The sequence below is a fragment of the Lutjanus erythropterus genome, chromosome 4 (genome assembly GCF_056507025.1).
Source record: "Lutjanus erythropterus isolate fLutEry1 chromosome 4, fLutEry1.hap2, whole genome shotgun sequence".
In the NCBI taxonomy this organism is placed as follows: Eukaryota; Metazoa; Chordata; class Actinopteri; order Lutjaniformes; family Lutjanidae; genus Lutjanus; species Lutjanus erythropterus.
The window spans coordinates 47232606-47302454 of NC_139320.1; the positions used below are offsets into that span (position 1 = coordinate 47232606).

Below are 69849 nucleotides of genomic sequence, written 5' to 3' on the forward strand. Positions count from 1 at the left end.
CTAATCTCCATTTTTACTAATTTTAACGGTAATCTAAATCCCATTTTTTTGTACTTATGATGGAATACAGTTACCATTTTTGTATCCCAATTATGTAATCCTGTTTATGTAATAAACTGAATATAACAGACCAAACAGACATTTAGACAGACAGACTAAAGTTTACACTTTACACCTAAAAATCTGCCACACCTGCAGTTCACTAACAGTCAACTCTGACTATGCCCCCCCCACCCCCCACCCCCTTAATCGTGGCTACAGTTACATGAATGAGCGCAGTTGACATCACAGCTCCAACAAGCTTATGAAAGAGCTGGATGTGGATCACATGAATCAATGAGGAAACAGCTGATTCCCTTTTTCTCTTGAGCTGTGAAGAAAGTAGGTGATTTCTTAAAGGGTTCAGGGTTCAAGTGGAAACATTAACTGGAACAAACAAACTCAACGTGGAGCTGTGACGAAGACCGAGGGCAGCGGTTACAGTTCACTGACTGCAGAAGAGTACAACGAGCACAGAAAAGAGAGCACGAGGAGGACAGCACTTTGGACCAATGTCTAATCTACTGGGAGCAGAATTATTCCTTTATCTGCAATAGTCGTGATTGTTATGCAAACGGCCAGTACATTCACCTTGTAGCATGAATAGAAAACAAAATGTGGTGTGTAAATATTAATTTTAACATTCATGAGCCCTCTGGCATTCCTTTGGTTGCCTAACAAACCGGCACACCTGTACAACTCAACTGGCATCGTTTGCAGCAGAATTCCATTTTAAGCTCACCTTTGCCCTAACTGGCAAAACCTCACAGACTTGTTTGTGAATTTGCATAGCTGTCAATTATGAACAGGATGTACTGAACCTGTGAAAATGTGTTCTGCAACATACAAAATTATGGTTAGCCTTGGCTGAGCAACACTTTGATTTCAGTGTCTTTTTCAGTTTGCATTGTCAGCATGAATAAGAAAATTAAGATTCCAGAAGCTGCACACGGTCTGTAAACGCTGGCATTTACATGATATCAGTTTGTTTAGAGAAGGACCGTTATCAGGACACAAGAATTGTGTCACGGGCAGCCGTCTGGTTAACAAAAACTTGGGGAATGTGGCGAGATTAAACAAAACTGCAGCTTGATAAAAATGTCTAGTTGCTATGAGCTAACTACAAAAGGCTTTCAGATCAGGATTTTTTACATTTTGAATTTTTGACACAAAGATGTCATGCCACTAATGTTTTGCCATGCATGGAAATTTTAAAGGTGCTATATATAAGAATTTTTGTTTAAAACATTCAAAAATTACTTAAAATTATAAACATTATGTGAAGAAATAACAGTTCTCACATAATTTCAAAGATGTCTATGCAAAGTGTTCATTCAGAGATATTTAATGAAGTTAGCATGCCAACCAGCTAGCCTTGGCCCGTCCTGTCTTGTAATACCACTTTTAGCAATAGTGAGTCTCTGCACATGTGAAGTCCACCCTCAGTCCCATATAATAGGAAGAAGTAACGCTGAAGAAGTTTGATACTGAACTCACCACATTTTTTAGACTGCTGAGTACACCACTGTCAATGCTAACATTAGCAATTTAGCGATAGCTTATGAAAGTAGCTAATTATATAAAGGTACTGACATTATATAATTACATTACTGACATTATAGGGGTGGACACCCCAACCTTTTGCTATCATGTTGCCCCCAGTTTATATAGTGTCAATTCAACAAGTGACCAAATCTTAGGTTACATGTAGCTCCTTTAAAGACATAGTTTGACATTTTGGGAAACATGCTTATTTCATGCATAGAGTTAGATGAGATGATAAATACAGCTATCAGCCTGTAGCTGTAGGTTCAGTATGAGGCTACAGCCACAAGCTTGTTAGCTTAGCTTAGCGTAAAGACAGAAAACATACAGCTAGTGTGGCTCTGTCCAAAGGTGGTAATTAGTGAGTTTTGGAGTGCTGATGGGACAGAGCCATGCTAGCTATTGTTGCCTTCAAATGGAACTTGTGAGCTCGTTGTGAGGACATGGGAAGTATTGTATATGATATGCGTGGTGTTCAAGTGGTTAGATTGTGAGAACATCGCTGCTAGACAGCGCCATCATGGACGCCGAAACTGTCCCTGTCTAGAAGCCATCAAGGCTGACAATTTAGCAAGCTAGTGAACGGGTAATGTAATACAGGAAATACAAAGGCATAATGAAAAGATGAAGCCGTTGGTAAATATCAAAATGTTCCTCAAGAATATTCTAAAATTACGAAGACAACCGTTACATGACTAGAACTACAATATATTAACTTCCCTGCCCTAGAAGAATCAACTTCCATTGCCTTCACCATACATGAGCAAACATGTCACAAATCTACAGCTTTCAGAAAATTTCCGCTTCAGAGTTCAGGAATACCACAAAAGGCGGGCAGTCAACATTAACATCTGGAAAGTCTAGAAGAGACGCACGATTAAATTATTTTATTCCCATTCAGGTTAGCGGAGAGGTAAACTACAATTTAGCTGCTTGGTCGGAGGAAGTCTCTGGAGTGTTTGCTTTATGGGCCACACAGTGCGGAAGCAAATCAACCAGAGGTTTGCTTCCTACACTGTATTCAGTTCTCCTTAATATATCCGTGTCTTCCAGATAAGCTAAGCTAAGCTAAGCTAACTTAACCTTCCTCTGGCTTCAGCTACATATTGAACAGGCAGATACAAATATCGATATTTTCATTTAACCCTCGGCAAGAAAGCGAAAGCATTTTTTTCCACAATGTCTTCTCCTTTTTAATGAAGTCATGAACTATACCTTTAAGAGGCCCCTTCTCCCCTTCCAATGCTAGCTGGGATGCTGAAGATGGCTGCAGTTGCTGTATTACTGCTAGCTACAGTATATATATAGCCGCTGTCTTGTCACAGAGGTGTGCTGCTATGCTGACTGTTGCAGGCCTGACCAGAACAATACTCAGGAGTATACTTCTCCTGTGGCTGAATGGAAGTTTCCACTGCTGCTCACGGACCTGACTTCTTCACAATACTGCTCAGTGTTACAGTATAGAGAGGAAGAAGGAACAGTGCCCGAGCAGATTATAATGTGGGTCATTCGATCTATAACAGAGCTGAAAAGGCCAGCTCATTATCAACTGCAAATCTGTGTACCAGTGTGAGGATGACTCGGCCGGTCATTTGAGGAAACAGATTATAGGAAGAGCGGGGTGGAATAGATTCTTATTGTGAGAAATGAAAACCATCTTCAGAGTGATATTCTCCAAGGAGTGACTTAAAATACAAATCAGGTCAAAACTAAACTTTCATGACATGGAGTCCATTCATAGTAATGATTAGTAAAAAGTGTATCAAAGTGAAGTTTGCTGAAGACTGAGTCCCAGCCTCGTTCAATATTCTCAACATACAGTAGGATAAACCCTATACTGAGTAAACTGATATTTCATATGGAAGAATGGCCATGTTAACATTTTTTAAAATGCTGTTAGCTTGTTTTCTTCTGATAACAAGTTAATTTGTCTCATTATCAGGGTCGGGGTGGGACTCATTTTCAGCCCGGGGATTTCACCAGACCAGCCCTCATGCATGCGCGTGCGCGTAAAAAAGCGTTTTTCCGTTTCTCCGATACAGCATTTTTACTAGAATAATGGCTTGGTTTTTATGGCGCCGCGGCCGCCGCGGCCTGAGAGCACAGCGGCCGTTCAGTGATTTCCCCGGTACTCCCTATGGCCACCCCGAGCCTGCTCATTATAATGAGAAAACAAAACACAGTTTTGTCGAAATAACAAGATACTTGCATGGCAGTCCTGATGTCTGATAAATATTATACTATAAGTAATAAAAGAAAACAACCTTGGGGTCGATTATCTAAACATCTCGAGATAACAAAGCTTGTTTTCTCATGATAAAGAAATAGCTAACTCGTGATTTTGAGATAGCAGCATGAAAAAAAATAATTGAAATCATGGCTCTTTATGGCTTCTGTAGTTTCTGACACTTATGGATGATCTTGCACTCTTGAACCTTTACTGATGTAGACTCACATAATGGTAGTTTACACATTACATCCAGCAATGATGCAAAGGCCCCAAAATACCCTGGGGCCCCTGGTTACATCAATGACCCCTTTTTCCATACATGTGTTTGACTTGGTTTGACTCAACGTGTCAGTCCACCACTGCAAAGATTTGCATCTCCATTATAACAGGGCTACTTGCTTGAAGGTGTGTTTTTAAACTAAAGATGAATCAAGCGGCTGTAAAATGGAGCATAAACACTTTATTTCCAATAAATTCTTGACAATAAAAGTCCCCCATTATTTAGTTATTTGACCACTTTATTTTGAAGCAGCAAAATCAGGCAATGTTGGTTTCATCGGACGTAACTTAACACGACTCTTATCTGCTGAAAGTGAGCATGAAACAGTAAAATAAAGCTGATACCTGAGAGTATAAACAGCGATGCAGGAGAGAAACTGAACCATAGAGATTCAGTTATAGGCTACAGAAGTCCCAAGAGCTGAACACACACAGACTTTTAAAAACCTCTTTCTCTCTGCTGTAAAGCACACATCTTTGGCCCATCTTTGGCATGACTGGGCACAGCTGGAAAATGGTAATGAAGATGCAAATCAGCACAGCACGATTTGACTCAGCGGGGCCAAAAGTGTCAGTGGAAAAGCCCCATAACAGTAACCTCTGACTGGCAGTGCAGTTCAGTGTTGGCGGTTGGTGGAGATACAGTTGATGACATCAGACAGAAAGATATTCTGATATCGATCAGTCTTCATTCTTTGAGACAAAATGACAGCAGTTATGTGGTAGTTGTAGATGATATTTTGCTTGAGATTACTTGTATAATATTATCTGTACTGACCAAAAACTGCATAATTCACAGACTTTGTTGTGAGCATTTTCATGTAGGGACTACTTTCTTTCTAGTAGAAAAGAAAGTAGTTCTGGTAAATTCTACTGCAGAAATAAAGTAGTTCCCACATGAGGCCAACAATTCTCTGCTCTCCCAGTATGAAATAAAGATAATAAATATATAATAAAAATTATGATAAATCACTTTTATCTCCACTTTTCAAGCAAGATGTTGGGGGGGGGGCAAGGGGTCACCACAGTGCCCTGCTCAGATCGTTGCTCAAAAATAACTGGTTCTAGCAAAATTGGAAAATTGGATAACAGCTATTAAACTGTTTAATGCACTTAGATGTTACCTAAGCTTGTGCTGGATAATCATACAACAAACGTCTGTATATATCCCGCTGGCCAGCACTTAGTCAGACAGTGTCCCCTGAGTGAGAAGAGATGGGTGTAGCCCTCTTATCGACTCTGCAGGGCCTTTACCGGCAACCCTGCAGAACAACCTGGGCCACATACTTTTGTGATCTGCACAAGAGGGAGGGAGTGAACACTTGGCCTGATTTTTAAAGTGCATTTTTCAGCTTCCTTCAGAGGGCTGCAACGCTGGCCCTTTAAATCGCTGCAAAGTGTCATCTCACACGCACCCAACTTTGCTGAGTCATTGGGTTCAGACTGCTTTTGTAACCTCCACCCAGCAGGGCTTCTCATTGGCTTCGGTCTCCACACAGCACTCCACGTGGTTGGCTGCCAGCACTACTAATCAGTTTCTTTTCGCCAGAGGCATTTCTTAAAGTGACAGAGGTGCTCCCCTTACTCCCCTGTGACTGATGTCTAACTGACAGTCTGAGAGGAGCAGACCCAAGAAGCCCACAGGAGTTTAGTGGTGGGGATTTTTTTTTTTTTTGAAAGAGAGAAGCTGTGTGGGAGAGCTGTGAAGGGAAAGACGGGACGGGTGGTGGTGGTGGAGCGGTGGGGCAGATGGACACTTGTGGTGGTAAAATCAGAGACTGAGGAACAGTCAGCGTTCTGGAGAGTCAAAGACAGTGACGGAAGAATAGGTGTAAGCGAGACCTCTGGCATCTAACGGGGCCAAGAAGGAGGTCATCCGATGTCAGCAATTCAGGTCATGTCAGCAAGTTGTTTTACTGAGTCAGAATATAAACCTGAAAAAGCAAAATAACACCCTGTTCAAAGATGCACCTAAAGGTCCAACTCAGATGACAAATCTTTAGCACCATGTTATTTTAAAGTTAACTGTTAGTGTTACTTTTCAACAGTTACTAAATACCTACCTTACAACTGTAGTCAGTAACCTAGTCCAAGTATCACAATATTTTAACTAATTTAAATACTTTCTGTTACTTTTGGATTGCCTCAATACCAGATATAGTGAAATCATTTAGCCTTATATAGGCTAATGTTTTATGTTCTTGAAGGTTTATTAAGTGTTTATCCAGATATTTCTTCTTTTATGTGCACATGCAGAGGTTAATAGCAGTAATCATGCACATTTAAATGTACTTTGTGAAGTAACGTTATGCTATTCACACTTTACACTCAAACTTCAAGTAAGTTGATATAAACTTATTCTCTCACACACACATACACACACACACAGACCATCCCGGTCACCAGCATCACCAGTCCCAAAAAATTTTGCAATAGTAGTGGTAGTAGTAGTGCTGAAAAGATTAGCTAGCTAAGTGGGTTTCTGCATAACTAACATTAGCAGTTGGTCTGTGTATGTGGCATCTTTTACCATTTGTTTTCTATAGGTAGTGAGCTTGTGCACTGTTAACGTGCCCTGGGCACCCTGTGATTCAGATGTTCAGAGTGCCTCACATTTTTGCAGGAGTGCTTGGAACGCCTTGAGCTGAAAAAACTTCAGGAAAGAAAACTCGGAGCAGAAACACACCCAATGTTATTTGTATGCCCCCCCCCCAATTGTCCAGTCAGATTATTAATTGAGAAAACTGAATTTGTGCAGCAATTGAAATGAAGTGTTTTCATTCATTTAAACAGTACTGTTGAGCTGTTAACATACAGTTCATAGTTTGTGTTAAGCTAACGCTCACCATTAACATCTCTCCGGGTGAGCTGTCTGTAATGTGTCTACTTTCAAAGGTCAAGTGCAGCATTTGCTTCTCACCCTCAATTAGAGCCAGAGCCAGGATCCTCTGCCTGTCCATTTTTTATGCTGATGTTCCAGTAGCTAACTATCCACTAACTAGAAAGCTAACTACACAGAGCTAACCAAAATAAAAATGTACGGATCTGAGGTTACTTGACAGTAAGGCTGCACAATATGAGTCATATTGCGATTATTTTAACTGAAGCTGCAATTGCAATTTCTGATATAATTATTAGGAATGATCATTTTTGCATCACAATAGTCATCTTTACTGAAAAAGAAACAACTCAAAATGATTGAAATCGTGATGATTTGACATTTGTTGGTGTCTTTACCAAACAAACATTTTCTTTCATCTGAAGAACATGAGTTTTTCGGCCCGTGCATCTCTGCAGTACTTCATTATTGTGCTGTTTTCTCACAAATTTTTCCTTTTTCAGAAAAATGTAATTTGGTTGCGCTTCTGTGATTCGGACATTGCATTTGGCCACACTGCGATTTCGACAATAGTGCGATTAACTGTGCAGCCTTACATCAGAGCAAAATCGCAATTAGGCTAAGAAAAAGCTGATTCGGCGGTTGCCTAGCAACAACAACGGCAACAAAAACACACTGACTGTACTTTTTAAAAGAAGAAAATGCTTCACTAAAGCTAACCACTCTTTCATAAAGAATTTTAACGTCATGCACTCTATTTAGACTAGCAACAAGAACTAAAATAAATGAATAAATCAGCCAATAGAAACAGATATCACCATGTTTTGGTTTCCTGCTGCATTTGAATTTACTTCACTCTGCAAATCGTGATAGAAAGTCATGCTAGCAAAGTTCTTCAGTGAAACCTCATTATGACTGAGCTGCTCTTTCGTGCGCCCTAATACCTTGATCCTGACTGTCCATGATGGTTTTGGTAATATCCTCTGCAGTCTGTCAGTGTTGAACCCTCTGACTTATGGCTCCGGGCTCTCAATTTCATCTGTGAAAGTCGGTCTCGCTCACTTGAAGCAGAAAGTCTCCCACCTGTTGTACTGTGTGACTATGCAATGTGTTCTCTCTGTTCAGCATTGGAGAGCCATACCTGGCTTGAATAGTTTCCAGATTGCTCCTTGTCTGGCAGAGGTGTCGATTGCTTCTCGGAATCTATTTAAGAGGGGGATTTATGTACTGAACGAGCAAGATCGCAACCGAGGGTGGAGGAGTAGAAACAAAAGAGACAAGAGACAGTGAGGAGACAGGAAAGAGGAGCATGTACTGAAGTGAGACATTAAAGATGGAAAATGTGTGGCTCTACAGTAACTAGCAGGTTGTACTGCTGCACTTAAATCACAGTATTGTTCTTGGGTCTGAGCTGTGTGGTTACGAGACAGGAAGGAGCAGCATTATGTTTCCACTTAAACACGTCATAGAGGCAAAGCTTAAAGGCTCTCTTACTCTCTGATACATTTGTTCTCTAGAGGAAGGACAACAATTCTTTGTTGCTAATAATGCCGATTCATTCAGGTTATAGTTGTAGAAAAAAACAGTTAAGTGTGCTACAACAACCACTCGAGAAATAATAGTCATTCGCTTCAGCAAACATGCATCAGAAGGTTTAAGGAAGTACCCAGTGTATTATTATTATTTATTTATTTATTTTTACATCTACATGCACTCTGGAACTTAATCAGAGTGAAAATATGATTATACAAACACCACAATGTTTTACAAGGAACCAATGATTCTTGGAATAATTGTAAAAAAAAAAAGGGAGGTTTATGTTACAATTCATGTTAGAAAATAGTTGCTGAAAATGAGTGAAAACACTGAGAACCATGCAGTTCTTAGATCGTTAAACTGTTCTTCACCATTTCCGTCTTCAGGATTTTTTGGGTGGGCCTGAAACACAGCTCAGCGATGTGCCGGAGCCATGGTCCCTCAACATTGTATAAGCCCCACATACCGACACACGAATGACACCTCGTCTCACCCTCCCCAATGGTCAGTTATGAACGTACCTTCAGTGACTCTCTCAATTGAAATCATCCAGGCAGTTCACTTCAGCTCACTTCAGTTCCAACAATCTGACACAGAAGAAAAAAATACCATCCTGTCACCGTCCTCTGGTGCGGGTGGCTCAATTATGTCTGGACATATCTGGTAAAGCTGCTACACGGAGCGTCCATGTTTCAGTTGGTTTCCAGGTCTTAGAGGTGTTTGACACTGGACGCCCCCAGAAAACTACACATATTTATTGTTGCTTTACACGATCTTTAATGTTCTGCTAACTATTTAAAATGTGAGTAATACGTTTGGCAATTGGACCTGGGTGTTTTGAGCTGGTTTGCAAAGCCAGAAGTTGTCATGTGACTAAGCAATATTACAAGAGAGGGTGAGTTTTAATGTCATTATTAGCATGACAGTAATGTCGTACTGCTGTGATCCAGGCTGCAAGTTGTGTAAATATAGAGAATCTAACAAAACATTATCAATTCACCGCTTCTTGATTGATCAGCAACTTAAAAGACAATGGATAGTTAAAATCTGAATGGACATGGGGCAAGCAAAAATATATTTCATATAACCCATTAGCTGGCTAACATTATTAATATCAATACTGTCACACAAAAAGCTCATTGCTAAAGTGCTTATAACACACTTTTTAGTTGGATGTAATAAACATACATACAGAAATGTGTATTCCAGTGAGCATAATTTCACATAATGTTGCTGACTGGACCAGAACATTTCTGGCGAAGAGACAGCAAGACAGCTAACGTTAATGTTAGCATACATTACAAGCTTGTACAACCAGTGTGTTTTACTTCCAGGCTTAAATAAATGTTTCAAAGATTTGCGTTGATATTTCAGAATTCATTTACACCATTCCTACTGTATCATACAAAACTTTCAGATAGTAAAGTTAGCTATGAAGTGGCCGAATGCTAACATAGCTACGGTAGCTAATGTAACTGTTTTAGCTTGAAGTATGGACAGATGTCCCTTCAGAATTTCATTTTCAGCTGTTGACCAATCAGGAAGCAGTGACATGATATTGACTTGTCAGATTCTCTACGTTTATATGACTTGCAACCTGGAACACAGCAGCACAACATTTGAGTGTGGCAAAATAGCTGCTGTATGAGTAGGGTGATAACTTTTTGCTAGTGTTATCTTTGTTTTCCTAGAAACACACAGAGTATGACTAACAACTGGGAAACAGTCAGTCATGTCAGGAGACCTCCCATGTACTGACACCTAGTTTACGATTCCAGCAAGTCGGCCGACCCTAACAATCTAGCAAGAGAAGCGATTTCCGTGTTGAATCAGTCAACCAACTTGAGCTAACGTTAATGTTTTTTAGAGATTGTGGGATTTCCCAAACTGAATAAATACCACAGATATAAACACAAATCTGCTTTGCTTGCTCAGGTTTGTTGTAACTAAGATATCTGCTGATACCTGTTTTCCATGGACAGACTGAACTACTGTGTCGGCGTCTAGTAACATCAAGGCTGAACAGAGTTTCTGTGAGATCCAAATATTTCCAATAACTCCAGAGCGTTTCAAAGTCTGAAAGTCAAAATGTATACAAAAAAAGATTCAATCCATATTTGTTAGCATTTTCTTTTTGTTTGCAGTTTCACTGTGATCATGAAACTATCATTTTTCTGGGTTTTGGCACACAAGAGAGGAACTTAACCTAAAAGGGAGATATGGTAATACCATACATTATATTCTTTAAAGATAGTTGACTTAATTACATTAGATATATAGCTTGACCAGCTGACAGAAATAATAACAGGAGGTCATAATAGGCTCAGTGTGGTTCGTGATTTATTTTCATGAATAAAAGTATTTCAAAAAACAGCCCCTGTCTCTGTGCAGAGTAATATTTTTAATGCTGAGCGTGATGTGCTGTTCTATTAATTTGAACATGTTCATTATTTGATCGTGAACAATAGACTGCTTGCTTGGAACTACCTGTTGTATAATCATAAGAGATGGAGGGAGGCACACTGATACTGTAATTTTATAATGATTATTAATATTCTTTTTTAAACTGTAATTCTACTTTTAAATTCAAAATCCATCATGTTACAGCTGTAACTGTTAAATGAAATTCAGGCCACACTAAGCAAGAGCAGCCACAAAACGTGTTGCAGATGTGACGAGACTCAAAGGCTGCTGATTAGCAATTCAGATTACTCAGCAAAGCGATCTAGTCTTCAATTAAGTTTTGACTCATGTTGCAAAAGTACATTTTGTGCACTTTGATTCCTCAATCAACATATTCTCACTGGCATTCTGTTAAATGTGAGGCACCAAAGTTGAAGAGGAGAAAAGTGAAACTTTATCTAAAACTAATTAGTTTCAAAATGTTGAAAAGGTTTTAAGCATTTTATGGACAATTGTCATCAAGTTTAATAATTCCAATGTGCATCTAAAATAACATCATGTAATCAAAGCAACACAGAGCTTCTGTATAGACACAGATTTCAGTTATTCAGGTTATTCGGGTGGCAGGAACACCTTCAAATATAATGCTGCACAATACAACAAAATGTAAGCTAAGGTCTCAAATATGACCATGGAGTTGAGATAAATCCTCTGTGACTTGATGTCAGAACAGAGGTTTCAGTTTTTCAGGTCACTGGGTGTGAATTATCCTTCTTGCTCCGTCTTGTACCCAGGTGATGAAGAGCAGTATTCTCAAGTAGGGGGTCAGAGGACCCCCAGAGGTCCTTGGTACTCATCAGTTTACAAAAGACTTCCTAGTTTAACAAATTGTGTTTTCATTTTTAAATCTAAAACAGCTAATAGATTACTTTGTCATCTACAACTGTAACAATCTATAGGCTAACTCTTTCTCTTCCTCCTGCCAGTAACCCATTGATGGTGAACCACCCCGCAATAGCTTTTCCCAGCATTTTCCCCCACTCCCCACCATTGTAAAAGAAACGTCTATCGAACTGTTGACAGGACACCTCGAACTATTGAACGCTTGGCCGCCACAAGCCAGTTATCCCTGTGGTAACTTTTCTGACACCTCCTGCTTAAAACCCAAAGCTTGCAATTCCATTGACGTGTGTTTACACAAGACTACAGGAATAGTTTTATTACTTCTGCAGCGAAGACGTGTGTGACAATGCACCATCCCCGAGATATGAACTGTATCATTCACCCTGCCCTGATGGGTTTCAGTCAACAGAGACAACGAGGAACGGGGGGAGGGGAATAAGACAGTCCCAGCCACCTCACGGCGAGGGAACCGTGCGAGAAGGCGAGAACTCTGAGGGGAAGGCGGATTGGTTTCTTGAAGGATGTGTTCCTGTGGCGCATTCCTGCCCAGCTTTGTGAATGCATCAACATAAATTGAGGCAAGGAATAAAAGCTGTGTCACTGTGCTGAGGCGGCATTGTGTTACTGCCTGTTTAAAATATGTTACAACAAAAGGCTTGACAGGTTGTTGCCTTTGATCTTTGTAACTTCTCTGTTCTGTGCCTTAGCCAAACCGAGCTGATGTGTTGCAAAAAAAAAAAAAAAAAAAAGACGCATTCCTTTGATTAGCTTTTGATGGGAACACTTGCATGTATGGTTTGCAGATGGATATGCACATTCTCATACAACTGGACATGCAATATCTGTGTGATCCTACTGTATGTGCACAGGCAAGTAGAACCACCTAATGATCCTAACTCTCAAAATCCATGCTAACATGCGACACTGTGCGTGTGCAACATGCACTCACAAATCCGCCGCATTAAAAAGTCATGAGAAAATTCAGCCAAGATTTGGTTCTTCTCATGCGTGCACTGCAGTGGCTTGAGAAGACTTCAGGTATCTTCAATTATGCAGCACTGGGCACTGCTTGACAGTATCAAAGACTCTTCACTTTCTACTGTATCTAAGGACTAAACCTGCTCTTCATGTCTTCAGTCAAACTCTGGTGCTTCTGTATCTTGACATTAGCACGGCTAATCTTCTCAACAAAGACCTTATCAGGTAAATGACATCATGCACATTTTCATTTCACCTTGAGAGAGTTACCTCCACAGCTGGCACACAAATGTTTCAGTTTTTTTTCCCCCTCCGTGTCGAAGGGAAAACGTAGCTCCCTCCATTCTCTTTTCCAAATGTGGAATTGTAGTGACTTCAACGAGCAAGCCTCCAATTGAGGTTTCCGTCCACGAGACGAGCAATCACTTATTTGGTAGTAGAGCCCGATTCCTACTCCACTCCAAACCACAGGAATGCTGTGTTTGCTTTAAAAAGATGCAAAACTCTACGCTGAAAAGCAGTTTAAAATGCAAAGGAGTTGTGGTTGTTTAGGGTTCAATATGGAGGCTTCTCAGGAGACCGTGGTTAAGGAATGTGTGTAATGAAGAAGAGCTTGACTCGACATCCAGCCTGCTGCGTCTCTTTGATGTAGGCAATCATTAAAGATCATAAAAAGCATCTGTACCTCAGCTTTAAATTGAGTTTTTTTCGGGGGAAAAGTACCATTTCAGTGCCTCATTTACTCAAGCGGCTTGAGACACTGTATCACCACCGCAATAACTGTCAGGTAAGAGTAAAGACCAATAAGTTCAAGTGGGTTTTGGGAATGAATAAAGAACCATACTCTATAATAACACCCTAAATCTAACTACAATTTTTATCACATAATGGTACGTAACATTTTTCAGTAATAATATAGTATAATGGTGTAGTATAATGGTTTATTCATAGTGTTTTCCAGAGTTATAAAAGACAATAACAGGACATAAGCAGCAGTAAAACAGATGCATGAGGTAGAATTGGGTTTCAAGATGAGATTTAATTATTAGCCAACTTAATGCTAAACGGAGGGCGGTTTCAGAGGTGGGGAGCAAGTACAGCAAGAACTGAATCATCTTTAGTCTTTTTAACCTGGACTCAGGAACCGTCAACAGACCCAAAATGGTGGACTAAAGGCTGATGTTTTGTGAGAATTGACCCCTTCTAAGTCCCGCCCCCTGTTGTTGCCTGTACTTAGATATGCTATGTGCTATTCTCTATGCTGAAATAAAACCAAATGTTGAAGATGGTTAAAAGATATTCCTGGAGGACCTGTAAAAGTGACATAGCATACTCAGCTAACTACCTAGCTAATCTACCACTCGTTAGCTAACTAATCTGTATCAGTCGTTAGCTAACTAGTTAGGGCTGTAGCTAGTGTTGCCAAAACTTGAGCTAATTAGCTAACTAATCTATATAAATTGTTAGCTAGCTTGCTAGTTAGCCCATGTTTTGATTAGATTATTATATTAGATTACTTAAAGTCTGTGTAAAGCTATAATAAACTACAGAATAATGTGTTTGTGAGTCAGTTAGCATGTGGTGGGTGAACAAAATAACCCAGATTACTTAAAAATAACTGGTCTTCTCTTTTAAGATACGTATGGTTCCAGTATATTGTCGAGCCATGATTTCAGGTCCACCCACAAAATTATGATCACAGTAGCAGTCGAACTCCACAATTTAGTACTACATAATTCACAGTCATTTTACATATTTTCAGCTATTATACTCTAACATGTATAATTTGTTTAGAAAATAAAATATCTGAATTTCCATTACACAGACTTTGAGATGTGACTACATACAGGTCCTCCAGCAACATCCTTTAACCATCTTCAAAATTTAGTTTTCTTTTTAACATAGACAATCCTAGATCAGAGCATATTTAAGTACAGGAAACAGGGAAGAAGGAAGTTGGCCAATGTTTCGCCAGGTACCAAGGTTGCTCAACTGTTATTGGAGCACAGAGCAAAAAAGGGTGGGGCTTAGAAAGGAAAGGTCAATTTCACTATTCATCACGTGACTGGAATAGGACAGGAAATAAGGTCAACAGGAGTGGAATCATCACAGTCTAAAGGGTTTATAGGTGTCATAAATATGTAGTTCAAATATGGTCTCTTTATTTTTAGCATAATGTTGGCTATTTTGCTCTTATTATTATTATTATTATTATTATTATTATTATTATTATATTATCATCATCATTTATTCTCTCCTGTCTGTATTGGTGGCAAGTTGTCAGATGGTTGCAGCCACCTGACCAGAGCATAACGTGTGAGGACAATATAAAACCAGGAACGAGATGGATGGGAGTCAATGGGATTATTAATGGGAGTATTTTTGTTGGAGTGGAATGGGACAGTAGTGAAAATCCACTCTGGTGTCACCCTCTACAGACAGGCAGACCTGAGGGGTCTCTAAGGCTAATATAGGGCTGGAAGTCAGTACCAGACCATGCAAGGCTGTTTTTCGTTATCTAAAGCCTTCTGACACAAATTTTATGTAATTTTTGAGTTGTATTTGTGGTAGTCAAATATGGGTACTGTGTAAGTTTGCAAGATCTAGCTTAAACAATCAGAGTTACTGATGCTCAAACAAAAAGTGTTACTACCATCCCCGGTCTCCCCTAATAATTTGACTTGAATAGAGTAGACAACATTTGACTTTGACATTTGCTGTGACACACTTATGAAGTGTTGACTGGTGACCTGTCATAATCTAATGTCACAGTGACATTACAGTACTTAAACTGTCTATAAATATGAAATTTCATTATATTAAATTTCACATCAGCAGCCCGCTGCTGTAGAAAAGTTCTCAACACTTCACACAGAATACTTCCCCGCACCTCATAGGTCAGAGGATGAAACGCCTCCCATGGGCGGATGTAACCTCATTGGTCAGCAATTCCAACGCCCGCCTTCGTTCTCACAGACATCTGCGCCGCCGTTGGCCGACGCGCCTGGTCGTCATCGTGCGTGTACAGTGGGCGTCAGCGGAGATTTTTCCGGTCCGCGTGTGATTGGCCGGTCGTGGCTGCTGACGTCACGGCCCTGCCAGCTGATCGGAGTGAGAAGCCGGTTTGAAGAGAGGAGTTGGACCGGAGAGAGAGACCGGGGAGGGAGCCCCGAGGAGCAGCGAGAGACGCGGGGTGTGACCGGCGGACAAGCGGATACTCACACTGGAAACGTCTTTGCATTTTTGTTGCTTTTTTTTGTTGTTTTTAGACGCTTAGACGTTAATACCGGAGACACGCAGAGAGACGGTCCGGTCAGGGTGAACTTGCGGGGCTTCGCGTCTCGTCGAAACCTCTGGAGCTGTCAGAAAAAAAAAATTGATTGAGAGTTAAGGTGTGGCTGAGGGTTTCTGAGAGGCTTCTGCACTGAAAAATGTTACAAAACCGACTGTTTGTGCTCGATAGAGGGCTCACACGCTCATATCCACCAACGGCTGTAAAGATCCAGTCATTTTCATCAAGGAACATATTACATAACAAATGTATTGCCATCTTGGTGTGCGCACCTTTTGGCTAGCTTAGATTAATTGGACTATTACGCAGTTAAGAAGTGAGTCGGGTAGTTATTTTAACAGCCTGGCTGCTCGTTTTTGGTTTCATAAGTGTGTGTGAAACGTAACGGACGTGGCAACTTTACAGTAGCCAGCTCTGCTGAAAGCCACAGGCAAACTGGGCGTGGGGGAAACGGTCCGAACAGAGCCTAATAAGCCTCAAATCTCATCCAAACTGCGCATATTTGAACCAGTGTAACCACGCTGACGAGCGCCTCGCCGGAGCCGGTGGATTTACCTGAACCAAAGTAAGTGCGACTGTCAAATACATTTTGCAAACTTTTTAGCGGAGGTGACATTTAAAGGCCACGGGAGAGGGCGTGCTACGGCGCTGTCTTGAGAGCATTTTATCATTTTATTGAGGTGTAATGCCAGTCTAAACAGGAGAAACGGGACTATTTGGCAAAGGAGGTGGTGTCCTTGTCTGAGGCCTGTGTCAAAGCTTTATTTTCTGTATTACAGTGCGAGGATATGGGATGGGGTGTGTCTTCTCTAATGCAAACGTTTGGGGCATTGAATAAATTTAAATCCAGCAGGGGAAGCAGCGGAACACACAGTGAGAGTTGGCTCTATTTTCTGTCAAAGTCTTGTCAAAGAATACGGCGCAATCATAATTGAGTGCACGGGCAGACTGACCCTGTGTAGTCTAATTAAGATAAGCTTTAAGTCGAGAGGAAAGCAGATAGAGTGAATTCCTCAAGGCCCCACCCTGCTGTATGTAGCGCAACATGGATGTGGAGAGTTGCCCCCACCTCCTCCTCCTCCTCCTCCTCCACCACCACCTCCCCCTCTACCTTCTCCTCTCTGTCTCTCCCTCCGCGTCATTCATTTCCTTTCAAGCTTGTCTTATGCTGTTTTTCCCCTCTCAGTATCTCCAGGTGCCTCCACTAGATCTTCTTGTCTTTTAAGCAACTTTTGGCACCAGGATCTATTTCCAGGAGTCCGCGGAGGTGTTAATAGGTGGAGGTAAGTTGCGTTTGAGTCAACCTGTGGAATGTTTGCAGCTCTGTTTTAAAGGTTATTTGTCTAATTAATAATCAAGCAGTGTATCCATGTGACATTTCGGTGCTTATTGTAGTTCAGTACCTCAATTTGCCTGTTTTTGTTTTCCGTTGCTCGCCATGATTATTGCACTGTTCTCATCAACCTGTTGCAAGTTTAGTCAATGTACTCTGCCCCCCTCCAATTTTCTATGAATCCTAGTGGCAGTGGTTATGTAATTTTACAGGCAGTGTTTGAGGCCCTTTTCTTATGCAATCCTAGTTTAAAGATTTCAACATTAAGGAAGGCGATGGCCTGAAATGTGATAACTTATAATCAAAGTTCAGGTTCCAAAGCTCAAATTATTTGCTATAAAACTGCGTCGATTCCGGCCCGCTGAATTACAACTTCCTCGTCTTTGCGTTCTGTGTAGGCTTTTTCCACCTGCATCCCATCTGAGCTATGTCACCCATGTGACAGCTCGGGCCTTGTCATCTCTGATCTTCGCGAGGCATAAAAGCGCCTGATGGATGACTTGACCTTGTGGAAATCACGGCCATCTCTGTTGCCCAGTGATTTGCCTTTTTCCCCCGTCAGATTATAGTTCTCTGAGATTCACAAGGGTTTGCGGATTTTCCTGCCCAGTCCTGACAAGCTGACACCGTCAAATTGCAAGTCTCTTTTTCCAACGTTGCAAAGGCTGGAGATGCTCCGAAAATGCTTGTTAGCTCCACAGGCCTCACTCCAGCTTCCCCCCGCTGCCTACCCCTTTTCCTCAAGAGTCCCCGGCCTGCTGTAATTATCTCTTTGGGCCTGAATAGTGAATTATACATGATGCTGCAGGCCGGTCAGAGTCCAGGCCACTGGACACATCTGGATTATCAGGATGCCACCATTTGAATGCTCGGGCCTTGGGCCGTTTTTAAGAGAATTAATAACGTTCCAGCAACACATTACGCCCACCCTTCACGCAGGAAGTGCTGTGTCGACACCGGTTTCACATATAGGAGCATGATAATGTATTTACAAGGCCTCATTGACTTCGGTTACAATGGCGCACTGTGAGTGTTTAAAGACTGGTATGCAGAAAGGATGTGAAGTTGCTGTGATTGTTAGAAGAGTCATAGAAAGATTTTTACTGCATGAAAGCTGCTCCAGGTTAGAAGTGCACATCAGTGTCACATTCTTTAAGCAAAAAAGGAGCTGAATCTGCAGCCTCGGTGGCTGCATTCTTCCCACTAAAAATAATTACTGTTGATTTGTGAAGAATCGAATGACTATAAATTCCTGTGACATCCTTATTCGCCACTTCAGATATTCTGCTGTTATGTACTGTACAATATAGTGTAGCGAAGTTGCTCCCTCATGGGCTCTTTTCTGCCCTCTTTCTCTCCTTTCTCTCCTTTGTCATCTTGTTTAAGTGTTTGCTTTGTCTGGGCTCTGATTGTTTAGCCACATTGGATTGACCTATGTACGTGTGTGTGTGTGTGTGTGTGTTGGTGGTTAGCCGGCACAGTCTTTATCTCTGCGTAGCTTGATGTGATTAATACAGCCGTCCAGCAGTGACGTCCATTGCGCCACTCCCTAGACACAGACACACGCACAGAAAGGGCATGTTAAGGGGAAGAAAGACTGGAATTTGATGTTTGTGTCCCATCAGCTGGCGTCAAATGTCAGCCCATCTTGAAAGTCATTGCATGTGAGTGCATTTATCTTCATGCAAATGGTTGTATATTTAAAGGTTCAGCCCGACTAATAGGCCTTTTACTTTAACTTTCCAGAAGAACCACAGAAAGATCTGGAAGCGTTTTGCCCTGTCAGACAAGCTGACATTGATCAGAACCATAGAATATATATTAAAAAAAAAAGTGTCATTTGATGACTCACTCACTCCTCTGCTAACTCAAGCTGATGAATGACCAACGCCATCAAGTGACTCGGTGTGACTGAGCGGGACTGAACATTGACTGTTATTGATGGCCAATCAAAGAGGGGAGGATCTGCGGTGGAAATGCGGTAGCTGCAGTGAGGTTGCACATTTTTATGGCCACACCCAGACAGCCTCAGAGGGCAAACCTTGACTGGCTTAGGCTAATTTTTTTTTTGCATGCTTTCAGATGAATACTGCATTCCAAGTTGGATATTAAAACATTGCTTATAGTCAGATGAGGTTAATGAGTATGGAAATTGCAAGTGGGTTAGAAGGGTGTGTGTCCACGTCCACAGCTCCTTGGCAGGTGTTGTCATGCTGTACGTAGGTGTGTGTGTGTATGATCTTCTGATGGAGATAGAACTGTCTGTCTGTGCTTGCATGTGCACACATGCACAGGACGGGGATGTGTGGATGTGTGCGGCGAAGTCTGAGATATAGTAGTTGGTGATGCAGTGTTAACAGTATTCCAACTGCGTCCCAGTCAGAATACACTGGATCTGCTGCGTATGGAGACAGAGATTGCTGCCACTCCTCAGAAGGGCTGTGTGTGGTTTGTCAGACCAGCCCTGTGCTCATATGTACAACACATGTTGCACTATGTGTGGAAAAGTTCTCCCTGTCAATCAAAATGGAAAACCAATGACAAATGAATAGTTTTGCCTGCTAAATACAGGCGTAATGAGTTGACTTGCACAGTTTTGTCTGCAGATCGGCCTTTGTACCCGGACTTGGGGTACCTGGAGTAACCGTGGAGTTCGCCAGACTGTGCAGAAAGTATTCGAGCCATGAGATGATTCCCTGATGTGTGTCTGTAGTTGATCTAGTTGGAGAACAGGGTCTAATGTGCCTTGTAGAATCTGCACACACATGCATAGATAGAGCCCGAGCTGGAGCCTGAGGGAATGAAACTACAGCAGCCTGCATGCAGGGAAAGAGAACTAAATGAAACATTATCGCAGGCCCAGGTTTGAGCTTTTAGTCCTAGGTTTTGATTTGTGAGGCTGCAGCCAGGCACAGGCTGAGCTAAACTGAAGCTGCGTTCAAATTATTTTAGGCTGAAGCCACGCTGTAGCACGCTCAGCTCTGGGCTGGTCTCCGCAGGGCCAGCGGTGAGGAGCGGTGGGCCTCTCGGCAGACCGGCTGGAATGTGGACCATATGTAGCAGGCATCCCAGGAATGTAACTCGGCCTTGCTGAACTGACCAACCTAAAGACACACGGAGAGAGCAGAGCGGGATGAGGAGGAGACGGAGAGCGAGGGATAATGTGAAGGTAGAGCAAGGAAGATGATATTAAAGGGCAAAATAGATCAGAGGAGAGAAGGGATGGAGGAAAATGAAAGCTCGGAAGGCAGAAGAAGGGAGCCTAACGAAGCGCATGAGAGATGAATGTAGGGAAGATGGGAGGGAGGAGAAGGAGAAAAATGATAGAGAGCGGCTAAAAGGTAGATGCAAACTCCGGTACCAATATTTTATAACCAAGTCGTGACTAAAGAGAGAGATGGAAGAGGATTAAAAAAATCATATAAAGTAGCTGTGAAACAGCTTAGTAGGGCCCGACCAATACAGGGCAGATACCATAGAGAGTAAAACAATTTCAATATCAATATATCAGTCAAAATATATACTGCAAAATATAATATACAGAATGTAGAATATATGCATGAACACATTTTTTGCAAGGATCCCTCAAACATGGTTATGCAGGAAGGGTATTTTACAGTTTCATAGTGACCTTCATTTATTAAACCTGAATTTAAAAAAGTGATCAGATATTTATATAAAATGCTGCCTAGAAAGCCAGTAAATAAAAACAGTCTGCTTTATGTTCTATTTAAATAAAAGTTTTCATAGAGGTGCTTATCTGACTAACATATATATGCCAGTATTGATATAAGCCAATATAGCAGTGACGATATGAGTCAGACTCCTTTCATTTTAACCTCTTTGTGTGCATTTTCACTCTCTATGACTTGACATGTGGAGAACCTGGGACATTAGAAAATGTAAGACAGATTTGTTTATTAAAGCCCTTAAAGTGTCAGAACATGAGCAACTTAAAAATCATGCTTTTTCTCAGCTGCAAATAACGATGATTTTCATGATCAATTTATCTGTTGGTCATTTTCTGGATTAATCGATTAGTTGTTTAGTCCAAAGCCCAAAAAAATTCTCATCAGATGTCTCGTTTTGTCCACAACCCACAGAATCCAGTTTACTTTCACAGAGCAACAGTTAATCGATCAATCGATTAGTTGTCAACCATCAAATTTATGGCCAACTATTTTGATAATCACCTTTGAGAATTTTTAATGAGAAAAAGTCAAAATTCTGAAACTCTGAATCCTTTTAGATTGTTGACCAAAAAAAGGCATTGGAGGACGTCGTCTTGGGGAAGACTGATTGACATTTTTCACTGTTAAATAATTGAACAATTAATCAGCAATGAAAATAAATAATAGTTGCAGCCCTTCACTAAAGAAAACAGAAAATATTCATATATGAGAAGCTGAAATCAGAGAATCTGGATATTTTTGCTTAAAAAATGTCTCAAAACGATTAATTGATTATCAAAACCATTGTAGTTCTGCTGGTTTAACTTGCATAAGTGTGTCAGTAATTACCTCAGTCTAGTCATTAGGTAACCTACTCCACTGACACAGGCTTTATTCAATAATTAAAGCTGTTGGACACAAACGTCAAGTCGTATCTAATGTATTCAGTAAACACCTGTGCAGTGTAATAGAGGATATTTAATAGGGCGTGACTTGTGCGGATGAAATGTGGATCTGTATTATTATGTGTGTCAGACCACAGTGTTCTTCCAGCTCACTAACTCAGGGTGAATGTCTCTGTCTCGTCTCTGTTAGCTTAGCACTCTGTGCTCTCAGGCCATCTGGGTACAGCTGGGGCCAGAACGGCAGGAAACACACTCACTCACAGATACACACACTTATACAAACATTTTTTTTTTTAGCCTAACATACCCCAGCCATGCCCCCAACACACACACACACACACACACACACACACACACACACACACACACACACACACACACACAGTTCAGTGGAGTGTGATGGCAGTTGACCTCCACTTGCCACAGCCTCTCGTTGACCAACCGAAGTGTCATCAGTGTATCATTTTATCTTCCGTCAGAGCAACAGATGAGAAGCTTTTAATCCCGTTCAGACTAATTAGAAATGTAGCTTGTAAAAGCAGGAACAAATAAACCGAATTACGATCTCAGCGTTGTGTGGGGGACCCACCCGCATCGGCACGGTAACGCTTTACGGGTGCTGGTCTGCAGCTTGAGATGACAGGTTGGACAGTTGGGTTTGGACTGCGAGAAGTAAATGTTTGTCCCCACACAATTGTGAAAGACAGGCCAAAGGTCAAACTGACTTAGCACAGTTGGCTGGATAAATTAGGACTGTCTGGTTCAGAGACATTAATCATAAAGACGTAGAAAGGGCTTAAAATAAAGGAACTTCCTTAAAGCCAGGTTAGCATTTGGCTTTGGGCTACTATTCTGGTTTGACCCTCGACCAGGTGTCTGCAACCTTTACTATCAAAAGAGCCATTTTGCCAAAAAAAAAAAAAAAGAACAAATATTAAATTGTCTATTTTCTTCTGAGACTTAGGGAGACTTGAGACTAGCCACCATTAATATTTCGAGAAAAAGGCTCTGAGCTGTAGATGCCATCTATGTTGCACATTTTAACTGAATATTAAAGAGAAAAACATTTGCACACCTGTAGATTGACAGGTGTGTAGGAGAAAACCATAGTCTGTCTTCTGCTTTAAATGAATATAAAATAACCTGATGAAAATTGTTGCACTGAAATTGTTATAATTAAATCTTGCAGAAGACCATGTGCTGGGGTCTTTTGTTCTGAGTTGACAAAATATTTTTGAAATTTTAATTTGGTGTATGCAACTACATATTTTTACATTTGGAGAAGGTCAGAATCACTTCATTCCAACAACACTGATAGATGAAAATTAAAATGTGACAGAACGAGCTGCTTGAAAGGAGAAAAAGAGCTGCATGCAGCTCCGGAGCTACAGGTTGTTGACTCCTGACACTAGACATAGAAGTCAAGTCTCTAAGTGTTTCTCTCAATAGAGACTGAGGACAGTCTCCCAGCTGCAATTGCTAAATGTGGGTGGAAACAATTTAAAAAGTAAAAAAAAACAAAAACGCTCGTTGCTGAGGAGGTGACACCGACATTATGATGTAAGGACCGTAGGTTTGTTAGCGGTTTTACTCACCGCTGTTCAAGCAGCTACCTTGTATTTAAAAATCCTCAGACAATCAGTAGATGGCGAGATCCTTGACTGTCTGGTATCGCGAGACTACTTTGACCGTTTCCCTTGCTGAGTCATCCTAAGTTTGGACTTTTATATTATATTCAGCATTTAACAGCTAAACACATATTTCCCCCAGGGTTTGGTGGAGACCAAAAAAGGAGCTAAAACAAAATATTTTCTCCAGTGGGCATTAAATCAGCTATTGCGCATGTAGCCTAGTGCTATTTGAATGAAGGCAAATGACATATTTTCAATGAGTGTGATTATTGTTGCAGGCATTACCTGCAAGCTTTAGTGAATAATGACTTTTTGGAAATGAAATGCATCAGGATCCAGGTGTCATTCCACCTTGGCTAAAGAATGTTCTTGTGGGGACCATGTGTGAGGACAGACGAGGGACTGGAGGACCTTCCTTTTCTTCATAATGTTTAACAATTCCAGTTCAGTGTTGCGTTTCTTCCTTTGACTGTTGCTCTTTTTTTTCCTACAGATATTTGCAAGACTGTGTACAATAGATATCTTGTAATGCTCGGTGCAGTGGAGAGAATCTCATATCACAGGGCAAACTTGTATTGAGACATCAGTATGTTTTGTGTTGGTCCATAAATTCCAAAGTGGGGGAGAAAAAGGATTTCATCATGTCTCACCAGTCAGCTTGACACTTTGCTACATCGTCAGCCTGTGGTTTGAATTTTAAAACGTAAATCTTTTGTGGAGAAGATGATGTGAGGAGATGGTCTATAGCAGGGGTCTCAAACTCAAACAGAACTGTCTTGGAACCACTGATGGCTTTGTCATCTCACACATAATGTGTTCAAGTACTGCAAGAAGCGCAGTATTTCAAAACATTTTCATCATACTTAAAACATTCAGAGCAGTTTCTTTACATTTTTGCATACTTTAGTTAACTGTGCATCAGACACAAACTCTTCTGTCACTTTAAAATGGTCATTGATACCCCTGATGAAAATGGCCGGCTGAGCATTGTCAGTTTTGTCTTTGTTGCGTAACTCATCAAAAATATCACTTGCTAACTTGCTAATCCGCTCTACCACTGTGTTTGCCAATAAAGAAATATTGTTGAACAAGCTGATCTTTCCAGGACACAGAGTATCGGTGAATTGCACCATGCAGCCCTTCAGAAATTAGTCACTCATTCTTGAGTAGAGTTTTTTGTTTTTTTTGACTCTTTTACTCTTCAATTATGCTGGGAAAATATAATTTAAAAGATCAAACTCTTTGCTGTTAAACCTTGTTATGGGCCAACCTCCTAGTGGCTACCTTTTTTTTTATTAAAGGTAAAGTCAGTAGCCATTTTATTTTTTTAAAGTTGCTCAGAGTTCTCTTAATGCTAATAAAAATACACATTTTTCAACCATAATTCTTATTTAGCTCCGTAGAAGGGCTATAGAGTTGATATGTTATGGTTGAGACACATCTGATAGAAATATTATTTAATAAATTTGTAGAAAAAAAGAAAACTTAACCCCGCCTTTTTACAAACAGGAAGTGAGACGGGGTCCTGAGGGTAGAGCTAACCGTTTTTTTTATACCTGATTAAATCATGTTTTTGTAAAAAGCTAAGAGAAGTGATGGAAATCTTGACATTGTTATAAAAAATATTATTTTAATACAAAGATGATTGTAATAGTACATTTTTATACCTATATTATAAGTAGGTATTGTTAGTTTTAGATTTTGAAGGCTTTTAACACATTTCTAAATTGTTTAGTTTTGAATTCATGTTTTGGACAAGGCTGCTTTCTGGCACAGAGCAAGTTTAGAGATTAAAAAACTTAAAGCAAACCAAATATCAAACCAAATACCATATCTTTCATATATATAAATAAGACTAAATTTTTACAATTTTTTTTTAAATTAATTAATTAATTAATTAATTTAATTTTTTAAGGTTTTTTTTAATAGGACATGATTTGTCCCACTTCTCAAGAATGACTGACATAGAATACTTTTTTTCTTTTAATATAATTTTATTTTAGCTGTATTCAATTGAAGGTGTAGTTTAAATTAGTATGAAACAACCAGGAAAGATAATTAAATTAAAAACAACTGGAAGGGCAGACAATTTATTTTTGACACTGTGTCACAGGACAGAAGGAGGGGGAGACGGGGCCAGAAATGGCCCCTGGGCCACCAGTTTGAGACCCCTGATCTATAGCATGTCTTTTTATCCGTGTCTGGAGGCTGGATGGGTGGGGCAAAGGGATGATACTGAGGAGATTCTCTGGATTCGCACCACGCATGGGCAGCTGCCACTTCTTATTCATTTGCCCTACAGGCATTTCCTGTCTTTTAGCACCCAAACTAAACTGCTACTTAGAGGGGGAGGGCGACAAAGGATACATATACAGAAAAAGAGAGGGAGCGACGAGGATGAATTTGCGGGGCATTCAGCCAGAGCAAGGGACGGACACAAACAGATACATAGAGAGAAACAATGTACTCTTTGACACACTTCTTCCCAGTGGTAGGAAGGGGAGATGACAGCCGGAGGAAGCGCACAAATCTTTTCTTTATGTCGGGCCCCTTCACCCAGCGTTCACACCCCTACTTCCACCCCTCTGCTTCTGTATCTCACAGTCTCAGGAGCTTTCCCTCTCCCTCCTGCTCACTTATATTTTCCAAAGGATGATTTGTTGATTTGATCTGTGTGTGTGTGTGTGTGTGTGTGTGTGTGTGTGTGTGTGTGTGTGTGTGTGTGTGTGTGCATGTGTGTAGAAAATCTGACACTTTCTGTGTCCTTCACAGGGAGCTTGCATCAGACACGCACACACACACACACGTCCGCAGTTTCAGAGTCATGCTGCGTCATTGTCTCATCTGTGCGTGTGTGTGGTGGCAACACCAGAACCAGGTTGTCTGCTTCTCACGTCATGACATCACTGAGACAGATACCACCGCCCCACTCCCTTCCTACATACACACACACACGCACACACACACACACACACACACACAAACATACACACATACATACTGTTCCCATGCATTCCTGGCTCCAGATGCTCAGTATAAAGATCCTGTTGAGACGCTCTGCAGGGCTTTACTGGAAGGGCCATTTCCTCTTCCTTTTTCCCACCTGCTGACTTCCTGCCCATTGACATCACCTCTTCCTTGAGCAAATACCATCATGCACTTGGAGGAAATCGGCGCATTAACAAGCTGTGCTCAGTGGATCAAAGGGGGCTGCAAAAATTCACACGTGTGTGTGTGTGTGCGTGTGTGGATAATGACTGTGGCATAATTGCTGTCAGGTTGTTTGAATGTGTATTTTTGGAGCAAAAAATGCCTTATTGAGATACAATGGTATGTGCATGCGTGTGTGTGTGCAGCTGAGTCACTTGTTTATTCCATGTTTCACGGGCCCCACCCTTTACTGCTGTCTTTCTCCGCATCCCGCTCCCTCACAACCCCCAACCCTCCAGCTTCGGCCCCCAGATTAGAAGAAAACCTCTCATTACCGCACTTTGGGACATGACTGGATGTTTCCTACAAGGAAGAACAGCTGTACTAGACGAAACCTCTTATGAGGAACACGTTTACGGGGCTTCGGTCCACGTTTAATGAACGCAGCCTCATGCGTGTCCTGTTTCTTACCGCTGGAAGTTGTTCTCCCACTTCCAACTGTAACTGGTTTCATTTTGACTCAATTCATATCCAGATAAACAGCAGCCAGGGGGCACAAACACAGATTACACAACATACATTCACGGGGCGTGTGCACACACGCATGCCCCTTGATTTTCTGTCTGCAGTGTCAAGTGGCATTTCATAATTCACATGGCGCGAGTGTGTGTGCGTTATGAGAGAACGAGCTGCTTCTATAAAACAGGGCGTGGGCTTTTCTTTTTTTTTTTTTTCCCCTCCATCTCCCCATGCATGCATACATTTGCACACTCACATACCTCATTCATACATTATTCCTCTTGCACACACACACACACACACACACACACACACACACACACTCACAGTGATCAGCTCCAGTCACTTGCAGCTTGTCCCTCGTATCTTGGTCATTTTGAGAAGCAAGCAGTACGAATGATGAACGTCCTCTGACAGAGTGCTAGTGTTAGCATGCCTCTCCACTGAAATTACTCCTCAGCAATGTTTGCTTATGTGTGTGTGCGTGTGTGTGTGTGTGTGTGTGTGTGTGCATGTATATGTCTCCTGAAATTCATTCCCTTTTTTCTCGCTAATCCCATTCAAGGCTGTAGGAGGAAAGCACTGGCAAATATATTGATCCACTCTTGACTTGAAAGCAATTTGTCATGGCCTTGGGTAAAGGATTATGGGGGTTGGGTGCGCACATATGATCCAGTGCAGAGCGGCTGAAATTGGGACGATGGCATACTAAGCTATTAGGGGTGTTAATGATTAATCAATTAATTGCAGTTTAGCTGATAATAAAAACGTATTAATCGATAATTAATCAGTAGTCTAGAAACGGCGGGGTTCATCATTAATGGGTGTTTTTACAAGTGGGTCAGAAATCTTCTTGCCTGAAGTCAGGTTTTGTCCCTGTACAAATTATCTTGTTTATTAGCGGCTGTCAAATTACATCAAAAACATGAGTTAACTGTAAGGTTTAAGCTAGGAATTCAATTTCTATTAAATGACAGAAAACAGTAAAAAATGTCCATCCCACTTTTTCAAAGTCCAAAATGACGTCTTTAAATGTCTCCTTCTGTCAGTCCAGAACCCAAAGATAGTCAGTTTAATATGATCATGAACTAAGAAAAATGTCTCCATATTGGATAAAACAGCATTTTATGCCATTTTTGCATGAAAAATAATTTTGATTGTCGATTAGTTGCGACATAGTTTAATTCTTTTTTAACACTTGTTCAGTCAGGCAACATTTACTAGCCCATCATGGCAGTTTGCTTGCCTGGGGGAAGTGGGAATTCCTTATTGTTGAGCCCTGCTGGTGGGGTCATTTGTTTAACAAGGAAGGTTTTGCATTTTGTATCTTATTAATTATTAATGATTAACCAAATGAGTGTTTTCAGCTGTTGGTTAAAGACAATGCACAAAATTTGCAACCCTGCACGCTAAACGATATGTTCATGTATTAATGTGTACACCAGGGAATCTAAAAGTATTCAGTTTAATAATAACCTCATTGTATAAACAGTTTTGTCCACTTGCAAGAACCATAATTTAATAATTTAATGTGGCCTTCATTAGAGTTTCTAAAATATCAGACCAGGATTGATACAAACATGGCTGATTATGACTGATTGTGTCTGTAAGTGAGTGAAATGATACAGCTGATCGAACAAATGCTCCATGTTTTCCAGTGTGATCAGAGGTGAAGAATCAGATTGATATTTAGCTGGAAGCTGCTTATCAGAACCAAGACACAAGGGCAGAATCAGCTGATGATATGAGCCAGCCGATATTGCTTTCTGGCTGTACTAGAAGGAAGAATTTTCATTCAAGTTGAAATGGAGGTGGCTCAATGAGAAATTGGCATTTCTGTAGATATATTTAGAGAATTTACTATATTAGTAGAGTTATTATTGATTAATTGATTAAGGTCAATTCCAAAACAAATGTCAGTGAATTTGTTTTGGATTATTTTTTGCAGCAAACACTGAAATTTTGTATATTTTCAAAGCAAGCAGTAAATGGTAACTTGTTCTTTCCCAGGAGAAAGCAAAGTGTTTTGGGATTTCCCATGAACATTATGGGTGGGAGATCATGATGCCAAATGAATTAATTTGATGTATTAATATTTTTATCAGTTATAATAGAGACCAGTTTGATGTGGGACAAACTGGACTAGGATATGTGCTATTGTTATGCAGTTATTAATCTAATTACTCTTGGGTGTGCCGTAAGGTTACCGTAATAAAGCTAACATTAGCAGTCCTGCCAAGCTCGCGGCTTTCAAGGGAAAATATTTCAGATCCCTGCGATACCAAAAAAAGACGAGGGCCGGCCGATGCTTGCTTGTGAAGTGGATATTGTTGATGGCCGATAAGGAGCTTGCCAGAATCTGTTGCAAAGCTGCTCTCATCCTCATAACACAGCGAGCACATATGTAAGATTATCCACACAGTACAGAAAACAAGCATGGTATACTCAACTGTGGCATTAACCCTACATTTACATACAGCGTGCAATCCGGATTAAATCCCTGTGTGGTGGTCTCTGGTATCCACATGTTAGCTTTTTGCTGTCTCATGTTGCAGGAAGAACATGAAGCTCATATTACCACGTATTCCCAGGACACTGAAACTGTACAAATGTCACAATTCAGCCTGGAAGCATTTTTTTGTAATCGATTTTGGATAAGAAATGGCATTCTTGGAATGATTCATAGGGCTTCCCACTCTTTGGTGCTGGCCAAGTCATTCCCTGCACAGCCCTCTGGGATATGTTGTTATTGGCAAGCATTCATAGATTTAATCCATTCTCCGTCCTGTGTGTTTTTTTAATCATACTTCAGCAGTTAGACATCAGTCAGATTTACTGAGAAAGACTGTTACGGTTCAACCCATACTGACAAACAAGTCAGGTTGCACTTGAAACAAAATTAGGGTGTTTCCCGCCCCCCCTCACCCCGAGGGAGCGTGCTCTGTGTGAAGTCAAATCACTTTCTGTATGAAGCTATGCTGATGCTTAGCTGTTCTGCATATTGTCGCACACTCAACGTTTGCCCGCATCCTAACCAACCAAGGGGGTTATTAACCACCGCCTCATCCCCATCACCTCTACACACCTTCTGGCCTAGTTTCTGTTTGTGCACACTACTGATACCAGTAGTCTGTACCGGTACACAATTTGACCTTTTTCAAAAATGTATTTTTGTTGTAAGAAAACTAAGTCCAAACTTTTCAGTTTCACCATTGTTAATTGTTTTGAACGTTTTGTTATTAATGTAGAAGATTTTACACCCCACACAGAATAAAATCCCTCCCCACCTCCCTCCCAAACCAACCTGCAGCCTGTCAGTCTGTACCCAGGGCAACCCTGTACTTCAGGTCATGGAGGAAACATGATATTCTTCCTGTTTTTTTGTTGTTGTTGTTACCACCATTTGTTTCATACTCATCCTTTAGACTTGCTAATCACTCACACTGCCATAAAGGATCAAGAGGGAAAAAAATTGATTCTAATAAGAATTGTGATTATTTTCATTTTACAATTTCCCGAATTGATTTTTGATATCTAAATCGATTTTTTTTAACATTATTTATAAATTAACATTTAGTCCGTTAGCTTGACGCAAACACAGAAGTGGAATTCCCATTGACGCATTACTGGAAATTAGCAGTGTGGTAATATTATCCTAACAAATGGATCCATTTTACTTCACATGCTCAACATGCTCAGACTGTCAGGAATATATTTCCTCTGATCTGTGGAAACAAACTAATAGCTCCTGACTTCACTTAGCTAACTGAATCATGGGTCAGAACTCAAACTTTTTATTGAATTTGGCCTAACATTCTCCTTTATTTATTTATTTTCTTATGGCACCAGCTTGATGAACAGGTACAGTTAAATTTAGCGCCTCAAAAAGTCACATGCCTTGTTTTTGGAAATATCAGACATGATGTACAATCTCTAAAACTGTATGATTCAACTTTTTCACATGGTCAAGTGTCAAAAAAAAAAGCTAACAAATTGCAATAAATTGTGAATGGAATCAGCATCTAAGTATCGTCATAGTATCAAATTGGGAGATCAGTGTATCGTACCAGCCCAACTGTTGTAACCTGTTAAATATCATGTTAATAGGAAGTTATTGACACATCCAGCAGCTGAGTTTTAGCTAAAGCTAGTGAAAATGCTAGCTATTGTAAACCAAGACAGTATAAAAAGCACTTCAAGTCCAATCACTTTCTGTGCGACAGTCTGTCAGTCAGTTGATGCTTGGCTGTTAGAAAGTGTCACTCGCTCGTAATTTATTTTTAAAAGTCTCACTGTGACTTTGCATTTCTGAACACTTTGGTTAAAGTGTTACTTTCAAAAGCGTCATTTCAGTTCAACATTTGCCCTCATCCTAACCAACCAAATTATTAACCACCAGCTCGTCCCAGTCGCCACTGAACACACCTTCTGGCCTAGTTTTTGTTCATGTTACACAGCTTTGTCTCTGCTTTTTTTGAGCTTAACAGATATTTAAGCCCATCTGTCTCCTGTGCTGCCTCAGGAAAAGCTGCAAACACCTGAAGTACAAACATAAATGGGATATTTCTCTGTGCGTGTGCAACCTAAGAATAATAACTCAGTTTGAGGACAGTAGGCCTTGTTCTCCATGACTTAGGTTTATCGCTTGTGCACAGCTTGGATCTGTGCTTGAATCACTGGTACACACATGCTCTGTGTGCTCCTTGTGTGTTTCTGTGTTTGTGCGTACACACTCGGAGAAGCCATTTTCAGCCTGTTGCTTAGGCTGGCTGTAATTGTCCTGGGAATCGTCAGCTCTGTGTAATAAATCACTCCTCTGGTACACTGTGTTCTCCTCTCTGGGATGGCCTCTGTGTGCACGTTGTGTGCATGCTTAACATATCGTGAGCAGAGAAAGAACATAGCTAAGGAATAATGGGGGTTGAAAATTACATTAAGAGGGAAAAAAGCTGCAGCTCTCTGTCACAACAGGCTTTTTTAATTCGCCAGAGGGCACAGCTTCATATTTTATGCTATTTGAAAAACCAACCAATGGATGTAATTGGTGTATAATGAGGATGTAAATTAATTTCATGAAGTCTTTTTTTTTGGTTTTGCACCTTTTGGTGCTCCCTCTTGTGATTCTTTCATTTTCCCCTTCAGCCTTGCATGTCCAGACGGTATAGAAAACAGGTTTTTCTGACTCTCATTTTAATGAATTTGATGTCGATGTTCCAGAGGAAGCTAAAGTAACAGCATGTGAAAACGATTTCAGAGCATCAGTCATAAATAACTGGAATACAATTAACACATTATATACAAAACAGGGATAAGTAGATACCCAGGGTTGGGTACTGTTCACATTTGAACCAATATATTACTGATATCAGTACCTAGAAAGTACAGAAAACAAAGTACCATTGAATACAGGTATCTTCCCCTGTATCCAACCCTTCACTATGACCTGCAGCCTGTCAGTCTGACATCAGGGCAACACTGTTGTTCATGTTGTGGAGGAAGCACGTGTGATTTTCTTCCTGTTATGTTGTTGTTACCATCATACTGTAATTCATGAATATTGGATTCATGCAAAGCTTTTTGACATACTAATAAATCTCACACACTTCTACAGCATGTTAAATATCATCCTAGTATTCTGCTCTGTGCTCCAGTTACAGTTGAGCAAACTGGTACCTCCATCAACGTTCTCTTTTTCCTTGAAAAAGTGGCATATAGGGCTATATCTTAACTTAGCTAATGTCAGCAAAGCACTAGCTAACTAGCTAGCTAAAGATCTGTGCAAATTAGGTAGTTAGTCAGCTAGCATTTTGCTAACAGTAGCTAACTTAAGATGTGAATATATTTTGCTGGTCCACTGGCAACATCTTTTGACTTCTTCAAAATGTGGTTTTCTTTCCAACATAAACTAGCCTAGCATATAGCATATGTAAGTACAACAAACAAGACAAGAGAGAGTTGACCAAGGTACAGAGCTTGCTCAGCTGTCATTGGAGCACAGAGCGAAAAGGGGTGGGACTTAGGAAGGGTCAATTTTTCAGACACAGCCAGCGGCCGAGTGTTGGCTAACGGCAGTAAAAAATGCTCATCTAATGTCAATCAAGACAGTGAAAGAAGCACAGTTATCTCCAACAACAGATTATCCAGCAAGCTAATTTATCACCTGAAGATGTCAATAAAGTTGTCAATGCCATTTAAAGTTTTGTTGTCAGTCGAGGGATAAGTTACTCTGTTTAGATGCTGGCAGCAGGCTAGCAAACACAGCATACTCTTTACCTTTTAGATATACAGTACGCTGAGTTTGATTAGATGTGTTGTCATGTTCGGTTTTGCTTGTCACGTTACAAATATGTCAGCAAGTGTTGTTTGTGTTTAGTTTTTAGCCACACTTGGGACTACTTTCAACTCACTGTGACTTGAACAGTCTGCAGGGTAACATCACCAATTTATTTAATGTGAACCGGTACTCAGTAGTGATGTAATTTGGTTGAAACCCAAAAGTAGAAAGTTCGGTACCCGACACTAGTAATGAGGGCTGGGCAATACATCGATATTGTGACATGAGACTAGATATTATCTTAGAATTTGGATATTGTTCTATTGTGATATTGTGATCACCTTTTCCTTCTTTCAAAGAAAGAATTACCGTAATTTTGTATTTTGTGAAAGCACCCACAGTCATGCCTAGTCATGCCAAGAATCCCTCTTGCCAGGCTTGAAGTTATCCGTTTGTGTCTGCACCAAAAGAGGTGCAGCCAATCAGTGTCCTAGGAGAGACTACTGGCAGCTGTGGGTGTAGTTTTAGGTGTGACGACAGTGAAAAGTGTCCATGGAAGATTAGTTGAAGTTAGACGTGATAGACAGATGGTTTATCCAAACACCTGCCAAGTGCTTTTTGAAAGTGCACGCCCTTTTCCAAATAGTTTCTGAGGACAACTTCCCAGGTGGCTCTGTGTTACAAACCATCTGTTGTGTCAGGTTAATATCGTCCAGCCCTGCTGGTAATGACAAAAGGTTTCAAACTGTGCCTTTTCCTCCTTGATTGTGTGTTTTGTGTGTGTGGGCTTCTCAGCTGAAAATAGACTCTTATCATCTTGCCCTCCAGAGTGTCACATTTCTAGCTAATGCTACAACTTCACTCACATTCTCCAGTGTGCAGCAGATATTTCTGCTAGCCTGTGTTAGCGAGCAATTCAACTCTAAATATTAGGTGTTTCTTTTGTTGCAGATTGTGCTGTTTGGCCAGAGGGAGGGTTGTTGTTTCATCCTGTGTCGTGTCGGGGTTATTACATGGTCACCAGTTTGTTTTATTGTAGCAGAGCTGATCTCTGACCTTGTTCGTGTTTGCTGTTCTCTTTTCATCATCTTTTTCTTCTTCCTTTTATGACCGTTCACCTCTTGCTCCATCTCTCCGGAAAAATGTAATCTTCTCTCCAGTTTAAATACAATCTGTCAAACAGCAAAAGAAACTTATCTCCTCGCCAGTAACAAAGGCCAGCGGAGCTATCAGGTGCCTCTTTACAAATGTGTTCACAAAGGAGGAGAAGCCTTTGACCTGGATCTCCTCTCCAATGATACACACCCACAATGGATCCCTCTGGATTCAGATCAAGGCCCATTCAGAATTCTTGTCTCAGTGGAAGAGGACCGTTCGGTCACATTGCGAGGCTGTGCGTGCGTGTGTTTGTGTGTCCCTGCAGTCCAGAGCTTTCCACTGTTGCTCAGAGCGGCGTGGGGTTCGTTGAGTTTCCAGGGGTTGCTGGGTTCGCGGAGCTGCTGAGAGCTAGTTTGCCCAAAGTCCTGTCCTTGAACTGTGAAAGAATATGCTGCTAGGGAAAGGCTTTTCAGACTGACTGACTGCAATAGTTGAAGTCAGGCCAGCTGAATGGAAGCCAGGCAAGACAAATCCTGGGCTACTCGTAAGTATTACACAGTGGCCAGCTGAGAGCGAATGTTAAAGTGGTACATCACATGAAGGGTTTTCTTGTCACTTGTAATTTCTACCACTTGATTGGACCATGGTTAAACTTTCAAAAAGCATTTCATACTGAAGCAGATGATGGAGCAAATTGGCCTCATGTAGTTCCTCTTCAGGGCTTCATCCCTCCACCGACATTTCTGAAGCTGACATTCACCGAGATGGAAATTTGCGGGGTTTTCTCAAGGTGAAATAACCAAATACTTGACATGTTGGTGAAGCAGTCGCACACCCAAGGGAGTGGAGGTGTCTAAACTGCAAGGAAAATTCCTTCATTCAGCGCTGTATGGCTGCTGTAAACTGAACTGCCCCACAGGACAGGAGCTGTTTTCTATCAGGAGTTCCAGGCTGTAACCAGAGGCTGAGCTATCTCGCTAGCAAAGACTTCTGTATTCAATTATGGCAAAAAAGCAGAGAGAATGCTAAAACAGTAGGCTGGCATGTCTGATGCAGGCTCGCTCCGTGCCGATACGCGCAGCTTGCTTGTTTATGCGTGCGCGCGCATTTAAACGCACTGCAGTATTCACAAATAAGGACAAAAGAATGTTATAAAGTTTTCCTCTCTGGTATCTTTCTCTCTACCTCCTCACCTCTCTCCCACAACAAGTTCCCTTTAAAGCCAGCCCAGAAAGAAGGAGTGTGTGTGTGTGTGTGTGTGTGTGTGTGTGTATGTTTGTGTGCCAACCACCATGGCCAAAAGCTGAAGCCAATGTGGAAGCGCCTTAAGATGGAGCACAAGTAATGGTTGCTAGATGCTGGCTCCAGAAAATCTCCTACTGCATAGAATTCCATAGAAAAGGTCCCAAATTTTCACTCAGAAGAAGTTATGGCCTCAAAAACAACTTATGTAACTTGCTAATTTGTGCCTTGGTGGTGATTTTGTTTCATAAGATATTAAGATTTTAATAGTATGTTTAGAGTTTGCTTCAGGCATCTCATCCTGTTAACCTCAGTTAGCATCACAGATGGCAGCAAACAGCTAATTGAAATAAAAGCTTGAAACTGTGTTTGACTTTACTCATGTGATGTCCATGCTTTTCTTCAGATTGTGTCCAAATGGCAACCTCTGAGGCAGAATAATGAAGCCAAGGTGGAAGTACCAAAAACCGCAATTCCGCAAGTGGCCACTTGAGGCATGCTCCAAATGTGAGTCAGTCCCATACACTCCCATTTTTAAATTCCAGTTATACAACAGAAATAAAAATGTTTACAGCTTAGACCAAAACCAACAGTTTTGGTTACTATAACTAGGTTGTACTCTACAAAGATTCATTTAATCCAAGAAATCTTCTAATGAATGAGGGGGGTTAACAAAATATTATTGTTTGTTAGCTAGCTAAAAAGTGGACAAAACGTCACATTATTTGCTAGCTAGCTGAAGTTTTTTAAAAAAAATCGCACATAGCTAGCTAAAAAGTCAACAGAATCTTAGCTTGTTTGCTAGCTGGCTAAAAAGTTAACAAAATATTACTTTGTCAGCAAGTTAAAACGTTAACAAAACATCACATTATTTCCTAGCTAGCTAACTAAAAAAACAATGATTGTACATTGTTCTCTAGCTAGCCTTAAAGCTAACAAAATGTTTCAATGTTGCTAGCTAGCTAAAAAGGTTAGTTAGCCTACTCATGATGGCTCAGCAGCATTTCTCCTCCTTAGAGAAAAACTTGCTGGCTGATTTAATTGAGCAATATGGCCAAATAATAGAGGATTAAAAAACAGACACCAGCACAGTAAGGAAAAAAAGAGACCATTTTAATGGATCTGGAGTTAATGGAGTCTGTCCCTTAATTTTCTTAAACCAAATCTTGATTAATTTGCTCACTCCACCTCAAAAGGCAGCCATTTGTACAAGTTAGATTTCCTCCAGTGTACATTTAAAGTTAAGATTGGATATGGTTTTAGGTTTTGAATGAAATTAATCTAGAGTCAAAACTAGAGGTTTAATCGAAACCCTCCTCAATTTTATGCTAATTATAAAGTTTAAAGTGGAACATAATTTAAAGTAAAACTAGGATTTAATCCAGTTTTAAAGTTAATCTTTGTTGGTGCAACCCAGTCTATAGCTAATTTTCTGCCTTCATGACAACGATATGGGTCATTTTTATGTAACTTACCCATTTAAATTATATTAAGGTTTAAAGTTAAATTTGTCAAATTGAGGGCGTGTCTTTCTGAGTGACAGCGAGTGCTGTCAGGTGGTTACCCCCATCATTCGGCCACCTCATCTCTACTCACTGTCCACCTCTTTGCCCATTTTTAGATTAGCTGGCAGCTTCACTGTGGTTCTCAGAAACCTATGGGTGATGTCATTTATTATACTGTCTATGGTTATGTCTAAAGGCATGCTGGGTATATGGTGCTCGTTGGCTGACCTACAGCAGTTCTTCACTGGCAAGCTTTATGTCCTCATGTACCAGCTAAAGCTGCCAGCTGAAGAACTGTTGTGGTCGGCCCTTTCCTGCACTGAAGACCCGTCCATCCGTCCGTCCCCGAGAGTGACATGAGGATAATGACCCAGTCGCATCCAGCCAGTGACCATCATGTCAAATAATAAGCTCAGTCCGTCGCTGCATCCATAAACCCTGTTACTTATGCGGCACGTTCATGTGTTGAGATTCATACCATGACACCTGCTGTATCATGTAACAAAAGCATTGCATCATGGGACTGCAGACTCATCTCTGTCGACTGCAGACTCATCTCTGTCATTTTGGGTTAGGTTTCATGATAGCTGTGCAATTTAGTGTGTTGTCTTGAATGACATGTTATTATAATGTACAGTGTCGGCACTATTGTAAGTTTCACCTGGCTTGCATCATCCCCAAAAAACATATTTTAGTCGAGCATCAGCAGTCACATCCTGTTCTTTTTTTTCCTCATTTCAGGCCTGAAATTCGACTCCTCGTTAAAATCTAAAGGAAAAACAAACATCTGAATGGATTTTTAGTTATTCAAAACTTTCCAGTGAAATTTGACCTCTGAGGGAGTTAAGAAGCTTTCTACTAATACTGGAGCTCAACAGATCAGTAAACACAGTCAAAGCTAATTAAAATGATTCATTCTAATATAAAATCATTAAAACTGCTCCCACTTCATGTCTGTATTAATTGTCTTTATTGTTAACAACCACCATTGCCAATAAAAATCGTGACTCTAACACAGAAATCATGTTCATGGACAAATTAATATGTTAAAGGAGCAATATGTTGCAATTGCAGTTCCCAAAAATGAGTGCAGCTGTCCAAAAATAGCAAGTTAGAGCCATAGACTGTGTATAAAATAGGTTGAAATCCCTATTTTATATACGATCTATGGTTGAAGCAAGTTTTTTTCCCCCGACCCCTTTTCTCCAGACTTGAGGAAGCTCAGGCAGGCTGCAGGAACACTGCAGGAGTGCAAGACAAGGGCAACATTTTAATGGAGTTGGAGTTCAGCGACTGCCTGCCAGACTCCATTAACATTTTGCTCAATTTAACTATTATAAAAATCCACTTCCTCCAAAGGATTACGAATGATTTCTTACAATTCATAAACAGACACTTACTCATTCTGCGAACATTTGGCATTAATTTGAAATCTAATTACATGAAAAGAGCAGACTGAAACAGTTATCTTGTCCCATGAGAGAAATTGCAAAGGAGGACACTGCAGCTGTAGCGCTTTCGCCCTAGAAGCTAACATTTCAACTGGGCATGTTTCTTTAATATCTGATGGCATATGATAGTCGTTTTATGATAAATTACAGTAAATACATTACAGATTTCCTCTAGAAAGTTTTATTTAAGTTATGTTTAGTCGTGTTTGCTGACTTCCTTCATCACCTGCTGAGGTTTTCAGTGTTTTCCTGGAAGTAATATCAACTAGCAGCTAGCAGGAAACACACCGTTAGTTTGAATAAATTACAAATTTCTCTGGGTTTGAAGATTGTTGGAAATATTTTGAATAGTCCAAGTACACACTCAGCAACATATATAACATATGTCTAACATTTTTTTAGACATATTAATGCGGAAGTGTTACAAATTATAGCTTTAAATACCAATGAAATAAACGAGCAGACAGCTGAAGTCTGCTGTCATCGACATGCTTCTGCTTTTCCTCCTCTGAGTCATAAAACATAAAACATTCCTCCTCTGTAACAACCCTGAGTGTCATGCAGAAGAGCCCGCATATAAACAGACAGACAGACATCTTGCCCGTGACCCTCAGCGGTCGTAAATCGAACTTCAAGAGCGAGGGCGATGCCCAGAGCAGGATATGAGAGCGAACGTGTCCCTTTAAAAGCTGCCAGCCAGAGTCGAACAGAGGGAAGGAATGTTCTGAGGCCTTAACAAAACCAGATGCCCCGGCTTACTCTCCCTTGCACACATGCTCCCCGTTGCCTTCCCTCGCTCCTCGAGCTCTTACTTAACACCGCAGATGGAGGCGAGAACTGGGCAGCCTCCCTGCATCCGCCGCCTGCCTGAAGTAGTACATCGCCTTCTTTTTTGACTACCTTTAACGTGGTCTGGCTCCCAGCTCGCCGTCTGTGTCCCAATCTCCTTATCGTCTTGTCTGTTCCTCTTTGCTGCTCTGTCCTTTATGCTTGGCAGACCTTTCCCTCATCCCCCTCCACCCCCACAATCCTCCATCACTCCACTGACACACACACACACACACACACACAGGAAACACCAATGCGGGATTATTCCACTCTCTCTTCTGTACATCCTCTTCAGGTAGCACTGCCAGTACCTGCATTAATGCGCCACGCCAGTGCGTATAAGGGTCACGCCTTGACCTTCTTTGTTGTGTAGGTTAGTTTCAGGTCAGTGACTTGTCTTCCTGATCCGCTCCCAGGGAATCGGCCTGCTCTGTGAGTGCATTAAGAGATTGTGGAAGGAGGAAATGCACGAGAAGAAGTACCTGAACGCACCTGACCCAACTGGATGGAGCCGTTTTGCTTTTCCGGTCAGTACATATTTGAATTCGTATGTGTGCGCACGCAACCCCTCTCTTCCTCCCTCTTTCCCATCCAGATGTGCCATACCCGCGCCACTAGACCTGGGTGGCCTGTACCTGTGCCTGTGCCAGCTGCTGTGCCAGCTGTGCAGGATGAGGAAGCAGAACAGCATCACAGAAAGAGATGAACAGACAGCTGCTGCAAACAGAGAGATGGAGGAGCTTCATCAAAGGAGGACAGAGCCAGCCTACACGCCATCAATCATAATATATTCATTATTAGCTGGCAGTTATTTAGCAGCAATATTATTGAGTTGAAAGCATTAAAAATTGGAATTAAGACTGTATAATTGGTACCATGCTGCAGCTCTACACTGTAAAAAGTGTCTAATAATTACAAAATGTTTTGTTTATATCCATTTACTGTGGAAGCCCATTTCCACCAATATGATGAAAAAAACATGCTGCAAGTCATTATAATGAGATGCTGACTTATTATTTTTAGAAAGTTTCTCATTATTTTTAGATACTGTGTAATATTAATGAGATACAAACAAAGATTCTCATAATTATGGATCTTTGTTTTCTTTACATTGACAGAAATGCGCTTCCATAATTTTCCGATCACAAAAGCTTAACTTGTGATCATGAAAACAACTAGTTGTGATCCGCAAAGACAACAGTAGGATCTCTCCTGGATCTCTCCTCTGAGATGTGATTAACGTGAGAGAAAGATAAAAAAACATTAAATCTGAATGCAGTATAAGTAATTCATTTTGCATCTGACTGGCGGGTCAGACTCACATGTCTGCAGCTGAACTTCAGCGCTTTGGTGTTCCAGACTCCAGGCTTATGGACTTAACGAACACACTTCCTGTTTTGGAGACATACATTATACTGCCAGAGAGTTCATAAACAATAATCTTCTTAAGGTGTGAGCTGCTCTGTGAGCCTAATAGCCAGCCCTTACTCAGGCAATTTCCTGTATGTGAAGATGAGATAGTTCCAAGTACTGTGCCTTAATGTGGCGTCATGGTGCAGTAATGTGATCACTCAGTTTTCACTTGAAGGTCCAGTGTGTAATGAAAATGGCAGAAATGCAATATAATACTCATAACTATGTTTTCAATCACCTGAAAACTGGAATCATCTTTTTGTTACCATAGAATGACCTGTTTATATCTACAGAGGGTGTGGGTCCTCTTCCACGTCAGCTGGCATGTTGACCTGCCGTGTTACTTCAATATGATTGGTCAAACCAAACACTTGCTCTTGACACGACCTGTAATGTTTCTTGTGAGTTTCGCAGCAGAAGATTCTCCTACACTTTCAGACAGTGTGCATGAGGCGAAAATTTTGCAATCTGCACGCTCACTGTTAGATTAGAAGTGCACAAAGATGTCATTAGTATCTGTATCTGTTCAACAAGCCACATTATTTGTATTTGGATAGAGTCATGTTAAATTATCGTGTATTTAAAGCATCAAGTTAATTTAATATTTGCATATAATGCATTAGGAAACCAAACTCATTTATGAACTGAACCCTACTGTTACCACCACTGTAACTGTGAGACATTCAACAATCAGATATAAATACAGACATAAAAATATGAAAGATTCTGTTTTACATCCTCCTAAGTGCCTTAAGAAGTGTTCATGCAGTTCACAATACTAGAATATTATATATATTGTAATATTAAAATTAAGTGCTTGTATTAAAATATAAGATGTATTACTACTTAATGTTACTGCATTCATTTTTTTTTATTTTATTTATTTTTTGGAATAATGACACGCACATTCAGATAGAAGAAATATCTGTTTCCATAGCATTATTTGTGCTTTGCTGAATAACATATTTGTATTTGGGTCATCACTGTGCTTGATGCCTCTAAAACCTACTCACTGGTCCTTGCATGCACTAAAATTATCATGTTTTGTTTGATTTTTGAACATTCATTTCTGTTCAAACCTACACGGATATCAAAAACACGTTCTCAATTCACCTCAAACAGAATACAGCCTCTTTACAGTGTACGCTTGGAGTACAGAGTACTACACACATTCTTTACTCAAGTAGAAGTACGTCCGTGTGTAAAAGCGAAAGAAGTACAGGCTTTGAAATGTACTCAGAGTTTAAAAGGAAAAAGAAGGTCTCTGAAGGACGTTTCCACTGGCTGTGTCTGTGCATCTGTTGCGTGTTATATGCACTAAAAGACACACCAAGGATTGTCTTTTCTTTGTGTTACTGTTCAATGAGTTTAAGATGAAATCAATGTTGATGTTGGGAAGGCACAATACAAAATAAAAACAATATAAAACTAAAGTAAGAAGCCAGTTTTGAAAATGTAAGGCGTAGAAAGTACATTTATTTGTGTTAAAATGTAGGGAGTAAAAATAAAAAGTCAGAAAAATAAATACTTAAGTACAGATAGTAAGTTAATGCAGTAACAAAGTATTTCTATTTTGCAGTCATAATTCATGTTACTGATCCCTACTGTGCTTTTCATGCTCAAATATCTGCAGTGCAAAGAGTTTGTGTCCTTAAATTTAAGATTGCTGCTGGTCAGCCAACAACTTCTACAAATAACAAAGTTTTCACTATATTACAGTCTTTTAATCAACATCAGGCAGGCATCTGCAGAGGGTTAGTTAGCGCACGAACAGCTCAGCAGGCTATAATCTGTCTTAGCTGTTGAGGGGCCGCTTGAACTCAGTGAGAGATAAGAAAGCCTGAAAGAGCCCGAGGAAAAAGTAGATACTGTGATTTCTTTTTTCCCACATCTGTAAAGACAAAATAAATCATTTTAAAAGTAAGAGGCCAGCTGAAGGACCATCGATCTCTGGTTTTAGTAGTTCTGTAGTTTTCATCTTTTGAAAATGTCCTCAGTTTTTTCAATATATTGTCATTCATTTTATATTGTTTTGAGAGCATGGTCTCTATGCAATTTTTTTTTTTTTTTTTTTACTGAAAGTATTTTGTTTTAAAGGAGCAATATGTCCACAAATGAATACTGAAGGCTAAATGGTGGGTTGGAGCCATAGATGGTATAATAAATAGATTCAATTCCTATTTAAGATTTTATCCTTGAAGTGAGCTGCTTCCCCCCGCCCCCTCCTCCCCAGACTCAAGGAAGCTAAGGCAGGTTGCAGAAACATTGCAGGAGTGCAAGACGAGTGCAACGTTATATTTTGACAATAAGTGACAGCAAGTGTTCACATTCTGTTCTGTTGTTTCTGTATAGCAGACCGTTGCTATGGACACAGTTCTGATCATAGACTCTGGAGAAACAATATTTAATACTTTGTGTTAAATTATCAATTTGTTTTGGTACATAACCATGTAACAAGCAGGATCATGTACAGTGATGAGGTCAGTATTGTGAAATAAAGCCATAAAATCATTTTAAAATGAATATTTTGTGTGAAATAAATGTGTGGTAAGTAGCCATGTAATAAACGGGATAATGTACAGCGCTTTATGTCGGGGTGTTGCATCATTCTGACACGGTTTATTTCACAATAATGACCTGCTCACTGTACATTACCCCTCACATATCTGTCAATTGTCTGTCAATATAATGCTAAGCCTGAAAACAAGGCCACAGCTCTGAGGTTCAGTGACTGCCTGCCTTCTGCCTGCCAGACTCCATTCACAAATTGCTCAGTTTAACAGTTATAAACATCTACTCCTTCTAAAAGATTATTAATGATTTGTTACAACTCATAAACAGACTCTTACTCATTCGTCAAACATTTGGCATTAATTTGAGCTCAAATGAATGGGAAATGGTCAAACAAAAACACATTTTACAGGCTGGAATAGAAATTTAAAAGGAGGACACCATGGCTGTAGCACTGCTGTCAGGGACGCAAACTTATTGTCTGAATTATCTAATGTAATGTTTTTTTTTGTTTTATTATTTTAAACAGAAAATATATGACTGATTTCTCCTTTAATTTCAACCTGACATCCAAGAAACTCTTAAGTCAGTTCAAATGTGAATATATGTTGGAATTTCCATGATATTTAATCTTACAAAGGTCTTATTTTAAAAACAACAAACTATTTTTCTGCTGTGCTGCCATCAAATGCCAAAAGTCAGAGCTTTGCGAGGACGCAGAAGCCTCACTGAGACAGTTTTTCCTACAAGGATAGGGTTGCCAGTGCCCTTTGGAATATGTAATAGCAGTCACATCTTTGCACAGCATGTATAGACATCAGGCCGTTGACTTTGACCCCTGGCTGTTAGTAGATTAACTTCATCTGTTCGAGTTCCTCTGACCCCCGCAGAGAAGGTCACAGAAATTTCCTACAGTCTTTCCTAGAAGCGGAATTGAACTGCTCTCTATCTGCTGCAGAGACGTTGTCCCTCAGGACATCTATGTAAGATCTGATCTGTGTTCCTTATCATTTGCTTTCAGTGTAAAGCCTAATGGAGTGATAGGAGATGTGTTTTAGCGTGCTTTTAAATAGGAAGTCAGAGTACAAAGCCCTAATGGACAAGACATAGCTTAGATTTTAGTATCAGTCACAGTGGTGTGTGTGTGTGTGTGTGTGTGTGTGGGTTTGTGTGTGTGTGTGCACAAATGAATCAACTGAAAATGAGCAGAGGGGTTTATTTTTCAAACAGAGTTATTCTCTGGTGTAGTGTCTGCTGTCCAGCCCGTGTTCACCTCTTAAGTCAAAGCAGGAAGACGCTCCAAGGCCAGGTCTGAAGAGGTTTACAAACCTCTCCTAAATTCTTCCCTGTGGGTAAAATCATGTGAAAGCTGCTTAGGCAGATTATCCCTGCCTCGACGGCAGCTGGCAGCGAGATCCTTGGGAGTGCACCTGACTCAATACTGGCGGTGACGCAACCGCAGCCTGTGGCACAGCGTGCTCCCACAATCCTCTGTGACCTTTAGCCCCGGAAGCAAAAGTGCATCTTGTGGTTTAAAGCAAGTAGGAACTAAAGCGGGAGATCGCACACACACACACACACACACACCACACTAATGTGCACATCAGCATACAACTGATCTGATTACCAGTGGTGAAAGTAACTAAGTACATTTACTCAAGTGTTCTACTTTTTACTTCATTACATTATTTTATAAATTTAGTTACTAGTTACTTTGCAGATTTGGATTATTAATAAAATACATGAATCAACTAATGAGACATGATGTATTATTATAGATTATTACATGGCTTTGTTAAATACTCGACTGTGGTAGATCAGTTATGATATTGTAAAATCTGTTATTTCTGTATAGCAGACCGTTACTATGAAGAACAGACCGTTGCTATGGACGTGGTTTTGATCATAGACAGGAGGAGCAATAAAATCATTTTAGAATGAATATTATGTGTCTAATTATTGATTTTTAGTAAGTTGCTGTGTAATAAGCAGGATAATGCACAGGTCAGGTCAGGGCAGGTCATTATTGCACAATAAACCCTGACAGCAATGCACACACAATAATGACCCACTAAGTGTACATTATCTCTGACTCAATCTAACCAGAAAGTAGCTGAAATTAGCTCCACCTTTACATTAATGCATTAATGCATCACTGATTATAATACAATAATATAATACATATGATTCTGAATTTAGCCATTCTGAACTCATTAAGAGTATTTTTACTTTTGGAAATTACTATATTTTAGTGCTTACACTTTATATATTTAAACCTACATTTATACTTAATACATTTATATATTATATGCTTGTACTTCTACTTAAAGTCTACGTCCAGTCATGTTTTAAACAATGTAAAATACTCTGCAAGAAATAATAAATTGTCTAATATGTTTTTTGCCAAATAAGTTCAAGCTACTGATATTTCTTGTAAAAATTAAGTAAATATTAAGTAAAAGTAGTAAGAAACACCACATGCCCATGTGGTGTTTCTTACTACTTTTACTTTGTCCAACGCTGCTGATATTTAATCTGTTCCAGATGAAGCATGATAGTCAGTTGATGTGAATGAGTGTAAGTAGGGTTTGTCACTTGCTGTTTGTAAACGCACCACAAAGATTGTTGACTCTCATTCCCAGACCATCAAATACAGACGTTTTGGGACATTAAAATTGGCCAAACATAGCAAAATAATGAGAAAATAAGAAGTTATGGGCGGAGGGCGGGGTCTCTGCGGATGTAGGCACTTCTGGTGGGTTGTGGGTGATGACTGAGCCAGATTATTTTTGTATGAGTCAAGGCGTTGTTTTTGACTTAAGGAATCTGCTTTAGCCTATTTATATTGTGTAACTATGAATAAATATTGAAATACTAAGTGAGTGTGAATGGTTCCTGATTCATGTTTAACATTAAAGTTTACTAAAGACTATTTTATTATGAAATAACATAATTAGACCAAAAACCGACTATCATCCTATCCATGTTTCCTGGACTCATTTCCATCAGTGTCCCTGGGGTTAAAAAAAACAACTAAAAAACAACAAAAACTAACTAAAGACAGACACAGACTTTCAATGTCTGACAATGACATATATTAGAAAATAGAAAATATAAATAAAATAAAATGAAAAATCAAACTATTCAATTTATCACTGGCAAAAGAAATCACATCATCAAAGACAACACTTTAAAATATAGATATCAATTATATAGAAGGTGGATTCTGTATGGGAATACTGTTGTGCCCCATCCTTTTTTAAATTCCCAGGTCTGATTACTGATTTAGGAAGAAATGTGCCCTTCTAGTGGACAAAACATGATAAAATGCCCTCTACAGTGCACCTTCAGGGAACAAAAACTGATAAATTGCCCTCCAGGGTGTCCTTCCAGTGGACAGAACACAATGAAGTGTCATATAGGCTGCCCTACATATTAGAATATTATTTGGTCTCTATTTGCAGTAAAATAATTTTATCTAAACCAAGATTTGGAACTTTTTTTTTTTTTTACCTTCCATGCATTACATTTTCCGCTGCTCTGATGCCCCCCCACACACAGCTGGTTCCCCTTTTTCCTTTTTTGCCCCTGCACCTCAGACTGCCTGGGTCCACCACTGCAGCTGAACATTACAGTGAACCAGCTCTCCTGTATTTTGCCCTTCATGTAGTCCGCTATGAAAGTATTTAAAGTCTTGTGTTTTTTTTCTGCGGGAGCCGCTTTAGGACATTTCAAATCAAGTGAATTTTGTCCGTGCGCGCTCACATTTGTCAGGAACTGGCAATTTGGATGGAAAGTGTCATTTTTTTTCTAAATTAGGTGTAGGCATAAGTAGAATGAATGGTCTCCTTCCAAGTGTATTTTAATGAGGTCCCAGGTGCACTGTCGCCTCATGAAAACACAATGCTCTAATAAAATCCATGTCCTATCACACTCAGCCACAGAGGGGAGTTTTATTAAAAATGAAGGGACTCCAGTTTCAGCGCTTCACATAGACGTCTGTACGATGTCGAGAAAGATATCAGTGGCAGAGCAGCGGTTTGCTGAAGTGAGGAATACGTTCTTTTTTTTCTTTTCTGTCGATGCAGAGGTAAACTGTGGCGCTCGAAGCTGTTGGAATACTCTTCATTCTTTAAGAACTACAATTTCAGGGGCCATTACACAGCCCACAAAGCTAAATATACCAAACGCACTGTCTAGACGACAGCTGCACTCTTTGATTTGAAAACTAAAAAAAATATATTTTCTGCTGTGAATCACATGAATTAGAAACAGAGCGATGCAAAGAGGAATCACTGTCTCAGTCCTGGCGGGCAAGATGAGCGAGCGAAGGAAGACACGTAAATGAATGCCAGCTAAAATGTTTAAAGTTCCCCGTCAGACACATTTTAAAGTATGAAAAATACTCTGTTATGATTAATATTGTGTTTTACAAGATTTTCCTACATGAAAAGATAAAAAAATAATAACTGAAAAGCAGCTGGAAGCACATCTCTTTTTCCCTAATTGAGAAAATCTGTATTTGGCCTTGTGTCCTGCCCACTAACCATTCTTGAGAACTGGGACAAATCATCCTATGAAAAAAAATAAAACCCACTGATACCAAAGATGTACAAATAAAATAAAACTATAACACAGCCTTTATTAAAAAAAAAGGAGTCCTGCACTGGGTCAGACAATAGTGGTGGTAAGATAAGTAATAATAAAGTAAGAAAGTAAAAATCAGGTGCTCTTCAAGGATAGTTGGATAAAAATGGAAAAAAAAAATCACTGACTGTCCAGATTAATATTAATGGAAGTCTTTGGTATTATTTGGCAGTCCAGGTACTTAGAGGTAAATCCTTTAATAACTCATGGATTAACCAACACGTTTTGTCTCACACAGTCTTATCAGGGTACAAGGTGCGATGTGAGCAGGTGATTTACTATAAAAACTCATCGAGAGGTCATGTGACCAGGTCACATGGTGTGTTAACTCTGCCACCTGAGGAGAACTCACACAAGACATAAAAGAAATAACAAAAAAAAAAGTGATATACCATAACAAAATAACAACATACTTATATTTCAACAGAAAAGGAAGAGAACTAAAAATATATAATAATAATAAATAATAATAATTAGAGTGAGTTAAGGACAAACTAGCAGTGATATACACAGTGTAGGTTTATTATAAGTCTATAAATCACTGAAAAAATTAATAAGTCACTGTTTTGAAAGGTTCTTTTCAAATAAAATATGTTGTGGACTCCGGACATAAAGAGATGCTGTGTGAAAACCTCACATCAGCACTTGTCTCTGCATGACATGTGAATAAAGTTATATTACGGTTCTGTAAAAAGAAAGAATAAAAGTACTTTTTGAAATAAACACACTGATTTAGTGAGAGTATTCACTCAGTTGATGTAGCAAAACTGGTGAAATGCACAAAAATGTCAGCAGCCCGCTCGTGAGAATTGAAGTGTAATTGTAGAAATGTCAGCAGCTGAAATGTGGTGAGGTCTGGTTTTTCTCATGCTGTCTTTCTTCAGGGTTCTACAGTTTTATTAAAAGTAGGGAATTTATCACCATGGTCCTCTGTTTTGTCTCATGTAGCTGTGTTATGGGGGGCAGCTGCCCAGCTGTAATAAATGAGCAATAAATAAAGCAATTTATTGAAACCGTCAATACTGTAACTGTCCTCAGAACTTTTTGTCATATTTAACAGTGTAATGGACATGATCATAAATCTGTGAGGACCTGCTGTATAAGAAGCACATTACTGACACTCATATTTGCACACTGTAAAAAAAATCATACAGGAATTTAGTGGAACTATTTTTTTTTCGTCATCAAATTAACATAAATGTGCAAGTTTTATTTATTCAAGTTATTTCAACTTAAAATATACAGTATTTATTTAAACATGAGTTCTCCTAACTTGAACTCTTTGACTTGAAATGATGAGTTGAGTGAATTTACTCTACAGGTGAGCAGATTTAGAAACATAGTCAGCATAGCAGCGGACTTCCCAGCATGCATTGTTTAAGAGTTACAACTCCCCTGAGGCCCTCCCTTATTATAGTTTGAAGAAAACATATGGTGTTCTGTGTCTCTAATACACACACTCTGTAAAAGGAAATCAAATTTGTTTGCAAGATCCACCTTTGTGACTGAAGAGTTTCAACTTATCTTAAGTTTACTGAACATGTTTTCCCAAGTACAACTTAAGATAACGTTTATTTGATTAAAAAAGTCTATTTGTTTTGAATCATTACAAAATTACCTCAACTTGTCTTTCCAAAATTCAAATTTCCCCCTGCTCCATCCTTCCCAGACTTGTGAAGCTCCTGCAGGCTGCAGGAACACTGCAGGACCGCAGGACTTGTGCAACATCGTAAATTGACAATAACAAGTGACGATGCGTCCTCCACTGTAAGTTGATCAGCTGTTTATAACTGTCAGTTGTCTGGCGATGTAAAGTTAAGCCTGTTATCTTGAAAACAAAAACCCACCGCTCTGCAAATACACATTGAGTTTGACTTCAGTGGCTGCCAAACCCAATTAATATATTGCTCAATTTAACAGTTTTAAACATTTTCTCCTTGTACAAGATTATTAATGTTTTCTTATGATCCATAACAAGATACTCACTCATTTGACGGCTAATCGACATTAATTTTAACTGTTATTAACATGAAATGTGCATAAAAAACAGGTATTTCGTCCCAGAATAGAGCTTTCAAAGGGGGACACTGCACTTAGCATGTCTCCTTGATCTCTGATGAGATATTGTGGTTATTTGATTGATGATTTATTGCAATCGATATGTTACAGATTTCTCTACTAAAGTTGAAATAAACTGTTTATTTTTACAATGCATAAATTGCTTAGCCTTGATATGAACCAAAGGCAAAGTAATCTTGTTATATTTTTTTCCTGAATGTTTTGAATGTGGAAACACACAGGTGAAAATCCAGTCACGTCCTAAAACAAGAAGGATAAATTGAGCGTTGGATTTGCACCAAAAATCTGATTTTTTTTTTTTTTTAACTCTGCATATCAAACATAATAGCTCTCTAATGCCAAATCAAAGACGAAAATGTCATCAAATGTGCCACAAAAAGGTTTAAAATCTGATTTGAAAAACCAATGGACAGCCAGGGATTGAGAGATTATACAAAGTAGCCTACACCCACTTACCACTGTGCTTAAGCCAGAACGCATCCTGTCTCAAAGGGGCCCCTACCCGTGATGTGTTCTACACATTGCAGCCGATACTTGGCCGGCACCGCGCGCCCAAAATAGATGGTAGTTCCAGATAGGTGGGCTGAGAGGCGAAGGAGAGAGAAAGTGGGAAAGGCAGCAAGAGTGGGACGCGGGATAGTGTAACAAAAGGAAAGAGGATCGGTATTGTGTGTCTGCAATCTGCTGCCTGCACCCTGCACTCCTAATTCACTGTGTGTGTGTGTGTGTGTGTGTGTGTGTGTGTGTGTGTGTGTGGTGACGTCAGTAAAGGTGCTCTTGTCAGTCTGGTGCTCTTCACTGAAGGCCCATTATGTAATACTTTGGAAAGTCTGACCAGTAGTGGCCAGACGATCTTGTGGAAAGGCTGTGATGGGCACACACACACACACACACACACACACACACACACACACACACACACACACACACACACACACACACACACACACACACACACAGACACACAGACTGAAACATACAGCATGACACTATTTTACAAACACAGCCAGTGCGATGTGTTCCCCTCCAGTCCACGTAATAAAGCAGAACACAGAGGCCCATACATGTCTATGTGCTGGAGTGGGCTGCGGAGAGTGGAGGCTTACCCAACAGAGTTATAAATAACTGGACGGCCTGCACCTTAAGACGGTTTTGTCTGGGTGGAGGGCGCTCAGAGTTCAATGTAACCTGACAACTTAATCCCTTGTAAGAGACAGAGGCAGAGGGAGACTGATGAACGTGGGGCCGTCTAGGATTTCCAAGCTACTGTTGCTTATTAGCACTTGGAGAGGAGCAAACATCAGGCTCTTTCTGGATACAGTTCAGCTTGTGATGCACACGTGCGGGATGTTCTGCAATACCTGTCCACTTGCTCTCGCATTAACAGGTGACTGCAGCTCGGGTATGTTTGACGCTAGCGAGTGAAAACACATTTTGAGATTAAGGACATGGTTTTAACATTGTGGGAAACTTATTTGTTTTCTTTGCCGAGAGCTGGACAGGAAGACTGATGCCACCACTCAGCTGGTTGCCTGGCAACTTCACAGTTTTGACTCCAGGAAGTCAGCACGCCCAGCCAAGAAATAGTTCCACACATAACCCCTGTAAAAACTGCAACTTGGTGTTTTTAAAACATTGGCCTTAAAGAGACAGTACAACCCCAAAATCAAAAAGAGATATTTTTCTTCTGGCCTGTAGTGCTTTATTGTTTATTCATCGAGATATTTTTAGTGTCACTTGTCAAATTTTGGTGATATCAGCTGTAGAGATGTCTGTCTTCTCTTGAGTATAATGGGACTAAATGGCACTCGGCTTGTCGTGTCAAAGCACCAAAAAATCCATTAAAAAAATTCAAGATAATCCACACACCTTGCTGTGAGCAGTTTCATGTGGAACTACTTTCTGTCTAATAGAAAAAAGGGAACTAGGAACTATTTTCTTCCTATTGAACTACACCCGACTGTATCACCATGCAGAAGGAAGCATGCATCTACTGATGGACGAGGGGTTAAAGCTCCGTGGAAGACACCGTTAGTTACGTCCTGCACTGTCACAAGCATGAGCCTCTCATCCATGAGTAGATGCATGCTTCCATGGTTGGAGAACAGTAAAGAAAATAGTTCCCACATGAAACTGCTCACAACAAGGTCTGTGGATTATGTTCAGTGACCAGGTCATGATTTCTGGAAAGTTTTTCAGATATATTTTTCTCGTGCTTCGAGCGTCACAAGCTGCGTGCCGTCTTGGTCCATTATATTGGAGAGAAGGCAGACATCTCTTCTGTCGATATTTCCAAAACTCGGCAACACAAATCAAAGCAAACTAGCTTGATAAATAGCACTAGAGGTAAGAGGAAAAGTAGGTATTTTTTTGGGTTTGGACGTGAACTGTCCCTCTAGCTAATGCTTGGCATTTCTTTTAACTTCACACAGCAGCAGGTTCAGTTTCCAGCCTTTTCGCTACAAACTATCAGAGCTGAATAAAATATGTGAAAAGAAGGTAATTCTAATTCTTTTTCAGTTTCTGAATGTTTGACAAGACTGAGAGAGTTAATAAACTCCAGGCCTATAGAGATGTAACAATATTTTGAATACCGCAATAAAAAATATCTCAATGTGATGATATATTCTGTGATATTAGAAGGTTAGCAATTTCATTAGGTTATTTTATTTTATAAAAGGGCTTGTTTGCTATTTGTTTTGCAATTGCACATACAAGAATTCATTGCCAAAGACAATTCATGCCCATTTTCATACACTGAAGTCATGGTTGGGTACTTTTATTTTGTTTTCAAAGAAGGAAAGCAGAGGCACATTCAGTAAAAGGAAATAGCAAATTGCAGCCAACTGAGTGTAGGAGAAACTACGGTGGACGCAAAGCTCACGACAGATGTGAAAGGCCGTAAGTAGAGCCAGTGATTGGTTTGTCTGTTCTGGGCTACTGTAGAAACATGGCGTACTCCGAAGAGGACTCGTGGTTTATGTACATTATAATGTTCTAAGGTGACAAAAATGCAGCATTTCCAAATGAAAAACAAAACATGCTGTACAGATCTGATTTATTATTTAATAAAGGTAATTTTTACTTCTTTTTTTGTATTACAGTGGTTGGATCTGAGTTTCAGATCAACTTGTGATAAAACATGAGACAGTTTGGCATTACAGTAAGAAATCATTCATAAATCTAAAAATATATTTATATATACTTCTAACTTACAAACATACATTAGGAATTTACAATCTTTTACAGTCTCGCAACATTTGTTCTTCTTCCTGTCAGTAGTGAACGCAGGCCACCTCCAGGCCTCCTCTAATTTTACTCAAGTGAAAAAGTGGGAGCCAAACTCATCCTCTAGTCTCATCCTTTGGACGACTGCCCATGACCAGAGGCAGCTTTTTGGTGTTTCAAAGAGGGGGGAGGTTCAGCAACCAAGAACTTCACTGTAACCACTATGTTCTTTTTCTTCCATCAAAAATAGATAGATAGATAGATAGATAGATAGATAGATAGATAGATAGATAGATAGATAGATAGATAGATAGATAGATAGATAGATAGATAGATAGATAGCAAAAGGGAAATTCAAGAAAATAAAAAAAAAGCTTTGTTTTGGGGAATTAAAGTCATATCTTTTGTCTAAAAAGAAAAACAATTTGTCAAGCAAGTTTTGCATGAGAAAGGTATGTATTTGTTCATATATAAAAATGCTAAAAATAAGAATACACTTATTTTTATGCTTTTTGAAAGAAATGTGTCTTATTGAGAGCTTTTTTTTTGTTGCTAATTATCAATTTCAGTTTAAGGTATAGATTGTTAAAGTCAGCTCAATAAAGAAACCAAAACATTCAGTTTGAAGAAAATGTGTCTTACAAGGTTTTTATTGATAACTATAAATCTTAAATTCTCAAAGTCGGCTCAATGAAGAGACCAAATTACTCATTTTAAGTGAGTATTTCTTAAATAAGTGATATATTAGGCATTTTTTCCTAGTTTTAAGGCTATTACACTCTTTAAGTGGCTCGATTTATAAGCCACTATAAACTAGTTTATAAGCTATAAGAATTCTAGGCAACAAAACAGGCTAAACCCATTAGCAGATTTTTTTTTTTTTTTTTGCTTAAAACAATTTGATTAAGAATATTTGGCTTGGCGCTGTTTTTGCAGATAGATAGATAGATAGATAGATAGATAGATAGATAGATAGATAGATAGATAGATAGATAGAAGTGTGAGAGCAGACTGACCTTTGATTTTAGCTGCATGCATCAAACTAACCAGGATGGAAAAAGTGTGTCTCTCTCTTTGTGTGTGTGTGTGTGTGTGTGTGTGTGTGTGTGTGTGTGTGTGTGTGTGTGTGTGTGTGTGTGTCTGGGAGTGTGTGTGTGTCTGGGAGTGTCCCTGTCTGTGTGCATCTCACGCATACTTGAGGAAATTGTCAATAGCTGCTCATGAAGAGCAGGAGCAGCTCAGCCCCGTCCTGCCCTCAGAGAGCACATGGTCCATATTAAAGGCCGTCAGATGCTGCCATCTCCCACAAGGGCGTGCTCGCCATCAGCTCCTCCAGTCAACGTCTGCCTATTTCAGTGGTCGTCCTTGGGTTGGGAAATGACATTGCGTTTGAAATAGGGCTTCTGAGTGGATAATCTCTCCCGGGAGTGTTAGCAGAGACTTCCAAGTTCACTGGGTTTGTGTTCAGTCATGCAGAGTGTAACAGTGGACTGTGATACTGTAAGGCTTGGATCGATGCATTATTCACATAACTTGGTTTAGCTCCAGAGCTCCAGAGCAATGCAGCCCAGTCTCCTTTTAAAGATATTCAGTGAGCCTCAAGGTGCTGAGTTAAAATCAAGCAGGATCCAGTCTGCAGGTTGCACATTTCAGAAGGTACGAGCTAATGTTTTCTCACATGTAGCATCTGTGTGAGCGCAACCAGGGCTGAGAGCAGAGTCCAAATTCTTTCCTATGAAAGGTCAAAAATTAATCTGGACTGAGGCCAGAGGGCAAAAATAAATGCTGATGTATTTAAAATGACATTGGATTAAAAGGTTTTATGTTGGACAGAAGATAGTACGTTTTCCTAAAAATGAATCAAGATTAATTAAAATAAATTAAGTTTAATATTGGATATTAAAGGGAAAGTTCACCCCAAAATCAAAACTACATATTTTCCCCTGGCCTGTAGTGCTATTTATCCATCATCCTCCAGTATAATGGGACTAAATGACACTCAGCTTGTGGTGCTCAAAGCACCAAAAAATACATTTGTAAAATTCATAACCAGTGTCTTTTTCCCAAAATCATGACCTGGTTACTCACAATAATCCACAGACCTTACTGTGAGCAGTTTCATGTAGGAACTACTTTCTTTTTGCAGTAGAATCCTCCAGAACTACTTCAGAATCTACTGGAACTACTTTCTTATCTATTAGAAGGAAAGTAGTTCCAGACAGACTGATAGCTCCAAAACCAAAAATTTACAATTAGTTGTTATTACAGTAAAGATTCAACTACAGAATAAGGAGAATTAAAGCATGATGGTGGGCTAAAACAAATGGAGTGCGAGCCAAACCTGGTCCAAAGGCCCCACATTGTGCAGCTCTGGCTTAGAGATTTAAACCAGACCAAAAAGAGAACTATATTATTACTTACTACTATGCTTGACTTGTTTTTGGGGAGTAGTTTGTTCGATACAAAACTCAGACTTGAGACTAGTTGCTGGTGTACTACAGGTGGTGAAACTGGGTAATAGAAAACATATAATTTGATATTTGTCAATGAAATAAACAGTTTGCAACATTACAAGGGCTATAATTAAAGGGACAGTTCACCCACAAATCAAAAATACAAATTTCCCTCCCAAGCCTGTAGTGCTGTTTATCCATCTAGTTTAGGAGATATCGGCCATAGATGGCACTCGACTTGTGGTGCTCAGAGCACCAAATGTATAGGTTTTAAAAATTGTCTCTTTCCAAAAATCATGACCCAATTACTCAAGATAATCCACAGATCTTGTTGTGAGCAGTTTCATGAAGGAACTATTTTCTTTCTGTCAGAAAGAAAGTAGTTTTAGTTGATTCTGCAGTAGTTTTGGTAGCTCCTACTGTAGAAAGTAAGAAGTCATATAGTCGGTTGATTAATTTGAACAACTGAGTCATGACATCTAAAACTCTGCAACTCACACAGAACAAGGGGAAAATATGTTTTCCTGATTTTTTGGCGAACTGACCCTTTAAACAAATATCTTTTACTGTTCCCCCAAATGGGCTTTTTGTAAGTTAATTATCACACTTTCCTATTGCAGAGTTCCAGCATCTTTTTGTAGCTTTTATCCATGTGCTTCTAAACAGGTAGACGATCTGTCTTAAGGACAGCGCCAGGTTAAGTGTATTGAGGTCAGACAGGACGGCCGCTGAACAGCACCCGTTTAATCCCTTGACCTGGTCCAACCAACAGATTAAACCGGCTTGTTGGGGGAAATACTCAGGTCGATCCTGTCGCTCTCTGTTGGCTGCACTTCAATCACATTCAATATCTCACTTCCCCCTCTCATATCCCCACTGGCCCGACAGAAAAGGTCAATACAGCACCGTCACATGGCTCAATCACTGCGCAGGACTACTTTAAACAATGAGTAATGACGGAGGCACATGCAGACAGGATTTCGTAATAGGATGACTTCATGGCATTTAGCGCTGGACGGAAACCAGAGAAGAACAGACAATGGAACCATAAGCCAATTCCATTAAGCTTACTAACAACACAACACTTCTGCAGCAGGTTGAACAACAACTGCAACACTCATCAGTCAACTATTTTAATTATTTCCAATGTGATGCACCTGTGACACACCTGCTATTTGAGTAAACTGCATACTGACTGTTAGGTCAAGGGTAAAAATCATAAAAGAGGTCATAGCAGATAAAAATCAAACTATCCAGTAAGTTGATCTAAAGGGACAGAAGGCAGACATCTCTTTGGTTGACGTCTCTAAAACAATCTCGGTGGATAAATGGCAGTACAGGCCAGAGGAAAAACATGTACTTTTGATTTTGGGGTGAACTGTCCCTTTAACTTTGCTTCTAACAATATTATTTCAATAATTTTAAGAAAGATTGCTAATATTATCAGTTTGTACCTTAGTAAAGTAGATGGTATAAGTTCATCACAGCTAATAGAGCTGCTGCAGGTGGCAGTAACTCATCTCTTTGTTGTTTAAAGGGGCAGTTCACCCTAAAATAAAAACACATATTTTCCAGATAGTTTTGGTGTGATTTGCCGGGTTTGGGAGATATTAGCTGCCTTCGCTCCAATACAAAGGGACTACATGGCACTCAGTTTGTAGTGCTTAAACAACTAAAAAATTAGAATTTAGCTCCAGTGTCCTTTTCAGGAAATCATGACCTGATAACTTGAGATAATCCACAGATGTTGTTGTGAGCCGTGTCATGTAGGAACTACTTTCTTTCTAATAGAAAAAAATAGTTTCAGTAGATTCTACTGCAGAAAGAAAACTGTTCCTATATGAAAGTGGTACTAAATAAAGCAACTTTATTTCACTTTTTTTTTTTTTTTTAAGCAAACCTAAGGGTTTGGGGTTTTGTATTTGTCACTTATTGAAAACAGGAACCAAAAGCTACTGTATGTTTTGTGCCTCATGTCACTGGTTTCCAACCTGTGGGTCCTGAGCCTCACAAGGAGTCGTGAGGTCTTAGAGGTCTCAGAAGCTAAAACAACAGGAAGAACAAGAGTTCAGGTGTCAGGAGGACAAACACTGAATCTCTAACAAAAAAGGAAGCCTATTAAAGGGACATTTCACCCCAAAATCAAAAATATATATGTTTTCCTCTAGCCTTCAGTAACTGAGTCATGACGTCTGGAAAGACACATTTCTACTGAGTTTTTTAAATGTTTGGTTTCTCTACAGCCACTATCTCCAAAACTCTGCAGCTTGCACCAAAACAATCTAGATGGAGTTCTGGTAGATTCTAGTGCAAAAAGAAAGAAGTTGCTACATGAAACCGCTCACAGCAAGGTCTGTGGATTATCTTAAGTAACCGAGTCAGGATTTTTTAAAAGACAGTTTTTAATTTTTCAAGTGTTCTTTTTTTTTTTTTTTTTTCTCGGTGTTTTGAGCACCACAAGCCGAGTGCCATCTAGTTCCATTATACTGTAGAGAAGGCAAAAATCTAGATGGATAAATAACACCACAGGCCAGAGGAAAAATATGCATTCTTGATTTGTGGTTGAACTGCCCCTTTAAGTATGTATCACTGTTTAAAACTGAGAAAATATATAATGCAGACAGAGAATTTTATAATAAGTTCGTAAAAAAAATCTCAGGAAAACTGATGCAACATTCACAGGAAATAATCTGCTCAGAATTCATCCAAATCACTTGTTTTACACAAACTTCTTGTAGTTATTCACTCTTTAGATCAGCTGTATTATTTATCACTCGTTCTGTACTATTATTTTTATGCATTGAATATTATATGAAATAGGCCTAAGCATAAAATATGTCACATAGTTTCCTCAGTGATAGACAGGGAGTCTCTTAAGGAGAAAGGTTGGAAAGCACTCCCTTATGTGAAAACATACAATGCATCTGGTCTGCGTCTGCTGTTTTCTGTGCATAAATGATCTAAGCTACATTGTCTTGAATGTTCTAAATGAAAAGCAGTCAAAGGAATCGACGTGCTACTGTGGCAGAGTTCATGGTAAATCACACTCAGATTCATTTCACACGGTGCAGCATGGGTGTGATTTATAATGTTTCTTTGACATTAGCGCAAATGATCCTCTGAGAATGTCCTGCGATTACCGTTAGTCTCTCCATGTGTGCTGTATATGTGCTTCTTTTGCGTTTTGTTTGTCGTGCAGGTGGTAGAGAGCCTTTGTTGAGAGTAAACAGTAGGATTAGGTCTGTGCAGGGCTGTTAGGTCAATCAGCTCTATTAGCTCGCAGCACGGGCGCAGGAGGATTTGTCTGGTGTTTGTCAGTGTCTCATCAAAACTATACTGTCATTTACTACTGACACCATGGACTTAAAAGATATTACAGCTTCATATATGCATCCTCTGAAGGAAACCCACCCCCTGATCACTAAAATCAAGACCTTAAGGAAGCTAAAAGATGACGCTTTTAGGAGTTTGACTAAATCTATTTTTTCATAGAGGCTGCTGATTAGTGGCCTGATATCAGACAGAATTTCAGAGAATCAGTGACCTTGGTGGAGAGGTTGGGTTTGAAGGTGTGGTCCCAGGCAAGCTGACTGCTGCAGATTACTGTTAAAATACTTCTGCTCTCTGAGATATGTTCATTGTATAGTATGTTTACTCAAAATGCACCTCTAGACAGACACTTAGCTCTTAAAGGGGCACTGATTCTCCATGTCAAAGTCATTTTACCAGTCAGGGACCTGATAAAAAATATCCCAGTGACAAAATCTCAGTTTGAGCTCAGACATTCTACTTAATAAATAGATAGCCCCCTCAGGATTTCATGGTCTTATTTTTTTAAATTGTTGCAGCCTCAAATGCCTGATTTCACAGCATGTATGTTGCAATGTTTTTAGGTGTTTAAATGAAATTGTGCGAGCAAAAAAATTGCAATTTGTTTTACACTACATTAAAAATCAAAGGCAACTCTGTTCTGAGTGTAACTCAGTATTAAAAAGAAATTCAAATAAAATGTTTTAGTTGTAAATGAAAATGTGCACCATAAAGAAGCAAAATCTTTTTGGAGCTCAAACTCGTGGGAGGCTATGATGATTGGTCAACTTTGTGTAAAAGTTACAGTGATTGAATTTGCCATAATTATTGACATTCATCAGGCTGGTGAAAGAAATGATCAAATTGCATCAAGGGAAGTGTTTTTGAGACACATATTAAGGACTAAAAGTCAGGATATCTTTGCCTTTGTTGCCATTCATTGTGACTATTTGAGAAAAACAATTGATCATAAAAATATGTATAAAAATAAAGAAGTGACATAATAACATAGTAATAACACTAAAAATAATAAGCATGAATAACACAAACACATAAATAAAAACTGAATATGGGTGATATATAAATTCACTTTGCAAAGACAATGATAAGAAATTAAATGTGTTTGTGTCCATTTATTTTGTCCCACTTTAAAGAAGTCATATTATTAAGATATGATTGTGACTATTTTTATTGCTATTGTGTCTCTCTTATGTCGATTATTTTTTATAAGATAAGATAAAGACAAGATAAGATAGGATGTGTGATATGTTGATGTTGGTTTGTCAAGAATTAAATACACCAAAGTATTTAAGGTGCAGATGAATGCACTTATGCATTTATGCATATGTGTGTATGTGGGATAGGTATCATTTATTTATCAGCCCCAGGTTCTATCCCAGAATATTTCCCCATAGCCAGCTGGTAACCCCGGGTAACCCACCTCATGTGATTGAACTGTGAAGATGGCTGTGTCAGCGACCACGCAGTGAGTGTGAGAGCATGCATGTGTGTATTCACTTGAAGTTTTAATGCCTTCGTGTTGCACATCACGGGCGTAGATCCAACATTTCCTGTGCCACAGAGGACACCTTTGCATTGCTGTGTGCATTTGAAACAGCGAGCCGGTATGTACTGTATGAGTGTGTTTATGTGTCGTGTGCATTTGCCCTTTGTCCTGGCTGCTATGTGTTCTGGTATGTAGCTAAAGGTCGGGGCCAGGCAGAGAGCAGGACGGCAGGGGCCCGGTCAGGGGGAAGCTGTGGCTGGGAAGAGCCGCAGAGCCAAAGGCCAGCAGAATTAGGAACAAGCAGTGAATATCACAGCAAAACAATACAGGTCCTTGTGTGCAGGCTGACAGATTACAGCCTATAGAATGCAAGAGGAAATAATCAGTTAGCGAGCTATGTATTTCTAATGTCCCTCCACGGAGGCTGCATTAAGTAAATCATGCGGGTAATGTAAGAGCAGCGATTGATGTGCGTACCTCGGGAATCTGAGCTGATGTGTAGCTCTAGAAACTTCTCGCCTGTCGTTACACACTGACTGACTTCGCAGCACTCCGGTGCAGGCTGCTCCTGACAGTTCTGCAAGTCAGGGCAGCTACAGCACACACACACACACACACACACACACACACGAATACAGCAGCCCTCCTGTAGGACAGCAGAGGTACTGCAGGGTCAAAAGTCTTCCGTTTAGAGAACAGTGACTCTGACCTCTGACCTTTTACTCTTGGGCTTGTGGGCTGTTTTTCACATGTAAGCCTGTGTTTTACTGCCTGAATACACAGGGAAGGGCGTGGATATCACTGCATGGCCTAGACTGGCTCTTTTCTAGGTTAGTTAGAAATGCAAACACTAATAAATCTGTGTTAAATATCTATTTTGTTATGCTTATTCGCAGAGAAAATTTTTGTTTCTCTCAGTCATCTCATCTTTGTCTTATGAGGAATAAATGAGACTTTTATTTTGAGCTTTCTAAAATTTCTTCTGTCTCTCCTAACCCCCACCTCCACCCCAGGAGAAAAGAGGAGCAAAGCAAAAGAGAAGCAGGACATGTTTTGCTGAGCTCATAGGTGTCTCAGACGTTTCTCCTTGATGACCATATGGAGCTGACTCCTGAGACAAACTGAAGGTCTCAGTTTTCTTTTAGATCTCACTGTTATCTCAAGAGCTTATTATTTAAGACAGTACAGGGAGACAAAAAGGAGAACATTTTAATATCTTAACTATGAGAAAATGTTCAAAGTGTCATTCTGGTCTTAAATTCAGCTCATTTATGTGCAGGAGACACAGGCTAGACAAAGACGAGATCTTATTCTGAACTCTTCCTTTCCTCTGGGATGGTCTAGTTTACTAAAGAGCTGACAATACAAAAATACTCAGCGTAAAACACAGAACAACATTGACAACACAAGTAGCAGTCATCCATCACATCCACAGCAGCAACACCATCAATCAATCAAACAAGTCTACACACAAGAATACAAGGCAATTTATTTATCATTTATAACACGGTCGTATGACGAGATTTCAACGTAGTTCCCTGTTTGATTAATTGATTGGAACTGACTGAAGAGATAAATTAATATACAGAACAAACTAGTTTATATGGAGGAGGGCTGAAGATGAATTAAACAGTCTCATAGTCTGATGGAAGCTGACAACAGGCTACTGTGTTTTAGTATCGCCTCACCTCCCTGATATCACTGATACTCGGTAGATGGGTACCAATGATGTTCTGTTCAGAGCGGACTTAAAGGAGACTTAAAGGATGTAAAAGAGAGTAAGTAACAAGATGAAAATGACAGTATGAAGAAACTTTGAAGATGTCACGAGACAAAATCGACATAACAAGACTGGACAAGAGGAAAGGGATGTAAATAAAATGAAAATGTTTTAAAAGATTTAACAAGACGAAAATGATGTTAAAGAAAAAACAAGATGAAAATGACTTAAAAGACGTTATGAGACAAAAACAACATAATGACACCAAGCAAGATGAAAAGGACATACAAGATGCAACAAGACAAAAACAATGTAAAAGAGGTAAACAAGACAAAAATAGCTATAAGAACAAACAAAATGAAAATTACTTTAAAGATGTTGCAAGACAAAAACAACAGGACAAGACAAACTGGATGTAAAAGACGTAATAAGATGAAAACAGCATAAAAGACATAACAAGACAAAAATGATATAAAAAATGTAACAAGATGTAACATTAACAAGCAAAATGAAAAGGACGTACAAGACGCAACAAGACAAAAACAATGTAAAAGATGTAACAGGAGTAACAAAACAAAAACAACAAAACACAACAAAAACAACATAAAATGTGTAAACAAGGCTAAAATGACGTTAAAAAGAAACAAAATGAAAATTACTTTAAAGACGTTGCAAAAAAAACAACGTAACAAGACTGAAGACACAAATGGTGCAAAAGACATAGCGAGACATAAACAACGTAAAAGATGTAACAAGACAAAAATGACATCAAAGAAAAAGCAAGATGAAAGTGACATAAAAGATGTTAAAAGACAAAAACAACGAAACAATACTTATCAAGACAAAAAGGACATACAAGACGCAACATGACAAAAACAACATAAGAGATGTAACAAGACTAAACAGACAAGAGAGGTGAGGTTCAATTAGATTTGCACAGAAACAGCTGGTAGAAATGTCCTTCAGAGGACGACTTAGTACTTTTATACTGTAAGTACATTTCAGAGTCTGTACTTTTTCACTTTTACTTGAGTAAATAAGTTAAATCAGTCCTTCTACTTTTACCAGAGTCAGTCATCTGTACTTTTGACACCTCATCTTATTATGCAAATAAAATATTCTCAAAGCGGTCTCGTTTATCAGTTAACTTTTCTTGGTGCAAGCTTTTTTCCAAAATATTTTTAACAAACCGTGCTTTTAAAAAGTGATGGAGACAAAAACCTCCATTTCAAAAAGTGCTGGGGACATGTCCCCAGCGTCCCCGGTGCAGATGACATCTACGCTTGTTGCTGTGTTAATCCAGGCACAGAACAAAATCATCATTGTTGTGAATTTTGTAAGACATGTTTGGGCGGCCGCCATTTGTTATGCAATGTTCTTAGACGTGTAGCCGACAAGGAAATTTGAGAAATATGTGCTAGTGGAACATTACAGGAGTTGGAAACAATATCATGAGCACCTGGTGATGGACACTAAATATAATGATGTGGATTTACATATAAATAAAAACCAGAAGACCCTTCTTCAACCATAACTTTGAACATATATAGTTAGGAGCTTTGGCAAGTGGGTGATTGTTCAAATTCCACAGACATCTGTAATCTATGAATGAAAGTTGTGTGCACAGCTTTCCTCCATTTTGGTCACTTTGATAAATAAGCCATACGCGCAGTTTAAAAAGTTGAATAGAAAGATCCAAATATGAAATCCCCTGAGCCTGGAGGATATGACTGGCCTGATTGAACTGCTGCCATCTCGCTTATCCTTTTCAAATCTTTAGAGGAAATATGAGGGATGGACTGAAAATCTTAAGAATTTCACTCCCTAATCTGCCGGAGTACAAGAGTCAAAAGGAGTAGATTTATTGTTCTCATTCATCAGGTTTTTTTGTCCGCCGTTCTCATGAATGAAGGAAACCTGGACATTTATTCTGCTTAGCACATCACTGATTAGTTAACTCATACGCTGATTCTCTTCATTTTGAAATGTTTTAAACATGCCACTCATTTATGTATTACAGTAAAAGACCACTGTAAGAAGGATTTATGGCAGGATATGGCAGTTTTTGTTACCTTAGAATGATCCTCTTTCTCAGAGGTCGCCATGTTTCTACAGTAGCCCAGAACGGCCTTTCAGGTTATTTTCAAGTTTTGCGGCCATTGTAGGTTCATTTGCACGCTTGGAAGGGGAGGGTGAGGCCGTCATCAGTTATCAGTCCAGTACTGTGCTCATGTGCTCGTACTCATAAAACTACTCAGATGCCGTGTCATTCAGAGATTTTGTGGATGTGTATCCTTTTTTCTTGGTTGTATCATCATTTGTCTGATTCACTAGATACACACTGCCAGTATAAGTGAATCATTGGTTGCATGTTTCAGTCAGCATCATCACGTCATCCACTAGTGACTGTAGCGTTATGCTGTAAGGTAATGTCCAACTTAAAGGGATAGTTTATACAAAAATGAAAATTCAGTCATCATCTACTGAAATTCATGCAGATTGAAGGTCAGGTTTATTTTGTTAGTCCGCAAAACACTGCTGGACTTTCACAGGAAAACATAAAACACCTCCATACTGCTCGTCTGGCATAATCCAAGCCTCCTAAAGTCCTGACATGCTGTTTGCACACCGTCACACCACACACACCCAGTTCAGACAGTGTGCATGTGCACGTGAACGTGGCTCTGAGCTCAGGATCTACAGTGAAGATTCAGGCTAAAAACATCCTGTATATAACTTTTTTTTTAGTCAACTTGGCACGTTGGTGCTTTCAGAGACTTTGATTACACCAGATGAGCAGTATGGAGGCACAGTAACCACGGTTACAGTAGCAGCAGGAAACAGAAAGAACAATTTCTTATGTTTATAAAGTGAGGAACATCAGATGAAAATAAAATATATATATTAAAGTCACTGTAAAAACTGTAACGGCATTATTAAATGCTCATATCAGTACTCAGTAATGGCAAGTGAGCAAATGTAAGTACTTGCACTCGCACTCGGCCTGAAAAAAAGTTCAAGTGCATCCCTACTCACCACTAGATGCCACCTACACACTGGTCTTTTAATACACTGCCTCATAAGACTGCAGAAGCAACGTAACATCAAAAAGCTGGAGACTGCATTAGTATACATTTCCATACCACATCGTTGCATTTGCATTGGTACAAGGAAAATAACAATTGTCTGTATAATTTTTCACCTCAGAGGTTAAGTGTAAAATGTTCTATAATTTACTTATTTGATGTGGGATGGATCTGTGCTTCACTGACTTCTATTTTTCAATAAAGAACTGCGGTATGCTGTTCAGCTGTCCAGCCGTTATTCAGTCCATCATCTGTTTGTTCACCTGTTCAAACAAGCTGTCATTAACTTATGACTAATGGCATAACACTGAACGGTACTCAGTGTTGCAACCATGACATATATCAAGAAGAACATGTTGCTGGATGACCTGCAGGAACAAAAATCATTTCTGTTTTTATGCATGTAGTAAAAGAGTGCTGATCTCTGCTGGACAACCAGAAAAGAATCTTTGGATGCAATTACATTTTTTAATTTAATTAGGGTCCACAAGTGATCAACAACCGCTCCAGTTTGAAATCGTGTTTCAGCTCGGGACAACGTATCTGGGAATTATGTTAATTTTGGAGGAACTTTGCAAATTTCCGCTGTTTGTGGTGACATTGCAGTAGGTGCTTCACAATCTGTTCCCTGGCAGTGAATGCATTCTTCTAGTTTGATCATAAAGACAAGCAGCAGCTAGTGTGAAAGAATTTCTACACCTATTAGTTCTGCACTTTACTGTCTTCACTTACGAAGGAGAACACGGGCAGATCATTTGATTTATATTAGCATAAGATGAGGACAGTTTTCAAGATTTATGTCAGTGATTTTATCATATTTTACATAATAATATGTCAACTGATTCCTGTTCTAGGCTGAAAAAACTGAAAGAAGAGAAGACAGTCCAGCGTGTAGTGTGTGTCCATCTGACTCAAGCAGAAAACTGTCAATCATCTATCGTACAGAGTCAGACTCCTTAAAATTGCATCTGTCTCTGAGTCTTTCATCCAAGGCGAAAGTTGTGGAGTAGCTTTGCCAGGCTATAACCAAACCGCCAAACGATCAAGAAAGTTCAAACTGATTCAATAAGAGATTTTTCAGAACATGTCATCATTAGTGCTGGGAGTGTTGGAGAGCATCTGAAGGCTGGAAGTTTCTGATGTTTTCCTTCCAAAGTCAGAACAGATGAAGCCTCTGGCAAGATGTCTCCACTGAAGACGTTAGGAATTCTGTTAGACGCATTACTGGTGTGTGTGTGTGTGTGTGTGTGTGTGTGTGTGTGTGTGTGTGTGTGTGTAATCCATACTTCCAGCTGAGGGCACAGCCTCTGAGCAACATAGCAGACACATGCCTGTGCTTCTCAGGGAGCACTCGTCCTCAGTCATTGTGTTCCTGGTGTGTGTGTGTGTGTGTGTGTGTGTGTGTGTGTGTGTGTGTGTGTGTGTGTGTGTGTGTGTGTGTGCAGTAACAGGGCGTGGCTGAGAGTGTGCTAAATATCTGTGCATCAGTGTAGGTTTGTACAGTACACATACTGTGTATGAATATGAATATATGTCACACAGTCCTGAGAACTGGGACAAATCATGTTCTACAAAAAAAACCTTATCATAGTAACACTTGCTTGTATAAGAGTCAGTTAATAAGCAATAAGGCCTTTATGTCATGTTTAAACCTTGACCAAGCTTCTTTTGCTTTATTAAGATTCCTACATACTTCATTATGCAATTATCAGCAGCTCATAGTAGCGTGAAAAAAGCCTGAAATAGTAATGATTAAAAATAATTGTGGTTACCTGTTAACAAGTACATAAAGGATTAATTAAGCTTAATAAGCACTGTTCACACTCAGTGTAAATCAAATGCATAATGAGGTATGTAGAAATCTTAATAAAGGTTTAAAAATGTGTATTCTGATTAGCATCAAGAGAACTCTGAACAACTTTAAAAATAAAACGGCTGCTCACTACGACTCTGCTGTGACATGAAAAAAATGTAGCATTTTGTCAACTCTGCAAGATGTCAACTCCATCAAATGAAACATCAACAATAAAAAAGGGGGGCGTTAACAGGTGTGTGTGTGTGTGTGTGTGTGTGTGTGTGTGTGTGTGTGTGTGTGTGTGCATCTCCATGGAAGTGGCCGGGAATGCTGTGATTCACTGTGTAGCCCTCCACCCTGTCACTTCCCCTCAACCTGAGAAATACCCACAAGTACAAACACAAACACAGAGGAGGTGCTGCTGCCTTTCTCTGTTGCTTCCTTGGTCCGTGTGTGTGTGTGTGTGTGTGTGTGTGTGTGTGTGTGTGTGTGTGTGTGTGTGTGTGTGTGTGTGTGTGTGTGTGTGTGTGTGTGTGTGTGTGTGTCAGTGGTGTAGAAAGTATATAAAACGTTTTTCTCTTAACATGTCATTATGAAGTAAATGTTGATTATGTTTTAGCAGCTGTTTGTGATAAAGAGTAATTCTTTTTCAGACAAAAGTAATTCATTTGAAAAGCTCATTTTGTTCCTCTGTTTCTGTGTGTTATTAGCAGAACATTGTGTGTATTGGTCACTGTTAAAATGCTGTTTAGGCAGCTAGTGATACAAAAGAGGAACACAGATACCTGACGGAGATCCACCTGTGTGGGTTTATTATTCAGTAATCTATTGATAATGCCTCAGGTCTCCTTTAGGGGGATCACGCTTGTCTTCCTCACTCAGTACAGACGAGTGAAGACTAGAGCTGCGTGTGGTTGTCTTCCTTCATCCTTCTCCTTTACAGTTCCCTTTTATTTAAGGTAATTATTGCACATCAAGCACTTTGAACTTATTAACACGTTTTCACTGTGTTACTGTGATTTTCTGCGGATGAAAATTTGTGTTTTTGTACAGTTTTTGATCCTCGACGTTGTTTACATTTAGGCCACATGCTGTTGTATTCCTGCTGTATATTTGTGCTGTCAGATTTAAGCTGGTCCTTTAACACTGTTAAAATCTAGTGGTCCATTTAACTGTAACCCGTATATTGTAAATAAGAATTACCTGGTTAACTAAATGTTTTATAAATGTATTTGTTTTAAAGGCATTTCATAATTTAATGTCATGTGATAGACCAGAGATTGTGTTGAGTGTGGGCTGCGGCTCTTTGATGGACCATGAAGTTACTACAGGCTGGCTGTGAAGATGATTAAAAATAAAGTTTTTCATTTTCAATTTTGTAACTAAATTTGACATCACCTTAAATTATTTACATTTAAAAATGTAATCAGAACTAATAAAACAAAGCTATGGGAGTCAAATTGCATGCGGCACCACTTTTGGTGCGTACAGAAACGGATAACTTGAAGCAACTTGACACGATGGATTCTCGTGTGATCTCCTGATCTTGCAAATCCAGCTTCCTCAGAAGGCAGCTAGAAAAGGCTCACCTAAAAAAGTTTAATTGTACACTATATTTAGAATATTTTCACTGCTTTACCTTCCTGTCAGACAGCCTTTTCCAATGCAAAATTGCATCAGTATAAGCCAGATATCATTCTCTCCAAACCAACCAAACTCCATTGACAAAATCAGTCATTTTACTTCACAGAACTTGGGAGCTGCTGATCTGCTGTTGCCTCAATCGGTTAGTTTGTTTTTTGTCACAATGTGACGTGTTTTATTTCAGATTCACCAAAATCAAGCAATAACAAAATAACAAACTAACACAGCGAGGGAGCGGTAGACCAGCAACACATCCTCTGTGAGGTGAAATGACTGATTTTGCCAAGGGAGTTCGGTTGAGTGAGAGAGACCGATATTTGGTTTGTATAACAGGTGTCTCCCTTCACAAAACACTATCTCGTAAAGTGGTGAAAATATTCTAAATATGGCGTTCACTGAAGCTGATATGTTTTTTTTTAGGGGGCTGCAGCACTTAGTTTTCTACACCAGAACACCTGCTGCTTCTCCAAACTGGGGGCGTGTTGACCATCATGTACTGTAGGTAATAGACTGACTATGGATTAGTAGCTCACATGACCCCATTTCAAATAATCTGAACTATCCTTTTAAACTTACTGTATAGTAATGCATTGTGTTTTATTATGCGTTTTAAATTTTCAGTCTGTAAAATAACTACATTTGCTAAATAAATATAGTGGAGTGAACACAATGGGAACAAGACTTGTCACAGCTTGCATGTGACCTTGTGTGCTGCATAGTGACCCCCACCCTGCTCTTACTGCATGTTCCTCTTCCTTTTAGATCTGCTAAGTCAGCTCTATGTGTCAATCTGACAGCCACGAGAG

The 69849-nt window shown here is 39.7% G+C and overlaps 1 long non-coding RNA gene across 1 annotated transcript; it reads left to right on the top strand.

Moving 5' to 3' along the window:
* Positions 1 to 15898: 15898 nt before the first annotated feature.
* On the top strand, positions 15899 to 40711 carry LOC146329225 (uncharacterized). Its single transcript, XR_014769957.1, has 4 exons — positions 15899 to 16609; positions 17231 to 17327; positions 36274 to 36374; positions 40068 to 40711. It is a non-coding gene; the product is annotated as an uncharacterized LOC146329225 (long non-coding RNA).
* The last annotated feature ends 29138 nt before the right edge of the window (positions 40712 to 69849 follow it).